This window comes from Papaver somniferum, chromosome 2 (assembly GCF_003573695.1).
Source record: "Papaver somniferum cultivar HN1 chromosome 2, ASM357369v1, whole genome shotgun sequence".
Taxonomy (NCBI): Eukaryota; Viridiplantae; Streptophyta; class Magnoliopsida; order Ranunculales; family Papaveraceae; genus Papaver; species Papaver somniferum.
Window position 1 is genome coordinate 109,254,645 of NC_039359.1, and position 71,367 is coordinate 109,326,011.

The 71,367-nt window shown below is 37.2% G+C and overlaps 4 protein-coding genes, 1 non-coding gene and 2 pseudogenes across 6 annotated transcripts; 4 read left to right on the plus strand and 3 right to left on the minus strand.

Annotated features, from left to right (window-relative positions):
- Positions 1-19,596: 19,596 nt before the first annotated feature.
- Positions 19,597-26,478, minus strand: LOC113348765 (probable pre-mRNA-splicing factor ATP-dependent RNA helicase DEAH9). Its single transcript, XM_026592623.1, has 22 exons — positions 26,341-26,478; positions 26,048-26,252; positions 25,849-25,938; positions 25,560-25,639; positions 25,365-25,434; positions 25,198-25,283; positions 25,013-25,082; positions 24,827-24,922; positions 24,264-24,360; positions 23,741-23,787; positions 23,560-23,643; positions 23,413-23,466; positions 23,223-23,323; positions 22,850-22,940; positions 22,522-22,686; positions 22,223-22,312; positions 21,546-21,617; positions 21,138-21,236; positions 20,938-21,024; positions 20,434-20,487; positions 20,113-20,180; positions 19,597-19,962 (listed from the first exon to the last, which is right to left on the minus strand). The coding sequence occupies exons 1-22, from the start codon at positions 26,433-26,435 to the stop codon at positions 19,815-19,817; spliced, it is 2,049 nt and encodes a 682-aa protein (XP_026448408.1). The 5' UTR covers positions 26,436-26,478; the 3' UTR covers positions 19,597-19,814.
- A 96-nt stretch (positions 26,479-26,574) lies between these two features.
- TRNAD-GUC lies at positions 26,575-26,646 on the plus strand. Its single transcript has one exon. It is a non-coding gene; the product is annotated as a tRNA-Asp (tRNA).
- A 138-nt stretch (positions 26,647-26,784) lies between these two features.
- LOC113348766 lies at positions 26,785-32,378 on the plus strand. Its single transcript, XM_026592624.1, has 9 exons — positions 26,785-27,331; positions 27,587-27,700; positions 28,275-28,423; positions 29,348-29,775; positions 29,868-30,043; positions 30,494-30,579; positions 31,178-31,311; positions 31,632-31,931; positions 32,137-32,378. The coding sequence occupies exons 1-9, from the start codon at positions 26,915-26,917 to the stop codon at positions 32,310-32,312; spliced, it is 1,980 nt and encodes a 659-aa protein (XP_026448409.1). The 5' UTR covers positions 26,785-26,914; the 3' UTR covers positions 32,313-32,378.
- Positions 32,379-32,671: 293 nt separating this feature from the next.
- Positions 32,672-34,315, plus strand: LOC113348768 (D-aminoacyl-tRNA deacylase). The gene is made up of 8 exons (XM_026592627.1): positions 32,672-32,855; positions 32,939-33,030; positions 33,108-33,174; positions 33,274-33,304; positions 33,449-33,589; positions 33,780-33,805; positions 33,886-33,944; positions 34,031-34,315. The coding sequence occupies exons 1-8, from the start codon at positions 32,694-32,696 to the stop codon at positions 34,056-34,058; spliced, it is 606 nt and encodes a 201-aa protein (XP_026448412.1). The 5' UTR covers positions 32,672-32,693; the 3' UTR covers positions 34,059-34,315.
- A 305-nt stretch (positions 34,316-34,620) lies between these two features.
- LOC113348767 (negative regulator of systemic acquired resistance SNI1-like) lies at positions 34,621-39,200 on the minus strand. 2 transcript variants are annotated; one of them, XM_026592626.1, is made up of 15 exons: positions 38,907-39,200; positions 38,735-38,801; positions 38,550-38,643; positions 38,356-38,406; positions 38,173-38,262; positions 37,958-38,014; positions 37,586-37,667; positions 37,442-37,491; positions 37,002-37,205; positions 36,845-36,915; positions 36,684-36,753; positions 35,853-35,918; positions 35,261-35,413; positions 35,069-35,160; positions 34,621-34,958 (listed from the first exon to the last, which is right to left on the minus strand). In XM_026592626.1, exons 1-15 carry the CDS (start codon positions 38,992-38,994, stop codon positions 34,889-34,891), a joined length of 1,305 nt encoding a protein of 434 aa, XP_026448411.1. In that variant the 5' UTR covers positions 38,995-39,200; the 3' UTR covers positions 34,621-34,888. The 2 variants fall into 2 exon arrangements, with proteins under 2 accessions (XP_026448411.1, XP_026448410.1); XM_026592625.1 differs by having other exon boundaries at positions 35,261-35,416.
- Positions 39,201-54,586: 15,386 nt separating this feature from the next.
- Positions 54,587-54,686, plus strand: LOC113354738 (annotated as a pseudogene).
- An 8,526-nt stretch (positions 54,687-63,212) lies between these two features.
- Positions 63,213-63,312, minus strand: LOC113354695 (annotated as a pseudogene).
- Between the last annotated feature and the right edge of the window lie 8,055 nt (positions 63,313-71,367).

Sequence of the window (71,367 nt, forward strand, 5' to 3'; positions counted from 1 at the left end):
CACCCTTACAGCGTTGCAAATCTATGTGTTAAGCAATTTCTTCAATAAAACATCTTTTTGAGCTATGGATTATTATTTGGTGCGTGTTTTTGATATGAGAAGCTAAACCCCAACACTGGGACGACGGAGGAAGCTATATTTCATGCATGTGGTAATTATATTTAATTATTTTATGACTACTTGCACTATTATCATCGTTTTATGATTTTTCTTAATTAATTGTGATGTCGTATGATGATGTATGCTTGGTCTAAGTGCTTTTGATGCGTCATGCTAGTGATTTACAGTTAATGTTTTAAAAATATACCTTGGCAAAGAATTAGAGTCAATATTGTTTGAGCTATAATTGTTTGGAATAAATATATGAATCGCATGAATGAGTTTATGATGGAATCCCGAGTCTCAATACCTCTCGTTATTGTGACAAACTTTTGTATATATATATATATTTCTATTCTTAAGTCTGAAATCAATCTCAACAAGTCCGAGCGAACGATACTTTATTTACCACTTGAAAAACTACATCAATTTTTGGCGTCGCCGACGCGGATTTGTTTTAAGTTTATTTTTATTTTTATTATTCTTTTTTGTTTCTTTTTACGCGTTTTGGTATTTTTCGATTCTTTTCAGATTTGGAGTGAAGCTACAAGGAAAGAAAAAGTGCTATAAAAGGAAAGCATCGTCAAAGAGGAAAGAAAAGAGGAATCTGAAAGGAGTGAAGAAGAAGATTTTGTATATAGTTATTTTGTTTATTTTTAGAAACTGTAAATAGGATTTTATTTTTGTAATTTTTCTTTTCCTTTTTGGACATTTTTATTTTTGGACTTTATTTTTGGACTGGACATTATTATTGTTTTGAAACCCTAAGGAAGGGTTAAAAATTAAATATAAACTGTTTGCAGGGAAGGACGACAGTTACGATACTGTCTCGTCCCCTCGGGTTCGTACACTAACATTGGAGTCGGTGGCCTGAGTCGACTTCAACGGTTCATCGCCCGTCTGGTACGGGAGGTAAGACTTTATCCACCCATGAATCCCCTGTCAGTGGGTTTTATTTTGTGTGACAACTCACACCCCTGCAGTAGAATGTCGAATTGGTATTACAATAGCCAATACAACGAATATCCGACTGAGTTTCAAAATGGACGTTACTACTTTGACCATAGTGTGAATAGTGGTTGGGAACATCAACCTTTTGAAGATTATGGTCCATACCATGGTGAGCCCAATTACTATCCACATACGCACCGGTCATATGAGCAAAATTCTTATATTTCTCTTTTAGAAGAGTCTCTCAGGAAATTAGAAGAGTCGACACTTAGGATAGCTGAGATGAATAACTTAGTTTATGACGAAAGAAAACTTTCTATAGAGGAATCCCTCAAGCTGATAGCTGAGACGAACGAAATAATTGCTCGAAATAATCTTAATTTTCAATACAGTGTCTCCAATAATACCCTTGAAAATGAGGATAGTTATTTGCATAAACAGGATGACGAGGATAAAATTGGTTACACTACTTGTTTAGATGAGGTTCAACCATTTTCATGTTCTTATAATGATGATTATGATGAGGATAATGGTGATGAAGAATTTGAAATATGTAGGCATAGTGATCAGGAATTTGTTACTCCAATTAAGCTTTACGATGATAATATTATTTCTAGTTCAAATCCAAATAATTTTAATAATTATTCACATATTCAAAAGGACGAGGATTTGACTAGAGATACCCCCGTTTTAGACGATGTAGTATTTCCTATTTACGAAGTCGATAATGGTTTAGATGAACGAGTTTATTCTGAGAATACTGTTTTAGAGTCCCAGGACTTAGAAACATTAGTCTTATACGAAGAAGATGAACTCGTAGAGCTTTTAAATATGAGTGAGGATGCATCACCTGAGTATAATCTACACGAAGAAATTGACCATTTTCAGGATTCTGATGATCTAGAAATTAGGAAAATTGTAGCTAGTCAATCTAGAGACACCCAAAACTCTAAATTTGGGGGTGATTATCATTCTCCTTGTGCCTTACCTTTATCTCTTACAGAGACCCTTCACTTGGGACTTGACATATGTGCCTCAACCATTTTAAAAGATTATCTTCATACACGTTTTCCTGAACCTAGTGATGTCCATAAGGAAGTTCAGTTGTTAGAAACCCATCCTCTGGTTGATGTGGTTTGCCCAGGCTATGATACCAAGATTGACTTTGTTTTCCCACCAAATATTTTTCTTCCAAATGTGGGGATGTATGAATTTCAAATGTGTCAGTTACTGAGTTTTGAGACTAAACCTAAGTACTTATATTAGAAACGACACATTTGCCTAAGATTGACCATCACTTTCATCGTGGTCAAATGTGTGAGTCAAAACTGATTGACTTTAAAGATCCGCAATTGTTCAGGTTATTATTATGTGCTTCTAAGCTTTTACTTGAGTTTTTCCAGACTCTAATACCTGAATCGGATCTTAGATACGAGGAAACGCAACCCATGAAAATATTTTATTTGGACCCAGTTATAGAACCTGAACCTGAACCACAGCTAGATGTAGTTGTCTTAAACAGGAAACTATACAAGGGTGTGCTTTATTTGTTTATTTTCTTGACAGGTTGTAGATTCCTTTTACTTGTGATAGCTCTATTTGGTTTTGATGACCCACAGATATTTCGGCTATTATTTTATGATTTTATAAGGTGACTAATCCTTTCTTAGTCTGGCTGAAGACATTAAACTTAGCACTTCTTTGTAGGTAACCCAATATTCATGCGACACGGTAATATCTTTCCTTATCTCTTTTGCTTCAAATGGTAACAGTTTCTCCTTGTTCATGCTTTTAATTTCACCTTTGGAACATTGAGGACAATGTTAGATTTAAGTTTGGGGGATAGGAGAAACTTTTTAGTTGCATAATTAAACTCCAGAGCCTAGAAATTTATGCCTATTAAGGATGGCACTAACCAATCTAAGTGGATGGAAGCATTTTGGTTGTAGGAGTTGAGGAACCAATCTGACTAGATGGAAACATCTAAAGAGTCTGTTCATAAAAGCACAGAGCTCAGGTGTTAGAAATAACATGATAGTTTCACCATATCTCGTTGAGTCCTTTTCACTTCTGTTTTTATTTTGTTTTGTTTTTAAACTATGTTTCTCTAAGTGATTAGGTGGGGCTCACGATTCAAGTTGTTACCAATGCTAGGGTAAAAAAAAGAAAAAAAAAAAAAAAAAAAAAAAAAAAAAAAAAAAAAGAAATTGAGACCAGACCATCAGACCAACTGGAATAAATTCAATAAAGTCGACCACCGGAACCCTTGTATATACCAGTTGTGTTTACCTAGAGTTAGGATTATCGACCACTGGAACCCTTGTATATGCCACTATGTTGATATTAGTCAGACTAGTATCTCAGTCCATTAGGATAGGTTCATTTTGGCGGAGGCTTTCATACAGATATGAGAAACACCGTTCACCTAGTAAACATCAAAACCATCTATGTTTTTCTCTATATCCATCTTCTTGATCTATCCATGTGATTAGTTTTGAATACGGATATTGATGTCCATAGTGCGACTATCTGAGTAGAGCTCTGTCACTTATATATGAATTTTAGTATGCTAGAGTGCAAACTCGTGTACAACAATTGGAATTTCGCATCAGGGTACTTCCTCCTGTAGTCAATAAGTATGCCAACCAAGGAAATTCTTTAGTGCCTTCCAAGGTTCTGTGTAGATATCTAGGGTCTGGAGTATAAAGGTTTTGTGGGTATACCTCTGGTAAGCCCTCCAGAGACAACACTCTGCCACTAGAGACACCTAGGGGTTTAAAGGCTTATTGCATACGCTAAATGCAATCGACGATGCCTGCGACAGTGAGTTAGGATTTTATTTTACTTGATTTGCTCGAGGACTAGCAAATAATAAGTTTGGGGGTATTTGATAGACGCATTTATGTGTCTAATATATCTCAATTGTATATATTGTTAGTACTCGATTTTATACTTATTTGGTTATTTTATGTCTTTGTAGGTGTTTCTGGAGAAATAAGCTTTTGCGGGAAATTTGGCCCGAAAAGTGGTATTTGCGCTTGTGGGATACTATTCGGACTCTCATTTTTGATAAGGGGCACCTCAAATGATAAGGGGTACTCAATTTCTATTCGCACCCCTTCAGAGGATAGGGGCACTCCACCTCATGACTTTCATACGAACAGAAAATGGCGGGAAATTTGTTTGGTTTCTGCGTGAACTTCTGAAGATGGACTTGACCAAGATTGTTGCATATTTCTTCATGGGAATGATACGGTACTACCCTGGTTCATCAAAACAGGGTTGGTAAGACTTGTAGATACGAAGAAAAAGGGACATAAACCGAGTTTAGGTAAAACAGGGAAGTTCAAGTTTTTTCGGGTATTTGCTGCTATATTTATGGAAGCTATGTGGGAAATATTCTCGAGAACTTGATCACAAAATGGAAGAGGAGATAAAGGGGAAGTACGTACGGTGCTTAAATGAAAGAATACGAGAGTTTCTCCGGTTGGAAGTAAAACAGGGACGTGCATGTTTCGAGTTTTCTTTATCTTGATTTGGAGAATATTTGGAAGATTATGTGAAGATTGTGAGATGATATGAACCCTCAGATTTATTTTATATGCTGAGTAGAGCTTGGATAACTGCATGAGACGCGTACAAAGAGTTTGGAAAGAAAGGAAAAGTCGAGACTTTTGGTTGAAGAAAAAGGAGATTAACTCGGTATTTTTGTGTCTCCTGAGTATATATAAGTTGGTTCGAGTTCCAGAAAAATAGATAGAGAGTTGGGGGGTCAATTGGGAGGCCACAGAAGTGAAAGAAAGCAGTGCAGAGAATTATTGCTGCTCCTGCAGTTAATAAGAACACGAAGAACATTGGACGAACAGAAACAGTCGCAATTCTGCTGCAGCATAAAACTATCGTTCTTCTACAGTCTTATAACGTTGTAACAGTGACGTCTGTAACACCCTTACAGCGTTGCAAATCTATGTGTTAAGCAATTTCTTCAATAAAACACCTTTTTGAGCTATGGATTATTATTTTGTGTGTGTTTTTGATATGAGAAGCTAAACCCCAACACTGGGACGACAGAGGAATCTATATTTCATGCATGTGGTAATTATATTTAATTCTTTTATGACTACTTGCACCATTATCATCGTTTTATGATTTTTCTTAATTAATTGTGATGTCGTATGATGCTGTATGCTTGGTCTAAGTGCTTTTGATGCGTCATGCTACTGATTTACGGCCAATCTTTTAAAAATCTACCTTGGCAAAGAATTAGAGGCAATATTGTTTGAGCTATAATTGTTTGGAATAAATATATGAATCGCATGAATGAGTTTATGGTGGAATCCCGAGTCTCAATACCTCTTGTTATTGTGAAAAACTTTTGTGTATATATATTTTTCTATTTTTAAGTCTGAAATCAATCTCAACAAGTCCGAGCGAACGATACTTTATTTACCACTTGAAAAACTACATCAGTAAATCCCTAAAACTTGGAGTAGATCCCATCCTTAAAAGAGCACAACAAAAGTATGTGTACTCTATAAAAGTTTTGGTATTTATAGGTTTCATAAGAACCAAAGTTTAGGGTTTCCAAGTTTGGTCCGTGCGTATGTGAAGAGATACATGCACATCATAGACTTATCCTTATATCAAACGGTTGCGAATAAGATATAGCACATATTTGCTTAATGAGTAAAAAACTCAAATCTAAAATAAATTTATTCTCAACAAAGAAAAATTTAGAGTACAACAATTTGACACCCCCTTTTTTTTGAAAAAAAAAGATACTTATGCAACAAAAGGTGTTTATAATTGATAAACCAGCTAAGAACGATAAGAAGATAGCTGGAGATTCAGAAACACATTTTGTCATCAAGTATACCTAAAAAAAAAATCTCACTCTGCCAGGATTTTTATTGAGAGTGAGAATTCAACCTTGTGATTAATTAGCACAAGTATGAGCCTTGATCTCATTAAATGAATGTTGTTTATGGTTAAGCCTCTTTTTTATGTTCTTTGGAGGAAAACCATTATGATGTGAAAAGTTATCATAAAATTTACTATCATCAAAATATGACACATACTTTTGATTCTTACCTGAAGAATTTAGGCCAGAGGGAATTGACAATCAGTTGCTTTCTTCTTCTGGTACCTTTTTCACATAATGAACAACATAACCTCCCTTCTTGACAGAACAATATCCATGAGTTCTTCTTCGTCGTTGAAATGGCTTAGGAAGACTGTTATGTGTTTGAACATTCAAGGAACATCTTGAACTGACTTTCCTGGCGAGGTACACAGGGTGAGTACTAAAACCAATTGTTTTAGACATACAAATGTCAGTTACACCTCTGAGAATTAAATCTAAGGTGTGCTGAAGATGAATAATAGAATTGTCATTCAACCTAGAATTCCTCTTTTGTTTACTTGGTCGTTTTGAATCACAAAAGAGACACACTTTCTGATCACCTGAGTGATTAGATAAAACAATCTTAACACCATTGTTGGGAGAATTCTTCCTTTTGTGTGATGTGAGTTTTCCTTGATTAGAAGAAGATACAAACACATCTTTTTCAACATAAGGGATTTTTGGTTTTGCTTCTGAACATAATTCTCTTACAGTTAAACCAGAAGCAGTTGGTATGGCGAACTCTTTTGAACACTCTTCCATAAAGAGTTTACTTAAGAGATGTTCAATTTTCAAAGCATCCTTTTTGAGATTTACTTCTTGAAGGATATTTAAACAAGAGTCGCGTTCACTTATCATACAAACTAGAGCATTGAATTTGTGTTTCAACCGGTTGACATTATCAGCCTGAATTCTAACAAGTTTTAGAATCACATCACTCTCTTTGGCTGAATTCCTTTCATCTTCAGATATAGACTCTTTGGTAAGGTAGTCAGGAAAACATTTGTCAATGTTTATCTGTTTCTTTTGAACACACGGTTCTTCTATATTCGAGATTGACAAATCTTTCTCTTTAATATACTTTAAGGAAACAGAGCTTTTATCTCTGGCGATGCGTTTATCAGAGACTATATCGTCCATCCTCGGATCGCTAAAACGAAGACTTATGGGGTCTTTAATGTGGTTGCCTGCTCTGATACCAATTGAAAATGCGGGGGTACAACAACCACACCTAACAATTCGTTTGGAAATATGAGAGGACTTACTCCAATACACTTTCTAGAGAATCAACTAGATAGTCAGACTAAATCTAGATTAAAGTATATCAAAAAGTTTAATATCTCTAACTCTTAATTCAACCCGCAATTAGCAATAAGCAAATAGAAATTTGCGAGCCTAATTGAATATAAGAGGAATTAATTGAACGGTACCAAAGACCAATGTTCAAGTGTCAATCAATGTAAATCAACAACCAAAGGTTGGATATTCTAATTGATTGATCTTAATGAACAACATGTGATATTTCAATTATATAAAAAAATATAATGCGGAAAAGAAATAACACAGACACCAGAATTTTGTTAACGAGGAAACCACAAATGCAGAAAAACCCCGGGACCTAGTCCAGATTGAACACCACACTGTATTAAGACGCTACTGTCACTACCCTACTACCAATTAACATCGGGCTGGACTGTAGTTGAACCCTAATCAATATCACACTGATTCAAGGTACAGTTGCGCTCCTTACGTCTCTGATCCCAGCAGGATACTATGCAGTTGATTCCCTTAGCTGATCTCACCCATAACTAAGAGTTTCTACGACCCAAAGTCGAAGACTTGATAGAAAAATCTGTCTCTCACAGAAAAGTCTATAGGATTGAATAAATCTGTCTCCCATAGAAATACCCAAGAGTTTTTGTTCCGTCTTTTGATAAATCAAGGTGAACATGAACCAATTGATAAACCGGACTTATATTCCCGAAGAACAACCTAGTATTATCAATCACCTTACAATAAACTTAATCGACTAGAGAAACAAGTTATTTTGGAATCACAAATGATGAGAAGAAGTTTGTTTGTGATTACTTTTCTATCTCACCTATCGGAGATATAAAATCTCGAGCCAATTATTTCAATTGCACTCAACACGATAGAAACAACAAGATCAGATCACGCAACTACAAAGATAATAGTTGGGTCTGGATTCAAAATCCCAATGAAGTATTCAAGTCGTTAACCTACAGGGTCTCGAGAAGAAACCTAAGGTTAAAGGAGAATCGACTCTAGTTATGCAACTAGTAACACACAAGAGTTGTGGGGATTAGGTTTCCCAGTTGCTAGAGTTCTCCTTTATATATTTTTCAAATCAGGGTTTGGAATCCAAGTTACTTTGGTAACAAAGCATTCAATATTCACTGTTAGATGAAAAACCTGATTCAACCAAGCTAATATCTTTCAACCGTTAGATCGAACTTATCTTGTTACACACAAATGAAATGTACCCTCATTTAGGTTTATGTAGCCGTACCTAAACGTGTACACCATGTTGGTTCACAAATAGTTAACCGAGCTTAGCCATATGATTACTCTCATATCACCCTTATTCATCTTAACCATAACTAGTTCAAATGACTCAAATGAAACTAGTTAAGAGTTTTTCAATTATTTAGAAAACACAACTGAAATCAAATCGGTTTGATTCACATGAATCAATCATGAACATTATAGCCACGGTTTGCAAAGATTGCATTCCTTATGATTTAAATGTTTAAGTTCATGGACTTCACTGATTTAACAAAGTAACCAGCTTAAGTATGCGTACGGGTATGCGTACTTAAGCAACCGGTTTTGAGTTTGTGAAGTTTCAAAATTCAGCATAAATTTTCGGTTCAAAAAATTCCGTCAGTATGTGTACGGGTACGCATACTTAACATGTCTCCTTCACCAAATCCATATACACACATATGCATACTCTTGGCTTCCGGTTTATGGACTTATACACTAATGTGCGAACACACTATATATGCTTATATCCAAAAATGGTTACATCATCAACTCTTTATTTCAGTCATTGAAACATTCTTCTATAATGTTAATAACCATTTTCACACACTATCAACATCAAACCAATTTTCAAGATATTGAAATAATCATTACTGAAACCTTCCAAGTCTTACACCAAATGATTGTATCACACAAACCATGTAAGATGTTACTCGGCAATTTTCTCATGATATAAGATGAACTTGGTCGAAGCAAAAGCTTACCAACACATATTTCGAGAAATATGTAAGCGAGATATACTCAGCTCGAAATCTCAAATGTGTACAGAGAAAACTATATCGTAACACGACTTATGTCTCAATACAGGAGATAGTAGAAATAGACTTTCCAAGTGATAGATAAGTTCAAGTTTCCACATACCTTTTGTCGAAGAAGTTCCACAAGCTCCCCTTAGTAGTTCTTTGTCTTAAGAGATGAACGTCGAGAGATTTAAGCTCAACTACACTATCTATGTCCTAGACATTGACAAACATGCTTGAGATAGAAAAGACATGCAAGTTTAACAGAGCAATGCTCTAACAAATACCAACTGATCGGTATTATAATTCTTTTCTCACCACGTGTGCCAAACCTTTGAGTGGGGAAGAAGAAAAATCAAGGCACTTATGTGTAGATTATGGGAATAAAATCTAGTAATTGAAAATATTTGAGATACTCGTATTTATAGGAATATTATATTTTCGGAAGTATGAAAATTGTAAAAATATCCTTCTCCTTCTTTGGTCTTTCGTTGTCCGAACTATGAGTCTGGATCCAATGTCGTCTCTTGATAAGATGCTAGATCTGAAAGATCACTTTAAGAATAAGTCTGCATCTTCTATTGATTTAAAGAAATCAAAGAGCAACATCGAAAAGAGAGATTCACTTAGCAAGAAGGAAAGAGAGAATATGTTGAAGAAAGATCGGTGTATCGAAGCATTGACACACTTATGTGTTCAATCAAAGACCAAATTACATGTTCTTGCAGAATCCTTCACGAAAATTTCGCAACTGCAAGAAATTCTGTTCAAACAACAAGGTTATCTACTTGAAGAATTTCACAAGTTGAAGACTGAAAGTAATAATCTACCTTCCTCTAGCATTGAGATGAAGGATTAATCAAGGAAAATAGACATCAGTTTTTTATTTCTTTCAATAAATTGTATAAGGTCTATTATGAATAAAACTATCTTATTTATGAATAAAATTATTGGTTTATAATTTTTCTCGTGATAGTTTTTGATTACATAGCATGTGCTTGATTGCTTTATCTTATTGCTATGTATGTTTATGGGATGTTTGATTTCGGTTTTCACGACCTTAATATTCGATCTCATATGTGTGAACCCTTATGGTTTGGGTGACTTTTTGGTTTAGCAGGATTAAGTTCTAGCCCATGTTGGTAGGCTTTATCAAAGGATCATAAGAGGTTCTGATTGAAACAATATGTGAAAAAGTCACAATATGTTGAATCATTTGGTTTAGCATAAAAGCTTATATGTCTCGGGGTTTCAACCTTTCTCTGGTAAAGGTGTCTCTTTGTTGTTATTCTTTTATTTTGCGAGAGGATGACAACACAACGGGGGATAGTTTTATGTGAACTTGCGCTTAATGACATATATTTCTGGGGAGAAGAGGATGCGGAATTTGTGGTAACGAATTTGTTAGTTAATCGTTTTTTTGTTTAAGAAAAGCCTGATTTTATTGCATATATTTATTGCTTTTGCTTAACAAAATTTCGGTATAATTGATGTTTTATTCCATTGCTTGTGTATGGATGTGTGTGATTCAATTTTTTCCGGTTAAGAAAAACTATTGTTATCTTGCTTTATTGTTTGGTATCAATTGTTTAGGCTTACGAAATTACGGTACAATTGCAGTACTTTAATGTTTATGTTTGTTTCAATTGCTTCCGGTTGAGGTAAATAATTATGCAAGTTGATTTATTTGGTTTATATGAATTGTTTATGGCTTAACAAAAGAAAAGGTTTTCGGGATGAATTGTTTAGTCCAATTCGATTCCAGATAAGAGAAACTAAGTTAATTCTGATCTTAGTTAGACTTATCAAAGTGGAGGTTACGGTTATTCAAGTCTAATCGAATGCCTTAACAAGAAATGCTAGTTAACTAACCCAGTATTTGTCTTGTTTAAAAGTGAAAGGTCTAAGTTATTGATGAGAATAATTAGAACCTGATGAGAAAAATAGAGTTAATTTTGATCTTTATTTTGGTCTTATCGAACAAGCGATTGTATTTGTACAATCGGTTTAGCAAAGGAACTAAGGTGCTAAGTCGATTTTTTGGTTTGCTAAAATATTAGGGAAAATTGCTTCGGGCAATTGTTTCCTTGGTAACATATCAAAACAAAATTACTTTGTAGTTTCGGTTTTGATATTGGTTATCAAAAATGGTGTGTGGAACCTTCATGCTTAATTCTTATAGGTTTTGCAAGTATCTTTGTAATATTTGTAAGATCCTTTCGGTTTGTCCTTTATTTGCTCGTACCTTTGTCATTTTGTGACAAAAAGGAGGAGAAATATATGGAGTAAACTAATTTGGTATTACTAAGGGAAAAGACAATGGTGCTTAAACGTTATATCTAACGAAAGAGTGAAGCATAGACTAAGAGGGAGTAACATATCATATGATGATGGAAATAACAAAGACGTGCGGATTGAAAATCTACCTATCTTACCTTTATGGGGAGTATTACCTTTGTTATTATAATGTCAACAGCGGCATTTAAAGGATTGAATGTATATAGGTTATTGTGTTGTTGAATTTGGGAATCAAGCGTATGTGTAATGAATTCTTGTAATTTGTTTATCCATATGATGTAAGAGTTTTGTCACTAAAATTGACAAAGGGGGAGATTGTTAGAGAATAGCTCGGTTGAACCCACCAAGCGTTGATATGTCAAGTTTGGTTGTCATATTTTAGTGAACCAAAACTCATTTAAAGAGTCGCTTGATTATTTACTAGAGTCAACTTCGTATAGGTTAGCTTGAAAGTATTAAGATATGAGACATTACAAGTATTACGTGAAGACTTGAATAATGTGAAGAAGTAAGGAGCTACAACGACGACATCATCCTCCCACTTGAGGTTAGTAATATTTGACTTGAACTATTTCATTCCCCAACGTATCTTTCAGGTCATGCATATTGAAAACATAACTGCGAAGCTGTGAATGATTATACTCTAGTTAGACATAGTATTAAGGAATACAATACGAAGTACAACGTCTATCTTTTGAACTTCATATATAAGACATCAACATAATCGTATGAATGTTATTGTGATTATGTATGGGTATGGGTGAAGATTTCGTCCTAGGAAACAATGTTTTACATTCGTTTAAAGGAAGTAAATTCATAAAATTGTTTTGTGAATCGAAAGGGAAATTGCTAGGCTTATTGGTATTGTTATTCATTGCAAATCTTTTGAGTTACCAATATGTGTGTTTAGTATAACCACTCATAACTTGTTTATGTATCTTGGTAAAACTATTCACAAGGCCTGACTTTTGTATTGGTATGACTTTTATTAGTGAAACCGATCTTAAGTAATCACCTAATATGGTAAGATCGATATCTTGAATTTTGGTGACTAAATACTAGTCATTGGGTAACCGATCCTAGTAAGAGGTGTGACCGATCACAAGAGAGAGTGTGACCGATCTTTGTAAGAGGTTTAACAAGTTTTAGTAAGTTGGTGTAACCGATCCTATAACTTGGTCAACCAATCACAAGCTTTACCATAAGAAGTGGTAACTGATCCTAGTACTTATTAGCCATTTTATGCTAACTAGTGTAAACGATCCTAGTACCCACTTGGAGGTAGAACCGAAACTTTATGTTGAAGTAGAACCGTGAAACCCATTAATGGTGATTTGATAGGATAATCAATCACATATGAAAAACAATTTGGTGTTTATTGCACATATTTAAGAATATTCGGTTTTAGAAATTCCTTGGTGTCCAAACTTCCTTGGTCTATAAATATTGAAGTTTGCATTTCGAGCAAACTAATCCTCAGAGCCAGCAAAACTACCTAGTTTTGTTGTTACTGGTGGAGCCGCCTATTCGGAGAGGAAAGTAACCTAATTAGGCGAAATCTCTTACGGCCGCTCGGTTTAAAGATTTTTTTGGGATTGAGAAGCTCTATTAGCATCGTTGGTGGGAAACTAGATAATTGCAGTTTATTATTAGTTTTCGGTTGATTTGATTGACTAACGGTGGTTGAACTTTGATTACACCTAGTTTTTTTATGCTTGAGAATCTTCTCTTGTGATATAAGATTCACTCAAACTAGATATAAGTTTCGACGGGGATATTTAGACTGTTTGTAGATCTAAAGACGTCTTGTGATAATCCATTGTTAACAGACTCCGTTCCGTGTGTGATTGATCACAAGAGATTCAAGTTGACTGTGTGCAGGTGTTTATTGAAGATCTAAGAAGATTTGAAGACGAAGAAGATTTCTGATTTGGGTTCATAATCTTTGGTGTGCACAATACTTGTTACGGCTGGAAAAGGATCCAACTATAATCGGTTTATCTTTGTGATAGATTGGATTGATTAGTTTAGTAGATCGACATCAATACAATTCTTTGTGATTCAAAGTATTGATTGCAAAATCTTGACAATTACTTTGGTAATTGTTATTGGATAGATCTAAGGACCTGACAAAGGAGTTTATTGGGATAAACGTAAGAGCCTTTTGTCAAACCCAATCACTTGGTTGAAAAGAGTTGTTACCGAACAGATTTGTTGTTCCTTTACTGTTTGGAATACGAACCAAAGGAATTGTTCCAAGTGCGTGACTTATTTCAAGTTGGTGGCGCAGGGATACAGACGGAACTAGGTGAACTATAGGTTTAGTTGTTTGGTCTCAATTATACGAAGTTGGCTTATATTTTGTATAGCGGCTTAATCCTGAGAGTATTCAATTCTGGATAAGGTCCCGGGGTTTTTCTGCATTTGCGGTTTCCTCATTAACAAAATCTTTCTGTGTTTTTTACTTTTCTATTTCCGCAATTATAATTGTTCTATTACAATTAGAAGTAAAATACACAAACGTTAATTCTTATTTACTTGATAGCAATCCTATTGTGTTTGGTTAAGTCCGAACCTTTTATAAAGTAAATATACTTTTTTGTTGTATTGTCTCGATCTTGTATCCATAGTCAATCACACAAGTAATCTTGTTGTCGTATTGTCTCGATATCATATCCATAGACGATCACACGAAGTGTGAACCGATTAGTTGTATTGTCTCGACTCAGTCCATAGACAATCACTTTCGGAGAAAAGACTTATAGATGGAAAAGTTTTAGATTGAGGTATATTTGGGTACCCTCGTCTTTTCAAGATATACTACTGGTTCAGTGAAGAACTGTATCTTCTAATTGAACTTTTTGAATAAATGGAGTTTGACAAATATCGAAAGGTTCTATAACCACTTTAGGAGACTGAACAATATCCTCTTTTTTTCCCAGAAGAAGAAAGACTCACTGGTTCAGCATTTGACTATGTTTGGGATTTAACCCTACACTCAACAATTTTACATTTCCAACAAAATTTAGGTGGATTAGTAAGGATAATATCCGCTCTGATTATTCAGTGTTGCATAATATCCGCTCTGATTATTCAGTGTTGCTTCATCAACCTTGACAGGATTACCCAGTGTTCTGCTTAGTTTAAACAAAGTCTTTCCGTCCCAATATTCTAGACTTAATCCAGGATAATGAACCCATATCATATCCTTAGATGTTCTTTGATTTCCAGGTCTAAAATTAGGGATCCAATTTCTAACACTTAAGTATTTATTGATAACTTCCCACTTGCCAGATTTGATATAGTTCTTATCCACTTTATTCTATAATTTAACTATGAAAAAACCCTTCCCTAATGGAATCATTTGACATTTACCAGTCAATTTCCATTGTTTCTTTAGAATATTTGAAGCATCAACAAATTTAATACGAAGTAAATCAAGTCGACCAATTAAAGAGAACTTCCACGAATCATACCTTGTGTTTGCTTGAGCATCAATCAAATTAATTGAAGGTTGAGCTTCATAAATTTTAGATAAATCCACCACAGATGGATGTATCTCAGAATCATCATTTTTTCCTTCAAAATTCATGTTCTTACCAGGATCCATACTAATTAATGCTAATCATCGCAAGATCTATCAAGAACGCTATAAATACTCACTGATTATACTCTAAAAATGAAAGTCAAACAAAAAATGATAAAGAAAAGTTCATTGAGTTGAAGGAACCGATTTGCAGACAGTCTCTCTCCTCAACTCAACCGATTTGAAGGATTTCTTAGTTGGTTTTGAAGTTTCTTAGTTGCTTCTTGGCGGTCATCTTCTTCCCTTCCCCGACCAAATCTTTTGCATTTGGATCTCCATTTTGTTCAACATTTCCTGGACTTTTTTCATTTCTATGGGGTCAGCACCTCTCATTTCTCGTTCTTTCAACCAAACATCTTCCTCAACTTGCCAAGTCGGTCCCGCTAGTTTCATATATCCAACAAATAATTATTATATATACTCATATAAGATTGTGTATACATTAAACGACTAAGCAATTAACGATACTTACGAGCAATCTAACGGTCTTCTGAAGTCCGGAAATTGTAGGTGGTGCCTCTGTAGGAGTTGGAACGGGAGGGTTTTTCTGGGGTGGAAATTCAACATTATCCGGGTGCACAACTAAAGGATGTGAGTATTTCAGGTAATGCCCCGGATTCATCACTTTTTTCCTCAATCTCCCAATTACTTGTATATACCAAACGATGTTGTTCCATTTCCCTCCAATGTGTTGGTTCTGGATTTGACGTATACTTTACCTTCAACCTTTCGTTAATTGAATAGCTCCGAGGATAGTCAACAAAGTACCTTTCAAACGCAAGTTGCTGCAAACTAGATTGTTGCTTATATCCAAGTTGTCGCAGCACATGTCGAGGATCAGCCATAATGTATCCCTTTGGGTTGAACAACGGTCCATTGTAAAATGAAACGTTATAAAACCTCAACAAGTGGTGGTTTTCTCTATCCTCCTTATAAGAGTCGAACACAACCTCTTTGGTAGTCATCGCGTCTAGATCCAATCTCGTATATGTCAGTCGACGATTGTTACCAGACTTCAGAGTATTGTTGAACTCGTATCTCCGATCACTAGTCTCATCGGGTTGGAAATTTTCTTTTTTCGTCAAGGATTTGTAGTTCGTGAACAATGTTGGGAAGTGTTGATAAGCCCACACCTATGCCAGTGTAGAATAATACATATAAGAAGCAGTAATTTTGTTTCCAATAATAACAATATATGTGAACAATATATAAAAACATAAGTTTAAAAATAAAATTACCTAGAGTAAAGTGAAATTCCAGAAAAATTGATTGGTAGCAGCCTTAGAGGCCATTCTCATCTCCGTCATCAAATGTGCAATTACCACGGTGCCCTAAGAATAGCTAAGGACCTCTTCCAACGGATCCAAGTATTGAAGGTGGTTTAAATTCACCCTGTTTCCACTAGTGTCAAGGAATACCCTAGTGCCCAAGATGAATAACAGGTACACAGCGGCTGTATAACGAATTTGTGCGGGATCCCAGTCATCTTTCTTCTGTCTCTCCTTCGTCCCTCCAAACCACTCCTTAAGCATCTTCAGTTTCAATGTCTTCGTCCTATAATTCTTAGATACATAAGATCTTGCATAGAAGTTTCGTAGTCCCAACCAAACAACTTGTTAGTCAAAGCGTGTAACTTCGACCATTCTAGGTCCGGACAGTTATCTCCTCCTGTAACTGATTTACTGCCAACCCATAAACCTAGAATCTTCTGAGCATCTTCAGGGATCAAGGTCATCTCCCCAAATGGGAAGTGCATGGTATCAATTTTACCATGAAACCTATCGACGAAGCAATTGACTGTCACAGAATCATACTCCACAAAATTTTCAACCAAAGGATATAACACCTCTTCACATTCCAAAGCCAAAGGCCATTTACTCTCGCCTTGGTGTCGGCAAACACGTATAACATTCTTATGATCCTACAATTAGGAGACAATGAGATTATACATAAATAGAAAGAAAAAGAAAGTATACATAAATAGGATATAATGAAAGAAAGCATATAAAACAATACATATGCACAAGGTAAAAATTCTTACATAGGTTTGATAGATAGTACGATCCCATGTGTGTTGTAGCCAAATAGTCGGTGCTGATCGGGCAGTTGACCCCAATATTTCCCACCACCAAGGTCAGCATAACATGTCATCATGATGAGGAAAGGTGCGAACCTTTTTGTTTGACTACTTTCTTCTAATATTATTCTTCTTCTACTGTTGTTCGCCTACACCTTCACCTTGTGTCGGTTGTTGACTTGGCCCAGCGTCTACCTCTGAATCTTCACTTTGGCTTGCTTGTTGGATTGGATCAACCTGATCATCTTCCTCTCCATTGTGCTATCAATTGATTCTCCAGTACGTTCACGAATTTTTATTTTTCCACGGTCTCTACTCTCCCAAATTTTCTCTCTTGCAGAGCCTGCTCCCAAACGCTTATTGCGACCAAATTTTTTCCCTCGAGGAGGCAGAGACTCGGGAGTTCCAAGAGTGTTCTTCTTTCTATTCTTAACGCCAACATCTTTACTTTTTCGTTTCTTAAGTTCCTCGGCTTTAGCCCTATATCAAAAGAAATACGAAATAAATAAACAACAACCAACAATCATATCTGAAGCCGACATGGAATGATGAATAACGGCATTAAAGCTTAAGATCTGGCACTGTTTACGGAAGATAAAACATGCCGGAAAACAAAAAAGGCATTGAAATAGATAAAGAAACTATGTCGGCTTAGAAACAAAACATTAGGAGTTTCATGTAGTATATTTCAAATAAACCAGTATTGTCTATAGAAAGCTCGACCATGCCGAGAAAGAATACCGGCATAGATATTGAAATGCCGACAATGCCCACAAGCTCAACATTCCTAAGTTCTTCCCGTAAACTAAATAGGAACTGTCGGCTTAGAAATTAAATTATAAACAATGTTGAAATCAAGTGTCGGCATGGTATTCAACATAAATTTAATCCGGAAATGAACATGCAGTTTCAGGTAATTTTTTATAGTCGGCGTGGTATTCAAACTCAAATCAATGTCGTAAGCCCGTACCGACATGGTATTCGTACTTATTTCAATGTCGTAATTGAGTATAACAAGAACTGCTTCAGTTAGAGTTCGCGAATCTAACCTAAACCCACTCCTTTAAATCGATTACATCACTTGTGAAACACAGTTAAGAATCACTTACCTTCTCACGGAAGTCATTTTTCGGGAGTTTGATGGTATGAATCCTCTTCTTCTTCTTCAAGAGCAATCCGGTTAATCCCTTCTTGTTGTTTTTGTTGAGCTACGGATTTTGATTTTGATTGCGGATTGGGTTTCTTTCGTGGAGGCATGTTTATAGATTCCGGTAACCGACGAAGATATTTTTGAATCGACGATGAATTCGTGGATGATGATGGAATGAAGAACGATGAAATTTATTTATTTTCAAAACCCTAAGTGTGCCGGAACATAAGGAGAATGAGGATATGATTTTGATTTTTGATTTTTGATTTTTAGTTTTAATTTTTTTATTTTGAGGGAGTATTATTGTCTTTTCAATATATTTTTAATTAGCCCAAAGGGTATTTTAGTATATCTACCCCCAAATAACACCCCTTAGCAGACACTATTGGATGGGGATAGTAATTTATATCCCCCAACTACTTTTAGTATCCTCCAATTGCGCGTTCTTAAAGTATGCGCATTTTCACCAATAAAATCTTATATACAGTTTTTGAAGATAAATCTAAAACATAAAATAGTTTGGCTCTAGAAATTCAAGGGCACATTACTTTCTGGTTCAAAAGAATTAGTAAATCTGACAAAATAAAAAAGATTCATAAGAAGATAAATAACATGTTTGGCAAGCATCACAAAAGGACACCTTAAAAATTAATGTAGATGCAGCTTTGATCTCTGACATTTTGCCATCATGAGGAATGATGCAGGAATTTCAGAAGGAGGAAGATCAAGACATTCAGCAAGTACAGACTCCCAGGAACCGGAAGTTATAGGAGTGTTGGAGGCAACTATTTGGGCAAAGGAGAAGGGAATCAAGAACTTCAATATTGAAGGAGACTGCAAAAACCTTTTTAATTACTTTTATGGAAAGAATTTGAATATTTTTTGGCAATGCTAAAGCCTGTCTTGATGAGGCAGATAGGATAGCAAACTTATGCAGCAATTTTTTGGGTTTTTATTTTGTTCCTAGATTAGGAAACATGGTAGCGGATACTTTAGCTAAATTTGTAAGGAACTTAAATTCAACTTTAAATTGGGAGACTACCCCATCCTGTATGCAGCATCATCTATCAGTAGATAAATCTAATATCAAGAGATCTCCTCAAGGATCGATATTAGATGGCTCTACTTCTATTGTAATGCAGGCTCCTTTTGATAATGATAATCTCCTTTGGGGTGACTTGGAAGAGGCTAGAAAAAAATGGGTGCTTGACAGGGTTGATATCTCTATTGAGCAGGTACCAAAAGGATCTCAACTAATATTGAGAGCATAAATGCTGGTCTTGGTTTTTGATATTCTTAGGAGGCATTGAAGAGTAAGATGAAAAAAATTCACACAAAAGTTATGCCTTCCATTTCAAATCTGTCTTTGCACTTGCATACAGATGTATTATCTACAGTTTTTCAGGATGGTAACAGCTCATTCCATCGCCCCGCCAACAAAATGGTCAACGTGCATCAAAATTGGAGCTTTTTTGCTGATAAAGATTGGGTGCAGCCTCTGTTAGCCAGGAAGGCTCAATTGTCATGACATTGCGCATGTAGTGCCGATCAGTCAAGACAAGAGAATGATAGACTACCCATTTCGGATTCACTCTGCCAAAGTAAAGAAGAAATTACTTCTCATATAAGTGTCTAATAATAGAGAATAAATAAAACAGTGCATGATAGAAAAATTAACTTTCACTGAATGACACATGGGGCGTGATGAGACCAAGTGTTATTGGGGTAGCAGAATTTTCTCACCTGAATAGTACCGACGATGGATGGATATGTACTTCTTGTGAATTCCTAACAGTCTTATACACTCCACCCTGAGGACAAAATAGCCCGTACATATCAGAAAATTACTAAATAATGTTTGCTTCAACATTCAAAAGGGAAACAAAGACTGATAGAGCAATAAAAATTGATGCTACTGTGTTTCTCCGCCAACTAATTCAGAACACCAAAACGGGGATAGGAGGAAAGAGGCTATCTAGGCAAGAGGCAGTCTAGTTAAGAGAGATGCCTTGATTGCATTTGCACATGATGCAAAATTGTGAAGGCAATCTAATCAATACTTACTTCCAAACGACATGCATTGGTGAAAAAACCAGCAGTAACTGCCTTTCTGAATACCTGCAATAGGTGTAAAACATTTAGATCGCAAATTAAGCACAAAGCTGGAGAAGATGTGAATCACTCAAGACATAGGGACTGATTCATAGTCAAAGAATATAAAGATACGCAGATGCAAACTTTTTATCTCGTTGGACAAACGACTAAAACAGCCAGATTTTCTGAGCTTGACTAAGTGATGGTGGGTGGAGTCATCCATAACACTATCAATATCAATCACATGTAACTGGACAATGACACTGGTAATGGGTAAATGAACAAAACCCATAAATTTATCAAAAGGAAATTAGATTTCTTTCATATTTGTTTCTCAGCATGGTATTCGTAATATTGACACCCAGAATCATTTCTGTTTCTTTAGGGGGTCGTCTTAGTTTACTGATTACAGATCTGGTAGGGTATTGTATAGCAGGGATTCAATCCTAATATTAAAAAAGGTCAATGACAAACCTCTGTATCTTTTTCGCATGACTTTAAGGCTATGCCGAGCCGATGCGCAATTCTAGTCAGTTGTCCCCTAGTTTCAACAACCTTTTTCTGCACACAAGTTCCAGTTATTTGTTAGTACTGATAACACCTGAAAGAACTGAATCAGATTTAGATAATAACACGCATACAGTTTTCTAATGCTGTGAAGAAAGGATACCCACCATCGCCTGATAATTAATGAAGTTCTTATGACACCATTGTGGAGATTTACCGGATTGCAGGTATGCTTTATACACGTTCAGGTATGTTACATGATCCCCCTGCATGCCGTGGTAAAAGCAGTGGATTGCATATAAGTAAACGAAAAGCTAAAAATAACCATCAGTTCAACACTAAAAAATTAGGTGGCGAACAGATCTATAGCCTTCAGCTACGGACATATATGATCGCCTTTTACGTAGCAAGTTTTTTAAGCGTTTTAATTCTTAATTGGTATCTTAGAAAATCATGTTTCAAAACAAGTGGTACATACACAAGACAATCTATCCATTGCCACCAACGAATAAATCTAGGTCTGTGTACTCCCACCTAAATCCTGTTACTCTGATAAAGTGGAAAGGATCACAAACCTCTGCCGCAGCGAATCGCAGTTTAGCTTCATCCAACTCTTTTTGTGATCCTCTAACAGAAACCCAAATAGACTGCAAAAAGGCACAAGATTGTTATCTAGACAAGAAGATAGATATACCAAAGGGCCAACTCAATATTGGGATGTGCAAAATGATGAAACTAGTTTGAGAGCACCTATTGAACAAAAATTAGCAAATTCTGGCCTTAATGTACCTAGTTACACTCTACCACTATGCGGTGATTCAGCGGACAGTTGAGCTACATGCCTGCAACTATAGCTACATCTCTATGAGACCAAGAAGATAAGTAGATACTTCCATCAATGAAATGCCTTTCTGTACTAACCGTACATATATATGTATGTATTTTGCTAAGTTTGCTGTCTTATATATATGTAATGTATTTTTTAAAGTTTACAATCTTATACATAATAATATATCTATATTAAATTACCTATAAATATTGTGTGTACCGTGTCCCCGTATTTTAGTTTTTCAAGTTGGCGTATCATAGAACCGTATTCGACACAAGACATGCAACACAGATATCAACACTACTGCAGTGCAAATAAAGATTGAGCAGTTTTCTGTGCAATACCAACATCCAGGATTATGTAGTAATATGATTTGCACCATTAGTATGACATAGAAAAAGGAAGGTCCAGTAATGAATTCACCTGGATGGAGAGAATTGCTGCTACTGTTATAACCTCCTCAGAACACCCTAAAAGGTGCCCAGATAAGATCATCTTCGATACGGTAGCGTCCTACAACAAATAGGTCACAATTATTCGTGGATAACTAAAAACATGTGTGAAGGTATAGATGAACAATTAGATCTACTACAGATTAAGAAGACAACAGTAAAAGGTAAGGATGTAACTGCAGGGGTATCAGCTCTAACTGAATGTTGTAATATGTAACAGGGTGATAACCCAACAAGGCAACAAGAGACACTAGATGAGAACTGACATACCAGTGGAATCTCAGCAACTTGAAATCCAACCGGTGAAGTAAGTTTCGCATCATCATCGATAACCCCAAGTAAATAAAGAATTTCAAGTGCTCTAACCATTGCCTCTGGTGCTGGAGGTGCTGGCCAATCAAAACCTAAGATATTGTCTATACCCAAGGCCTTTAACTGTAAATTGACATTGCAATCAGCATTGATATTAAAACCGAGGAAGTCAATTAGTACATGGAAAGCATAAAGAAAATTCCAAGAGTAAGACAGTATATCACAATGTGGCAAAAACAATAAACCCTTAGTAAGAATGCTTTTAAGCTGCAACAAGATCACATACTTGAATTATAGACGAAGCGAGGTTTGATCTCTGCATTTCTGGGATCCCATGAGCAGACATTTCCTTATTAAAGAACTCTTCAGTATATAGCCTGGGACCAGGAAATCTATGTGTGAGATGATTACAAAATGCACCATTGAAGGTAAAATGCATGTACGCAAAAAAGATTTCTCTCGAAATGCACAAATTGAAGGTAAAATGCATGTGGGATTTTTCTTTCTTCTTCTTTGTTTGCTTCACATTAGTTACCATTTAGACAAAAAGGAAGATAATTATTTAGCACTCTCAAGACAAAGAAAATCAGCACAAAAATATGAGCAAGAAAGGAACCCCTGTTTTTATCTGACAATGCCATTCTTTGCATTTTAAATACCTGTAACACTTCCCTGGCCGTACTCTTCCAGCTCTCCCAGCTCTTTGTCTAGCAGATGCCTTGGATATTGGTGCGACCACCAAATTTTCTATATCTGAAATCTATACAAAACAGAAAACACGCAAACCTTGAATCAAACAAGTAAATATCACTCCAAAAAATACAAAAGAAAATTGGGAATAAAAAATACCGGATTATAGAAACGCTGTTTCGAGAACCCACTATCCACAACATAGACAACACCCTGCATAATTTGATGCGAATATCAATTAGCAATTACAAGCATTGCATGGAACATATATATACTGTTAATCATGTTTTAAAGAAAAAAAGTCACCTCCAAGGTCAATGAAGTTTCTGCAATATTAGTAGATATTATAACTTTCCTCTTGCTTCTAGGTGTAGGGGAAAAGATAAGTTCCTACAGCAGAACCAAATGCAATGAGATCATGCTACCAGCTAAATATATAGGAACAACATACTACATAAGAGCTACAATATACGATGGGCACACACACCTGATCCGCACGTGAAAGCCCCGAGTACAAAGGTAACACCAGTAGACCTGAAAAAGATGTGTAATCACTCAGGATCGATGTGATTGAATAACGGAGAGGGTTATTGGCTCAACACATGATACATGAAGTCTAAATATTTTGTGATCGAAGAACTTCTACATTAAATCAGCACGTACTTCACAGGTTTAAAGGACAATCCGTAACAGCTATAAATTTTCTCTCTGAAAAGTTTTTTATGTTTACGTTATTACTGTAGTCCACAAATTGTTGGACAAGTGTCATATGCTTGAACTACTAAAAGTTGAAAGTAGTGGCTAGGTGCTCAGTCATTATGGAATGTGAGCGACCTTTTTCTAGATGTTTATCATCATCATTTGGTATATGAAATGGAAAACTGACTTGTACAAAATGGTATCTAAATTCATTTCTAGATTCGGTTTCCATCACTTTATCAGCAGAGGAACTTGTTTTCATCAGTATAAGAAATAATACAGGAAAATTATAAGTGCCAATTCTATGTTACCAGAAGATCGCCTAGTGTTATCCTCTGTAAGCAGTTGAACAGCTGCATCAATATCATCCTGACCAGTAAGGAACACCAAAACATCGCCTGGAGGTTCCTACAGAACAAATTTAGAGTGAAGAAGCAAATACTGGATGATAAAGAGTCAAAGAAAGATGAATGCAAACATGCAACATCTTTAAGGAGACCCAATCAAGTAATTGTTTTTTTTATCTAAGGGACAAATGCACGCAATATTACAGTATTAAGTAACGGATTTGAGTTTGTAAGTCATAGACAGATGAATGATCATGTTCTAGAAAGTTGCTATAATACATTATTATGCCTGCTGAAATGGAGCATAGTGACATGCTATATCTATTCATTACTTCAATAGACAAGTGAGAAGTGAAAGACTTTGGTATGTAACAGACCAATGAAGTGCAGACAAACAACAAATAGATGGATGACATGTTTTCAGGCATATATAAGAGACATTACTCTTCTGGTACTAGAACATAACAGAGAGCTCATGTAAACATAGTGATAACGTTCTAATCTTTGAACCATAAACTGCTGAGTACCTGATCATGAATAGCTAAAATTGTTGAAACAGCAGTTCGCAAATAATCGGATGCAGGTTCCTCGAGATAGTGAGTCTGAACTGTAAATCCTTTACCCTGGTGGTAACACATAAACATAATTAGCCTTCTACTGTAACAGATACTGTAACTAGTTAACACAACAACTGAAGATACCAACTAACATACTTCGACAGACAGTATGGCAGGTTCTTTTGTTGGTCCAAGCTTGTCAGCTCCTTTCTCTTCACGTCTTTTGCTGGTCAACAGAACAAAACGTGTGAATGGAAGTGATATTCTGAAATCCCGAGTTAACAAATTTCCACAAGACAAGACATGTCCAAACTAAACTGCAATCGATTTGGACGAAGTACCTGGGGCGGAAGAAAGCAGACATAGACTTTGCTTCAATTGTAGCAGATGATATTATGAGACGCAACTCAGGTCTCCGACATTGAATCTGGAATGTGTATTACTGAATCAGATGAGGAAAACAAGAGCGACAGTAAACACCAGGACGTAAGACTTGCTCAAGTAACACCTTTTTAAGGAGACCCAATAGGATATCAGTTGAAAGGGAGCGCTCGTGTGCCTCATCCACCATTATAACACTGACAACGATGATGAGAAAGGAAAATATTACAATCCTTTTTTCAATAACAAATTCTCTATTGCAGACCATGTATATGATGACAGAAAATGCTAGAAGCAGAAGCCTCCAGTAAAATTCATATACCTATATTTGGTCAAAAGAGGATCTTCCATCATTTCCCTCAGTAGAACGCCATCAGTAAGAAATTTGATTCTGGTTACACCCTGTGATACAAGAAACACAAATTTATTTTTTACACAAAACACTTAATCTCAGGCCACCATAAATTTCACCAATGGAGTACAAATTCAGCATAACCTATCATCTACTTAAACCCCGAGTTCTAGGCAAGCAAATACCTTAACAAAAAACTCCAACAGTGTCTCACTGGCTTAAAAAAAAAAAGAGAAACAAAAAAGAAAAGAGGTCTCACTGGCTTTGTAAGATCTTCAAAACGAATTGTATATCCAACTTCATCTCCAAGAGTTACACCCATCTCTTCAGCTACCCTCGCAGCAACGGACTGAAACATAAAAGAGCAAGACCAACCAAAAAGTAAATTATAAAATGTTGAACAAGGTTAAACCAATATAATTATACAAACACAACATTTTGCATTTAAATCAGGGTACCTGAACGGACAATCGTCTTGGTTGTGTACAAGCAATAACCCGTCCACCTTCAGCCCAACCAGCTTCGTTAAGAAACTGAGGGATTTGAGTAGTTTTACCACTACCAGTTTCACCAACAATGATGGTAGCAGCATGATTCTCAACTAGGTAAAGAATGTGAGTACGATATTTGTATACTGGTAATCTTTGTCTTTGCTTCTCAATACTGTTTGTGGCAAATCAAAATTCATAATTAGTTATTAATTTTAACCAATTGAAAACAACTTTATCAGATACAAGAGAATCAAAGATACCTATGAGATGGAGTTGATGACACAAAGATGACTCCACCTTCTTCATCGTCTACGAGTTGTGGTCTCTCTGTTCCTGGTTTCCAAAACCTAGACATTTCTTTGCTTTCTTACACTTTCGGAGGGAGGAGGAGGAGCCAAGAGCAGGAGTCTGGTCTCGGGAATAGAGACTGCGTCTTATGTGTACTGATGCAAAACAAGCTTCGTAAAACATTATTTGCCGAACAAAATCAACATGTCGTTGTAGTATAGTGGTAAGTATTCCCGCCTGTCATGCGGGTGACCCGGGTTCGATCCCCTGCAGCGGCTTTAATTTTTTACACTCATTTTTGTCGAACTATACGGACCCCTTCGCGTATAACGTACTTTTGGTAATAACAAAAACCCTGATAAACCCTTTCTCCGTGTATATACATTTTTTGCTCCTCTTCCTCTGTCCATCTTTCTCTAAAGGGGGATAATTTTTCGCCCAGTTGAATAAATCCTGGGTTGGGTCGGTTGATTTTGGGGATAAATTTCTCAGTATTGAAATGGTAGTGTTTGAATGAGATAAGCAAAATCGAAGTTATTGAAATCTATGGCGGTGCTTAAGGTAATCAAATCTGAAGTTCCTGAAATCCAGATTGAAAAAAGTATGGCGGCGCTTAAGATATGCAAATCTGAAGTTGTTGAGACCATGGATGAAAAAAGTTTGGTTATTCATGATAATGACGGTAATATCACTACGAATTCCGATCAAAAACCTAATATCACCACTTATTCCGATGAAGAAGATGATACCACTACTGATAAACCAGCAAAGAAGGCTGTTAAACCTCGAAAGAATGCTGGTTCACCTAGGAATGTGAGACCGGTGCATATCAGGAGATTAACCCGTATTCTTAAGAAACTCATACGATTTCATAAATGGATAGAAGCGAGTGGTGTGTTGAGTGTACTTATGCAAGGGACTGAGCATGAGAGGTCTCCCAAGGAGAATAGAATCAAGTATTGGGTAACCAAAGTTTCCCTTATTTGTTTAATTCTAACTGATTGAATTTTGAATGTTGTTTTAGATAATAGTCTTCTTCCACATTGTAGTGAATGTAGGGCTATTTTATCATGTGATAATCATAATATTGGTATTGAGATATAAAAACAATGTGGCATTATACTTCGATTATTACGTTTTTAGCAGCCTTGGTCCCATTTTTTTAGTTAGAGGGAATGTTTAATCAAGACCCTTTTGTGGACATTGCAATGCTTTTAGGCTGCATTGGAGCTTGCACATAAGGGAGATGTTGAATTGAGAGAATTCAGAGTCAAGGGTCTCTATGATGTTTGGACGAAAAAAAACGGGAAAATGAAGCATTGGGCACCAAAGGTATTAGTTTCTGTGGCCACTCTTTTTTTTTCTCTGTCGGTTTCATTTTACGTAGTATTGTAATGTGGCTTATCTTCCATAATTAGTTGATTTTGGAAATCCCTGTGGCAAATTTACCTAGAGCCCTAGCCCTTGTGTTTTGAGGGTTTTGTTTCTGTTCTGTATTTGGTAGAATTAGTCCCACTTCTCTTCGGTTCTCTGGTTTTTGAAGTGCAGGCATTGGACGTTCCATCTTTTGAACCCAGTTAATCCATGGGATTTAACATCTATATTATATCTCACACTATTTCTGTATACTAGGGATAGGGAGTATGTTCTGGTTGTCATTTTTCGCATTTTTATAAATGTATTTCTGATTTGAATCGTCGATGCATCGATTGGTAAAAATTTGATGAATCTAGTGAGAAGTTTTAAACTTCTTTTCCTAGAAAAATGTTTTAGTGGTCAAAGCTTTCTCCTTAGCTTGTCACCAAAAGCTCTAGAAATGGGACCTTACTCTTTGAAGCTAGAGTAGATGTTGTCTGTGGGTCCGGTTTACTAGAATTACTGATCTTATATTGTGTTCTCCATGCAGGAAAAATACTTGTTCCAAATACAATACTTCCTTTACCGTATTACGGTTCTTGCGCATGGACACATAGAGGTGGAAACAAAGAAGGATATCATAGCAGAGGCGGAAAAAAAGAAGGATATCTTAGGAGAGGCAGAGCTGACTATCACATAGTACGGTTCTTATTCTTATTATGTTATCAATATTGTGTAACTTTGAGAAAAATTTACCATGCCTAGTGTCTGGTAGTAAATATCTTCTCGTGCTTCTATTGAGGCGTGTCCTTGTTTTTGTGGCCTTTCTGTATGCACCGTGAAACACCTTTAATAGATAGATCACTATTAGACGTTATTCAAGCTAGCTGCGGACTTTGTTTCACTATCTAGGCAATTAAGAAACTTTCTGTAGCAATGTGTAATGCCGTCTTTTAGGGTGATACTGTTTGTTAATGCATGCAAAAATAGCCTTATGTGTGTAATTTTTTGTATCTCAAATATCATGGATCCTTAGGTGTAAATATTTTGTGGCGACTCTTTATAGTTTTAGAAGCTTTAAATTAAATAAGTATGTCTGGATTTTGGATTTTAATTTCTAGACATTGGCCATTTTGAGAAATAGCTAGCAGTACAGTGATATGCATGCTTGTCTGGCTGGATGTTGGGTGTTTCACTTTCACCTGAAGTTCTATAATCTAGATGTTGTGTCTGATAATTAAGTGAGAGGCTCAGAAATTTCTTCAAATTATTCTATACTTACTGGTATGTTTGAGGAATGGGTGGGAGAGCACAATTTACAGGAATGTGTTGGGACACCGACACTATATTACAACTCTTCCCTAAACTACTGTCTTCTATATTTAGCATTCTCCTAGTTGTTTCCTTTTAAGTTATGTTTCTTTATTTAGCTAGAACTCTGCACTATATAAACTCATGCTGTAGAGCTAACTTATGCATTCAAATCAATCTAAAATTATTAAGCTTTTCTTAACTGGGTGGCTAATCCCCAATTCAAAGGATTTTTATCGTTCTTTACCATTGTTTTGGTGTATAACCCTAACAGAATGCATCATCTTAACCGACCTAATGTGCACTTTGCAGCCTCGTGAATGATAAGGGTTTTGAGGGTGAACCAATTGCAAACATTGTGGTTGGCCTGATATATTACGAGCTTTGGTATATGTCTTCTACCCTGAAAGAGATGAAGCTGAGAAAGTTTGACACGTATGAGAGATCTGCAGTATCAGAAATATCTGGAATAAATTCCTACAACGAATTTGAAGATTTAGATGGTCAAAATTCTGTTAATGTTGGGAATGCAGAATCTACGGTTCAGCGGGATTCACACACCTCTATTGTGGACAAGAAGAAACATCATATGGACATTGATGTTATTCCGCTGAGAGAAGAAACCAAAAATTTGTCACAAGAACAAGGTCTCGACGACGAGGAATCTTCTGGAGTAATTTGCAGCAAAGAAATGCCTTTTCAGCATCCAGGAGGGAACACTTCCATTTTCTATTCACGCGGTGAGCTCTGCGTTTGCATTACTGTTGACGAATTTGATCTCTTTTGTTGATCTGGGTGCTCACATTAACTGTGTACCATCTTTCCCCAAAAGGTTTGCAGACGAGTTTGTTGCCTTTGCGGTTGCCAAGCCCGAGTGAGAACGTGGAGGAGGACATTGATTCTCACAGAGCGAGGGTTAATGGAAACTATGGTAAAGCAGTGAATCATTTGCGTCGTGCACTTTATTCTGCTTCACCTGTATGGGCATCCCTACTTCCTTTGGTGCAGGTAATCTGGATTCTGTTTTCCCAGAATCCTTAAATACTGATATATATGCCTTGTTATCAGGATTATATTTTGCATGTTACTTTGTCTAGGAATCCTGTTGGCTTTGTGTTGTTTTTCCAGAATCCTTAAATACTGATATATATGCCTTGTGATCAGGATTATATTTTGCATAATTAATTTGTTTAGGAATCCTGTTGGCTTTGTATTGTTTTGTAGTTTGATGTTCTTTGCCCAGAAACTTTATTCTCCTTTAGATTTTTAATAACAAGGTAAGTTTTCACTTACAGAGGTATATATATATACATATTAGCTATTTCACCCCGAACTGTGTGGTACTCTTGGTCATAGATGTGTTGATGGTAGCTATTTGTGATGTTTTCAAAAATATAATTTATATTTCTTTCTTACGGACTTGTTTTTTGTTCCTTATTTTTACTTGTTCCTTGTCAGTTGTTGCTGCTTGGGGATCAAGTTGAGGCGGCACTAGAGGAGCTTGAGAACATATCCCAACGTTCAAATGCAGAACTCCCCTTTAGGTAAGTCGATATTCGTTGCCAACATTATCCATGTTATATGTTTACTTCGAGGTAATAGATTTGGAGATGGTCGGCCATCCACTTCTGAGCAAGCCGGTTTATTTTTGTTAGCTGACAATCTGTGCTACCATTTTTCGCCTATTGAGAATATCACAATGGCATCATGTACAAGCATAGCCATAAAAAATTCCACTTGTTAGAAAATAAACAGTCTACAAGATCACGAAATAGGAACATGAGATGAGATGGTATATCTAGAACTGATTCAACTTAAACATGTCCCCAGACCAGAAAACTGGAGGAAAAAAACATAAATCAGAATGCCAAAAGGAAATGGTGAGTTGAGTTTGAAACATCATGGGCGACTCTCTTTAGCATTATGATGTGAAAGGTAAATTTATCAGAAACTACTCTTCTAATCCTGCTCATGACAATATAAGATTAATACGATATTCTATTGAATATGAAACGAAATTACTTTATCTTCTGTCGGTCACATTCTATTCTTTTAGTGCTTTGTCAACACGCTAGTGTTCAGGTTTTATGAAACTCTTATACGAAGCTTATGGTATATCTTCACAATTCATTTGTTTTGCAGATTAAAGGCCAATCTTTTAGAAGGTTTTAATGGTACGAATGCACTAGTGCTTTCGACTTGTTATGAGGATATACTGATATGGGACTCTACTTCTATCAGTGCAGTAACTAACCTTATCAGCTTGTATAAGAATGGTTCGTCTCGATCCCTTACAATGAGGTTGTTTCATTTGATGAATATGTTGGTCTGTGTGTTGCTTTATCCTGTCATTATATAATTACCAGTCGAGGTAGGTTCCATGCACTCCTTTGGTGCGGAATTTAATGTTACTGGTTAATTCCTAGTGTCAATGAAGTTTCTGTCTCTGAGAGCTTCTTTACTAAACTATTCACCAAGTTTGGTTTACATTCATGTAATCTTACTTCTCATACACATACTGTTTCATTTGAGTAGTAAATTTGTCGTGCTTCTGAAGACTTCTCTTAGAATCCTATGTTGTTTTTCATCTTGGCAGGTGATTACAGTCTTGAACGTTTAGTGGAGATGATATCTTTACATCTTGATAATACCTCCGGATCTTGCAATGTATGGGAAGAACTTGCTCTATGCTTTCTTAAAGCATCTCAGATTGAAGATGTTCTTGAGTCAACTAACAGTAGTTCAGAAGGAAGTCGTACAATGAATCTGGGTATTTCCAGTACGGTTGGCAAATTCATTACAGTTGGAACGTCGCGTAAGTTATGGAAGCTCCGTCGCAATTGGTGGGCTGACCGCCACTTCGTTATTACGGACTTTCCATTAGAGATGCAAGCAGGTATGTTAGAATGTAAGAATCAGAAAGCCTAAAGTATTGAATATCACTGCTGCATATATATGTTTTCTCCATAAAGTTTTTTTCCTCTCTTTCGTTGACCATCACTTCTTTAAACTCGTCCGTATCAATTTAGTCATTAAATCTAACAAATTCCATGATTTATTATTTAGATTTACTCAGATATTGTTTTCCTTATCTTCAACAGGTGATTGGAACCTGTTAGCATTCAAGGCCGCGGGTGCATCCCACTTGTATGGTCCCGAGTTTGATTATGTTAAAAATGTTTGTAATTATTTAGAAAGGGAAAAGAATGTAGATTTATTATTGCTGTTACAAAGACACAGAAATAATTCAATCATGCTCTTTAAGCATATGAAATGAGTAATATTACTAAATTCATCATTGTCCTCTCTCTCTCTCTCTCTCTCTCTCTCTCTCTCTCTCTCTCGACTAAGCATATGAAATGAGTAATTATTACCAAATTGAAATGAGTAATAATTCAATCTTGCTCTTTAAGCTTCTGAAGTATGCATTGCAGGAGATATTTGTTTGCCTCAAGCCAAGCCAATTAATATTGGATTAAGTAGATTAGGTTAAGTATTTCTATTTTCCTAAAAAAATGAGGTGAAAAATTAAGTAAGAAATGTAAGTTGCACACAATAACCAAATTTAGTTGAAAATAAATCTCTAGTTGTGGTAAGTACAAATGAGACTGAGAGGTATCAAAAAGAATAGAGTTTTGAATAAACAAAAACTCTTCGAATGGGGGGCATGTTTCTTCCTTCCCCCTCGCCCTCTTGTCTAACAGCCCTAGCACAACGCATAAAAACCAAACATTCTGGTCCATCAATTAGCAGGAGGAGGAATTGGCAAATAAGAAGTATGAGGGCAGTTGTTCAGAGAGTTGCCTCTGCAAGTGTTGAGGTTAAAATTGTTGTTTTTATCCTCCGAGAAATTTCAATTTATCTGTTTATAGTGATTTTATTCTTATCGTTCATTGGAATTAGGTTGAAGGGAAAATCGTATCAGAGATAGGACCAGGTTTACTTGTTCTTGTTGGGGTTCATGAGTCGGATCTTCAATCTGATGCTGATTACATGTAACTCTTAATTACTACTTCCTTTTTTTTTAGAAAAAAATTTGTTTTGTTTAGTGATATTCTTCCTCTGGTTGTAGATGTAGAAAGGTACTTAACATGAGAGTATTCACAAATGACAAAACTGGAAAAGCTTGGGATCAGAATGTAACAACTCTTAAACCCTAATCTAAATTCTTACGGCTCTCTCATGTACACATATCTTTGTGGGTTTTTCATCAATTTGTATGAATTTTGATTTTTCAGGTTATGCAAAAAAATTATGGAGTTTTATTGGGTAAATTTCAAAACAAACACATTTTCACCTTGAACCCTTTTTTTCATTTTTCTCTTTGGTACTGGATAACTGTATAAATGAACAATGCAATATTCAGTTATATTCGTTTGAGTTTAGTTGAGTTGGTGCTGCTGGTTATGGCAGTGAGTCAATTCACATTGTATGGAATGCTCAAGGGTAACAAACCAGATTTTCATGTCGCCATGCCTCCTCTTAGTGCAAAACCTTTCTATGCTTCGCTGGTAGATAAATTCCGCGATTCTTACAACCCAAATTCAGTTAAAGGTAACAAGGAATACAAAAATGTAATTCTTACTGCGGTCTAAACATTCATTGAGTTTGATGGTTGTGTTCCTTGATTTCTGCTGTACTTCAGAACATGTATAACCAGATCTTGGTTTTTCGTTCTTCTTCTATTTTGTGAGTGTTTTGCACATTACTAATGTAATTCTGTTTCATTGCTTTATTCTACTAGATGGTGTTTTTGGGGCTATGATGAAGGTAAGAATACTGCAGCCGGAGTATAATTTTCAATCTATCTGACACAAACGTAACACTTTGTTGGTGCAATTTTTGTAAAGGTCAACTTGGTTAATGATGGTCCAGTCACAATGCAGCTCGATTCTCCACAAACATCCAAGTGAGTACAAATTAATTGCAAACAGATTAGGCTCCACATTTTTCTTAGTAGTTCCTTACTAATGGTTGAATGGCGAATGCTTTCAGGAACACAAGTGAGACAACAGAAGGATAATCCATATAGGTTGATTCATTTGAAGAAGCTAAATGAGACGGCAGAAGAGAACTCATACGTTTTGTTTATTTATCATTTAGTAGTAGTAGGGATTAACACTTTGTAGTCTTATGACTCTTATCATTAACTAGAATTTGTTACGTCTCCAACAGAGAAAGTTGAGTTTATCTATTTTTCACTCCAATGGATTAAGATGCGTGTCTAGATTTGTTCAATGCTTTCATCGAATGAAAATCTGAAGTTGGAATTGCTGGTCCATGTTCATCTTCCTTAAAAAACACGGATTACATATTAGAATTAATCTTTGTTTCAGTTTGTGGAGTGATGACCTACATTGAATACGGAGGGAGGTACTTTGGAGAACAGAGTGGAGCTGAGGCCATATTTTTGAGGATTTTTCAAGCTCGGAACTTTGATGGGTCATGGGGTATTGATGCATGGCTCCAAACACATTTTCTAATTATGGGCTGCACACCCTTTACAGTGTCAGATAAAATGGCAAGGCAAGAAAGATCACCTTATTTTAAGATGAACCAATTTTTCCTAGATCAACTGTGTACACTATTAACATGTAATACAGATAGTTTATTTTAAAAAAAAAAGGAAGTATGTAGTCAATATCTGGCAGAATCAGGGACTGATAACTTGATAAGTTCATTTAACATGTAAACATTGCAACAAACAAAAGGCACCCCTTGTAGACATGATAACCGTTGACATAAAACTGGCAAACAAAAACCATTTACAAAAAACAATTTCCAAAATTACGAGTGAAAATGAAAACCAAGGATGACTTTTCTGTTGCTGACAAATTTTGCTCAAGACAAGCATCATTTTGTTGACAGGATTGTTGCTACAGTAAATAGTGCCTCTTCTGCAATTTGCAGCATCTCCATATCCCTAGAAATATGTACCAATTTACTGTAAGCTACAGTTCGTAACATAGTTTATGTAGCAGGACATTTACTGTAAACAAGACACAATTTATCACAAAAGTAATGGAAACCCACTCATCTATTTTTCTGAGGTTCTGAAAAGCAGCACTTATATCCTTGCATACTTGTACGAGAGAGCTGTCATCAGCTTTTTCACAGGTGTATGCCTTGAGAAGAAAACAAGAAAAGATATTAGTGAAAGGATTGTTGGAGGTCAATATTAATATAATACACACCCATGTACAGGTATTCCCAAAAGAAAAAAACCTGAAAAGCATGTGCCAGAAGCAATTGAGCTACTTCAACATTGATTTTCTTGACAATGCCGCGCGTGCTCGCCACATTCGAAAAGCACTTCAGAACAACATCTAACTTTGAAACCTCTGGAGAATTATTTGACCTCCTAGTTTGCAGTGAAGTCTGCTATTGCAGAATAAAAAACAAAACACTGAAGGTCAGTCAAATGGCTCTTAAGTCAAACAACATTACAAATTTTTGAGACACAATTTAGTGCTTATTTCCGACAAGGTTTGGCTTTCATATGAAACATCATGGATACTAATGGAAAAACTTTAACAAATCAAGGACAAACATAGTGTGCTACATGATGATCAGAGGCAATAGGTTCGTACCAGAAAATAACTAATATTGTCTACTAAATCGGATATGGAAACCATCAACATCAGAAAGATGAATGTGCAGCCGGTATCAGACGATAAGATGTAATTGACATTAATGACCCTCGACACGCTCAAGGTGGATAAGGTATGAAACTCAGAGTTTCCTCCGAGAATATCACTAGCAGAAGGACTAACCATGAATAGTCTGATGATTTTTAACAGGATGCCTCTAAACTTACTTTTGGTACGTATTTCTCAAAGTACTGCAAAATTATGTCCAGTTTCCATTGAGACTCGGAAAAGACCTGCACAACAAACAATCCTCAGTCATGTAATAAAAATGCATTCAAAATAGCATGTAGGAAGTACAACAAAAAGATCCTTCTATATGTGTTCAACAAGATGGAGCTAAACTGTTGCCAATAAAGTGATGACACTCTACCTTTAAGACTATAAGAAAATATTTTGACATACCCAGAGGGTGCCGAGCTTGGTTTTCCCTGATGTTACCAATGTCTGATGATCCATACTATTAGGAAAGGGTTTGCCGAGTTAAAATAGTTTTTTGCAAGGTTGTTTTGTTCATCATTAGTAGTTCCATGAAACCAGTCATAATCAATATATGTTCAGCAAGTACAAAGTCTCTGAAGAAACCGCAGACAGATAAAGAACATAGAGAGTCCTCTATGTAAATCAACTTTATCTGGAGGGAGGGAGATTGCATGACGCAAATGTTCAAAAAGTGCCCCAATTGTTTGGGAGCTTAGATTTGATTGTAGTTTGCATGGATCCATTAAGTGTCAAGCAAATAGGGTGTAAAGTACTCAACACTTTTAGAGTTGGAACGGTTAACTATTCTTTTGCCTCTATTGGTGTTCAATTTTCAAATCACAGACGGAGTTTGATATAGCTTTAGACAAAATTAAGGCATCATTTTTTAACTCACACAAAATTTCCCGGATATCAAGCAAACACTAGATGGATAAGGAGGAAACCTTATCCTTGAAATTAGGGAAAGCGAATATGGAATGTAGCGTATCGAAGGGGAGATCATAAGGCTCAGAAAATACCTGGAGAAATGGGGAAATAAGATCTTTGTTGTATGTAAGTTCATCAACAATAATATCCATAAGAGGGACTCTGCATGAAAACACTCAGTACAGTGAATCCATAGCTCAACAAGTAAACGCCCAAAATATAGGCAACCCAAATAGTTAAAAGAGCAATTTACCTCACACCATCAGCTCTTGATGTCTCCCCTTTCATATCTGCTTGCTTCTTTGAGACTACAAGCTCCAGTATCTATGCGAGAAAGAACAATTATCATCTAATAGAGTGGTGGTCGTGGTGTTACATTGGGATACTCAAAACACAATTAACTATCTTACCGATGTCAAAAAAATTTGCACCGCAACAACTGTTCTCTTTCCGAACTCAGACAAAATAGTCGGCCCAACCATCCCACCTGATGCTTGTGTTGAAGATTTAACTGCAGATTCTCCATCAGGAATATCAAATCCAGCATGAGATCCTTTACATAAAATATACAGGCAGTCTTTGAATAAGTTCCTATAGTTTATCCTCCTCGATCCCTGCAAAAAATCTACTTTAATGCACTGTCCATCTAGCAACTACTTAGCAGTTAGAAAAATGAAATGCTCTGTATAAAGCGTAGGAACAAAAAGAACTGTAATCTCAGATAAAGGGAAATGATACACCGGTCACATATGCAGTTATGCACAGAAGCTCAGCAAGAAGTAACTTGCCAACCATACAAGAGAAATTTCCCCCTGTAAGTGATGCATAATTATAGAGATCAAGAATATACCATCAGAGTGTTTAATAAAGACTCCCTGAGAAGAGACCATTCCGAGCTTTCTGTAATTTAATATTGCAGATTGTCTTATTAAGGGAGCAATTAATTGACTTCAAAAAGTAAATCCAGCATAAGACATAGATCAGACTGTATTACCTTTATATACAGAGTTACGAGGTAAGAAATCTCTTTCAAGAACCCTGATAAGATACTGAAACAAAAACATGTCTGCCAGAGGCTGATACAAAGAGACATTGTAAGATGATGGTTGTGCCATCTAGTGACCCGGTAAAACATTTAGCTCCAGTATACAAATAAACCACTAAAACAAACAGATAAATATGTCCTTGCAAAATAGATTCCTCACATACACTGCACTGACTTTACCAATACTACAATAAGATATTGGAAACCAAGAAAGTACGACAACTGGATTGAAAAGTGCTAAAAAAGAGAGGTAATGCTCAATGCATATGACCAACCATAAAAATCCAGAAAACAAAAGTTGACTAATAGCTACCCATTTACCTTGATCCCTGACAGCTTAAAACCTGTATCAGCAACTTGCGCAAGAAGAAAAAATCCCTGCAAATAGCAACATCTGAATCTAGTGAATTAATTCTCTTTTATAGTTACCGTCTACCATGGCTTTCTTGTAACAATTTCTTTATTTCTATTGACTTCTTTGCAATTAGCCATATTCAGTCCAAATTTAATGCAGGATGAATCATGGGTAAACTCACATTGGGGTTAAGTGGCTCGTCCAAGTCTCCATTAGTTGAATTCCTATCACTATAAGCACCCTCGGAACCAAAAGAGAAAGGTGACCAAGCCTACATAAACAAAAGAAAGTTCAACTAGTATCAGACATAAGATACGCAATACATGAATGATAGAAGAAAATACTTAGAGGGTAATAAATTTACCTCTTTATCTACAACCAGTTCGGAGTTGGATAAGTACACACGAGGATATCGCTACATTAAGTGGGGAAAACACACACAGATAAGCACCATATAACAAATTTATCAAAATCATAAACTTGTTTAGGGATTTGAAAACTAAGAAAAAAAATAGGACAATATAATAAAAAATAAAACAAAATAAGAAATTTAATTACCTTCTCTAACTCAATCAATAACTGGTAACTTGTTATAATCAGTTCCAGAGTAGTCCCATTTCGCATAATTTGGAAAATCGCCTCGAACATTTTGCTTTTTTATTTTTTTCGCACACAAATCAATCAGTAATACGGTCACGTAAATACAAACAACGCAAGTTCCAATTAAAAATTTAGGGATTTACCTGCTTGGTACAGTTCCATTTTCAGGAACAATAGAAGTAACGCGAACAGCTTGAAGGAAAGAAAGCCCTAAAATATCCCACAGATAAATAAATGAACTTTAATAACAAAAAATAGAAAATAACCTAGATTACAGAATAATCGAAGAAAAGACAAGATCGATAGAAATTATACTGTCATCTTCTATATCACGAGCATCTTTAACTCCGAAGGAATCTATAATCGCCGACGTATTCTCTTCAATGCCTCTGTTACTGTTCATTTTACTAGTTCTAATCGTACACAGAGTTTCCTCTGTCTTAGTTCTTGTTTTGATAGAGAACTAGTTGAAAGTTGAAACCCTAAAATTGGTATTAGGTTTGTTCGAAGTCTAAGAGGCTTGTTCTTTTTTCCCGCCTATTTGATTGATTGTGCACTCCGCGTAATCTTGAAGACGTCGGAATGTATCCTTACGTACTAATTTACATACCGAGAGCACGTAGAATGGGACTAGATAAGACCGGGTCTTATGCAGATGCCCAAAGTCTTCCCAAAGGAAAAAACCGTCACCTCAAACCCCTCTTTCCGCTAGCCTTTCCTGGTATGTGGGAATCCCAACGGAAAGATTCCGGATACGGCCAACCATTAGCCGTTTTAAAAAAGTGAAAAATGGAATTCCATTAACCGTGTTATACCAAAAAAACGGGGACGATTGTCTGATCCTTAATAACGGCTAACTGTTATTCGTTTTAGGATTTCTTAGAACGGCTAACAGATACCCGTCCCTTCACTTTTTTTCATTTACACTCCATATACACTCATTTTCAGTTTTAGTATTGTTTTACCGAATATTTTTACACTCTCTTACACTAGACTGGTATATTGTTCTGAGATTTGTTGGAGTTCTTTTTTTTTTGTTGGATCTACGTGTCTAAGGTGCATCGTGCTCACAGAAAACTCACATTTTCATAGATAGTGCATTTACCTATTTTAAACCTACAACTTGTTTACACTCAGATGACTTAACTCACATTGTTTATAGAAAGTGCATGTTAAGCCCGGGATATGTGTTTCTGTAAGCCTTCAGATTCTTATCACCCGTTCATCAAAACACTGTTATTGATATATCATTCATATAGATATCTCTTTATCCTTATCAACACAGTGTAATTGATAAGATGAAACACAGAGAATTCTCTTATAAATAAAGATCATTTCTTCCTACAAATACAATCCATTAACCATTCAAAGAAACACACAGTGAAGCATAAAACCATTCTTGAAATATACACAGTCATAGAGGAATTCTAGTCGCAAAGGAAAACAGATAGTATGTGCGGAAGCAAACCAAATTTGTCCACTATGTTTTTTTGATGACCATTCCGCCATGAAATGCCCTTGGATGTATTCCAAGTTCCCGCAGAGAGGTTGTACGAGGATCAAAATGTTACTCGAAACCGAACTGGGACAGAGTAGGTACATGCGCTGCTAATTCGAGAATTGTCGTGAAAAAGCACAGTGGTTGAAGATGCAATCAAGGCCAGAGATGATAGAAAGGTAAATGAACTCTGCAAAAACTTCAAATACAAAGGGATAATTAAGGTGAAACACGAAAAGGTGGCGCCCTGCCCAATCCCTGATTGTAATTTTGTTATGAAACTGCATCGTTCTAAAGATAAAAAACACCTTTGGTGAACATTTCTGGAAATGTCCTGGGTGTCAGTTGGTGGAATGGACTGACTAAGTCTATTTTATGTTACTCAATAATTTCTGGTGTGTTATTTTGTGTTTATGTAATGTGTAATCATGTGTTTTAGTTTGGTCAAGAGTAGTTTATGATGTAATGTTTATGTTTTGGGTTATTTGATTTTTAGTACTTACGTTTTGTCCAAAGTTAGCATTTGGTCTAACATTTGTCCAACTTAGGGTTTGTTACTTAGAAATGACGTTGACTTTCATTGACTCTGTTACCTTTAATTGTAATTAAATTATGATATAAAAATTTATGCATTTACTATCTTATCCTTCACACATATTTTTACACGCCTCAAAATTAACCTAACTAAACTCTCAATCTACTTTCTTTATTGTCTTCAGCTGCCGACATTACACCACCCCTACCACCACCATCCTTCAACAAGCAGAAGCTTTCTTTTGAATTGATCGTATTTTCAGACCAACTTCACAAATCTGAAACCCAATCCAAACCTAATTAGTGCAGTCTTGTTACTGTTTTGAATCTGAAACCATTAGTGCAGTCTTCATAAAGCAAATGGCCAATCCACTTCTCTCTGTTCAGTACTACTGCTTTTCGTTCTCAAGTCATCATCAACAACTAGAAGAAACCCTAAAATTGATTCGGGAGAAGAATTTTCATCATCAGACAATGATGAAATGAGCGAAATGAAAGAAGCAGCTTTATATTGGTTAGATCTGTATTTCAGGCGACCTAATTTGAAACCTTTTCAACCATCTGTAATCGAAACCCCCAATTTCACTAATCCAGACAAATCAAACAAAACCTAACCTAGTAAACCAAATCAAAATCACAAATTCACTGAATCGAAATTTGCAATTGAAACCCCAATTTTACTGAATCGAAACCCCAATTCAATAAATGGAAACCCAATTTCAGTTGTACTGGTTACGTATGACTGGTGATGATGGTTTTTACTGATGAATAAATTGAAATGGGATGTAACCAATCTGCAGCGAGCTTTGGTATTTTTCGATGGGAGGTTTGAGCAATTTAAGGTCTGGTCTGAAAGATGGTGGCGTTTTTGTTTTGCGAAGCCGGAAGATGGTGGTGGTGGTGTTACTGGATCGAGAGTTTGGTGAATCAGTTAATCAAACGCTAATATAAAACATAATCTTGGCTAATCGTCGAACTTGATTTCTGAACTTTAGAAACTAATATGAGAAACTTCACCCGATTTAAGAATATTGAGGTTTGCAGGCGGAAAAGAAGATAGGTTGACAATAGAAAACGGACAGGGAAAGCGAGATGTGATGATGTTGCAGTGGTAGTGTTAGAGAGAAAGAAATTGACGGTGGTGGCGATGAGGGGTTTTGGGAATGAAGAAATGGGATTTGTCTTTCTTCTAAAAGAATTAGGGTTAATATGTGATTATTTTGTAAATACTATCAAAGTGAAGGGTGTAACAGTAAACTTGTTTAATGATTATATTTTATATAAATTTTTTAATAATTTCTTTAGCATAAGTCAAGATTTAAGACGGTCAATGCAGGTCAACGTTATTTCCAAGTACCGAATCCTAAGTTGAACAAAGGTTAGACCAAATACTAACTCTGGAAAATATATAAGTACCAAAAACTAAATAACCCTTATGTTTTATGTTTATGATGTTTAAGTTTATGGTGTAACGTTTTATGTGAGGTTGTATGTATTAGTTTGAATTAATGAGCCGAAGTAATGGTTATGATATTAGATGTTGTTTTGGAAGGCTTAGGTTTCTGACAAAGCTTAATTCACACCACGTTTCGTTTAAAACTACATGAATCAAGTCTTTCAACGGTCAATTAAGGAGATCTATTATGTTGCTCATAAATAGTTTTTTCCGATGTTTATGCATTGGCTCACTCCTTGTTTTAGTACACCAACCTTACTCTTTATATTTGCTTTTGTTCTTCGATGAACGTTTATAAATACATCTCTATAGTTATCGAAAACCTGTCTCCAAAATCTAGTAGCCGGCACCAAATGACGACGAACCTCCGGGAGAGTAACAACATCTACCCAAGCATTTATTATAGCAATATCTACTTCTGTGGTATACAAAGGCATTATGGATTCTTTTGAAATACTTATAGAAACCCTAATACAAGAGGATCACGATATTTTTAGAGGAGATGCAATTTGTAGGAGAAGACAATATATTGTTAGGTGTGTGTTGATTGGCGTACGGACAACTGAATTTATAGGGTTTGAATGCACTGTTACGAATCTGACTTTATGTAACTTCGTGCAATAGTTTAATTGATGGTCTTGTCCTTGAATTGACTGAATAACCTAGCAAAGATAAAGTGACTGGTAAGTCACTAAAAAAATTTAATTTAAATGTAAATAAATAAAATTTCTTTAAAGTAATATGAGATGCTTCACCAATTTCATCCGGACTGATGGAATCACAACACAAAACCACTGTGTTATATTATTTATTGTCAGAGTTCATTATTTTATTGGTGTGATATCATTGATTATAAAAAAAAGTACAATAAGTGTAGCACAAATAATAAAACACAACACATTATATAGTTTTATTAAACCGGATATCACTTACCCAGTCATCACGGTTACATTTAGCATAAGTACCAAGCCTTTAAACCTTTAGGTGACCCTAAAGGACAAGTGCTATCTCGTGAGGGTTTACAAAGAGGTGTGCCCACAAAACCCATCGCTAACCAGTCTATAGAAATAATTCATGCATCACCAGAAGTTCTCTTAATCTCTGTTAGGAAATCTGGGAACTTGGTCTTTAGAAATATAAAAACTTCCCGGTGGGGAAATTCAACGCCTTTAACTTGTCGGTACTTCAAATCGACCAGTCTTTCCTGTAATAAATAAAAAAACATTAATATCATTGTTTATCTATTAGAACATAATAGTTTATTTTAATAAATTGTTATATTTACCATAATTGGAGTTGTTGTGGATTGCGGATCGCGGAAACTTACGACAGCTTCGTCTTGGTAGGCATAATATAATTGCACTTCCTCCTGAATTATGCCATATCTTTCCTTGATGTTTTCCATGGTTCTTTTACGGGAATTTCCAACCTCTAGCTTGTAATTCTCCCACACCCTGTCCCAAAAGGTTTCAGTAGGTAAGAAACCACGCACAAATTCACGACGGGAGCTGATATTCACCCAAGATTTCATGATCACCAAATATTCATATGAATCAAAAGCAACCATTTTCAAAAAAGAATTTTCAAGGGAGGGATATTTCGAACGAAGGAAGAACCAAAAAATCAGTTTTTGGGTGTGAATTATTTAGAGGCTACCCGGTCTTTCAAAGGATTCTACGTAGTGAAAAGATCATTATGGATAAGTATGAGCCATTCTTTTTTTAAAGCAAAATAAAATCATTGATAGTGTTATAGACAAACTATGTCAGAAGTCATTATTCATGGACACTATAGATTTGAAAAGAAATGTCACTGCACATGAAATTACAGATCTATTTTAACAAAGAAATATAAAGTTTCATACATATTAAAACAATTAAGTCGTACAATTATGTTCCCTGGAATAAATCAAACGACCTTTGTTGTTGGTTCTTCTCATGGGTTTCAACGACAAACTCCATATCTGTATTTAAATCCACGCTACTGTTCAAGTAAGGATTTTATTCTTGACTCAAACCAGGAATTGGGTACTGAGGACTAATACCGGCGTCCCTCACAACTGGGTGATACCCTGTACTTTGATCATCCAAACTAGAAGTAGCTTGACGCTTATGGATACACTCACCAAAACCACCTAAGCCCAACATACGGAATGTCTCATGCAGAGAAGATTCTTCTTGGGATTTCTCAGTGCTAAAAGCACTAGGAGATGTAACGTCAGTATCGGAAGGGCCATACGTAAAACAGTCATACAATAGCTTCTCTAGTGTTTCATTCTTTTCATAATTTAGCAGTGCCAACCATTTCCGCTGCTCCTGTAACATTATTGATTGGTAAATAAATAAAACAATAATAAATTAAATTTATACTAATAAATCTACAAAATAAAGGTGTATTAACTAACCTCGGTGCCATGGATGTTACTCCAATCATGTTGATGACTGATATTTGGAAGATGATGTATTTCACGTATTCCATCTGATTCGACATACGAAAATGACCACTCAATCCTAGATGCCGTCTCCGTTGGGTATAGACAAAGGTTTCTGCAAACTGACATGGTACATTAGGAACGAAACGAGAGCTTCCAATGTTACCAATACCAATCTCTTCGTGGTTGTGAACACGACTCAAATCTGGCAACAAAAGTCCCATGCTGACATGTTTCCACCAAGCAACATATTATGTATCATTTTCTATCAAGTAATGAACCCTTTCAACAATATCCTCCTAGTGTTCGCAAAATCAGGAAGCGGACAAGGAATTGTAATCAAACCTAATACCTTCCTCAAACATCTCTCCCCAAGATAAAGGGCCCCATCTTTGTTATCGACTACTCCCCTGAAATATATTCTCTTTCGACTAACCTCTCTTACTAAAACTACATCCTTATCTCCATAGTGGGCATTGCGGACCCATGGTTACCAAACAACTGCTCCAGGTGACACTCTCAAATCAATTTATCTTTTAGCGTTGTTCACGAAATGTTTACCAGCGTCTGTTTGTTGCGCACCCTCTTTATGGGTTGATTTAAACATATTAATCGTACTGTACATTTGTTCTGGTACAAATGATCCCATTTTCAGTGATGGTTGAGAATTACAAAAGTAAATATAGTATCAATACTCTAATATCATCCACATTGTTGCATGTTATTATCAACACCACTACAAACCTTTTCCAAGTTGTTTAACAATCTACCATAAATAAATGAACCCCAATCATACCTACCAAGGTTTTGTAAGCTTTCAGAATCTCCCAAAACAACCAACCATGCTTTTGAAACGTTAGACGAACTCGTTCCGGTGAATACTTGACCAATAACCCAAAGAAGAAAAATCCTTGTCAATTCCTCCCAGTTCTCAGAGTTGTCCAAGTTTTTCCTACTGTTTATATAAGATGAAAGGTGAGAGATACATACAACTGAGGATTTACTATCCCAAGGTTTTTTATAAGTGATCGTTTCTCCGGGGGGGATTGGGCATCATCTTCAGAATTTGCAGATGGACGTTGTAGGTTGGCGATCACACCGCTAAAGTACAAATCATCCAAACTTTCACAAAATTCTCTGGAAAACCTCCTCGAGAAAGAGATAGGCTCACCTTTGCATATAGGAATTCCAGTTAACATTACAAAGTCTAAAAGTGTAAATCCTATTTCAAATCCTGGGAAATGAAAAGTCTTGGTTGTATGCCACTATCTAGCTACTAGAGCATTTGTGAGTTGCACATCTGAATTCTTATAATTAAATGAAAATATCGAGGAAAATCCACAATTATTTAGTACCTGAAGTGCGCGTAGATTATTCTCTACAACGATATCATAATAATCCTTAATTTTCCCCAACTAGTTCTCATTTTCATCTTCGCTGCATCTTTACCCGATATATAGCCATCTCTACCTTTTTCGGACAATTTTTGGTTCGTCGGGTACTCCATATCATTATATAAATGCACCAAACAAATAAATGTTAACGTATGAATATAATTGTTTGAAAAACACCAAACAAATGCCAATCTTTTGGAGGAAAAACTTAACTTGATACTCAAAACTATATCTTTCTAACAAATTAGGATTCCAACATTTCTATGAATTGTGTATTATCAAAATTACAAAATATACAACATCATTAGGATTACTTATAAACGAATGTCACTAGAAATCAACCATGCTCATCAATAACTAACCAATCAACCATGTTCATCAATAACTAACCAAAATTAATCATGTTAAACAAATTTTTAACGAACACTAACCACTAACTAATAGTTGTTGCATTCAATCTGTGTTAATCGCCTAGAAATTTTATAAAATTAATCTTAATTGAAAAGAAAAAAGGAAACTAGGATTTAAGGTTACATTGGATTACCTTTAACGATTGTGTTGATAAAACGCCTTCAAATCAAGTGCAACTTTAAATTCAGCCTTTCTTCCATAAACCTGTTGATGGTGGTTTTTAGCTTAGGATTAAAATCATAAAACCTTACATCTGACATGACGTCACTAGGACCACCAGCGCATTTATTGAATCATTCATCACGCCTACGTAAGAATTACCAAGGTACCTTTTTTTTACATATATATGTGTCATGTTCCACGGTAGATGATGGGATTTCAAGTTGTTGTAGTGGTAAAAAGTTCGTTGAGACTTGTGAAAGCAAAAGATTTTAGATTTAATGAAATTTAAAGAAAAACAAAACTTAATTCAAGATTATTAGGAATAACCAAGACACTGATTCCACTATCACGCATGAATAAATTATGGCAAATGATCCAAAACTCTAATTATCTTTTAAGTCCCTTATTTCTTAATTCACAAATAATCAGGAAAATTCTCAAATATCAATTGTATTCCGTAAGAATAGATTATCAATTGACTAAACAAAGTATAACCTATCAGATTGAATCACAACTAATTAAGAAAATTATGCAAACAATTTAAAACTCTTCAAAAGCAGTGATTGAGTGAATTATGAATTATAAATTAGAGAAAATAAAATAGTTACCAATTATTCATGCGTAAATAGCTTCCTCATTGCCTTGGTTGTGAGAAATTAGCTCATCATCATGTTGGAAACACACTCAAAATTCATTTTTATTGCTCAAAGGGTGTTTACAAAGATGAAATGGATAAAACCTATTAAACCGGGTTTTGTAACAGTTATATTTGTTACAAACTGAAAAGAACGATAGAACAGTACTGTCGCTGATTGTATAGCTCTCGACCCACGCCTATGTGTCGTTTCCACTGTTGAGAAACGACTGCTGTTGCGCGCCTTATGTTCTTGGTGTTCTTCACAGCAGCAGAAATGGTGATTCTTCTGCAACTCGACTTTCACAGCTCTGTAATCTCCCCAAACTCTCTGTCACTATCTATGACTCCTCATGATCCTTTTTATACCTAGTAGCACCATCGAATCTCGTAGTTACTCAAGAATAATCCTCTTTTACTCCCCTGTGAAATATTTCCTTTTTTTTTCCTGCACGCATCTGCTGGTGATTCCCATGCATCAAAAACTCTTCAAACACGTGCCATACACTTCCTAGAATGAGTAGAACTCTTGTAGGGAATAAATATCCACGTAACTTCCACAAAACAACTCGAGAAAATCCCAAGAATATTTCCTTCTCTATTTTGAATAATGACCGAGAATATGAAGATTTTGTTTCCTTTTTTAGCTCTCAAACACGTCAACTGTTTCCCATTCTTTCCAAACCTGATGGATGTAAATCCTGCGAGAATTATCTTCTCCCAATTGCCATAAATACCACCAACCAACCCCGAGTATCTCTCTTCCCTGTTTAATCCAAAACCCGATTATTCAACCCAGATTTATCGAATCCAACGAACATACCTTCTCTGTATAGGCCTTAGAAGTTAATCCAAATCAAAAACAGCGATTGAATCTCTTCAGAAATGGCCCAAAACTCGAACCCTAATCTGGTAGTAAACTGTGCACTTTTCCCTCCAAATTCATTTTTGAAATGTTGAAGATGAACTGCCCCTTATCCACGACAGGGGTGCGAATAGCAGGTGGCGCTCTGAGGTGCAAATAGTAGGTAGTGTGCCCCTTAGTAATTGGGTGCTGAGGATGAATTTGGGCTATGCATAACCCTGGGTGCCCCTTAGCCAAATCTGGGGTCCGTATAGCAAATGTCCTCCGGGGTCCAAATAGCACTTTTTGAGCAACTTTTTCCACACAAATGTATTTCTCCAAAAACACCTACACAAACATAAAAACACCATAATAAGTACAAAAACGAGTGCTAACAATACGAAACATTGAGGACAAATTAGACACAAAAATGTGTCTATCAAATACCCCAAATCTATTATTTGCTAGTCCTCGAGAAAAACTAATAAAAATAAAAGCCTAACTCACTAGGTGGCCCTAGTGACCGAAATGCAGTCTCGGGAGGGTTTACCAGAGGTGTACCCACAAAACCATGACTTCTAATTGGTCACAAGTATCTAAAGAGCTATGAGGACATACAGATTCTCAACCTATCTCCAAGTAAATAGAATGCCAGAAAAATTAAAGGTGCCAGCTCTAAAGCTGAACAAAGAATAGGGGAGACACATCCACAACACTGCTAGATAAAGAGATACCCGCTACACAGCTAGATAAACATTGTAAGATGCGTCCGCTTTACAGCTTGATAAGATTAGGAGAGAGATAAAAATGAGAGGGACATCTGCTACACAGCTGGACTAATTACGTGTGATGAGTTGAACCAGTGCTAGAAAGATCTTGTGCCAGATGGAAAGCGGACTAACAAAGCAACCAATATGCATCTCTCCTCGACTCTTTCATAGTGCTCAGTAGAAATAACGTCTTCTTCGGTCTTCAACTGTTGATGATAAACTCTCGTATTTCGTATAACCTTGACAATTAATTCTTCTCTTCGATTTCTTGCTTGAAACTTCCTTATAGATTTCTACTTCCTTATGGCCTTATTAAACAAAATTTAAATGTACTTTTTTTTTTGGAAACAAAAATAACAAGACAACAATTTACATGGCCATTAGAGAAGGACTTTAGAACTTGGATCTTCACAACTTGTAGTGTCTTGGTATCATGAACTTCAACAACGTATATCGTTTGATTTTTTTTTGCTCTTGTAACTCAATCTTCAACTTTGATTTTTTTGAATTATTTTTTTCTCTTATTTTCTTCTAAACCTTAAACGTCTTCAACTTTCTTCATAGATTTTTATGTCGCTCTGCTTGTTGATGATGATAAGTTTCTACTGAGAGAGAGTCGTAATCCAGTAACTAAGACTACATTGTGAGGTTGCTTTGTCTTTCTGGCATTTCCTTCTGACCTACTTGCCTTTCCATCATGGATGGTTAGGTTCATCACGGTTACCCTCTAAAAGGAACAAGTTCTCTCCTGAATGTCAAAGATCTCAATGTCTTTTTCTCTAATGTCTTAGAAGAATGTTATCCCTAGCAATTCCAATTTCCATCTTTTCGGTGATAAACCGTATGTAAACTTAGCTAACCGGATACTGTGCGACGCTAGAAGTTTCAAAAATGCAACTAAAAAGTTCTTCCCCACCCCCAAACTTAAATCTAAAATTGTCCTCAATGTTTCTAATGAAAGAGCAGTACCAAAAGTCAAATAACACGAGGAGAAGTTGGAAAGATAGTACCTGGGTGAAGAGAGAAATAAAAAACTAATATACAACATACAATCGCCTGGATGGTCAATCAAGGGTAAACAGGGTCCTCCAGAGGGACCTCCTCAACATCACCTGTAGGAAAGGTCTCTAAAAAGAGTTTCAATCTCTGACCGTTAACCTTCGAAGAACTACTACCGTCCGGTGTTTCAATCTCAACAGCTCCATGAGGAAAGATAGTGCGAACAATAAAAGGACCTGTCCACCGAGAAAGTAACTTCCCAGGGAAAGATGCAAGCGGGTATCATACAAAAGAACTTTTTGACCTGGAGAAAATGACTTTCTTAAAATATTCTTATCATGAACAAGTTTCATTTTGTTCTTATACTCCTTAGCACTATCGTATGCATCTCTACGAATCTCTTCCAACTCATTGATTTGGAGTTTCCTATGGGATCCTGGCTTGTCTAGTGAAAAATTTAGCCGCTTAACAACCCGATATGCTCTATGTTCTAACTCAACAGGTAAGTGACATGCCTTTCCATACACAAGTCGATAAGGTGACATTCCAATGGGGGTCTTAAACGTAGTACGGTAAGCCCATAAGGCATCAGTAAGCCTAGACGACCAGTCTTTCCGATTAGGATTAACTGTTTCTCTAATATACGCTTTATCTCCTTATTGGAAACCTCTACTTGACCACTAGTCTGTGGATGATACGGGGTAGCTACCTTATGTGTAATACCATATTTCTTCATCAAAATACTAAAAGGTCCATTACAAAAGTGCGACCCTCCATCGCTAATTATAACACGCGGTGTACCAAAACGTGTAAGTATATTATCTTTCAAGAACTCAATCACAACCCTATGGTCATTAGTCTTACACGCAACCGCCTCAATCCACTTAGAGAAATAGTCAACAGCGACAAGGATGTATAAGTTACCAAAAGAATTAGGAAACGGACCCATAAAGTCAATACCTCACACATCAAAGACCTCAACAACTAAAATAGGGTTCAAGGGAATCATGTTCCTACAGGAAATGGTTCCTAATTTCTCGCAACGTTCACAAGTAACACATTAACTGTGGGAGTCTTTAAACAACGAAGGCCAATAGAATCCACACTGCAATACCTTAGCAGCAGTCTTCTTAGCACTAAAGTGACCCCCACAAGCATGATCATGACAAAAGGAAATAATACTGGACTGGTCACTCTCAGGTATACATCTCCTAATAATCTGGTCGGGACAATACTTAAATAAATAAGGATCATCCCAAAAGAAGTGCTTAACCTCAGATAAAAACCTAGAACGATCTTGTTTGCCCCAATGATGGGGCATTCGATCAGTAACAGTATAATTCACTATATTCGCATACCAAGGTAATTGGGTAACAAAGAACAGTTGTTCATCAGGAAAGTTATCTCTTATAGGAAGGGGATCATCAGGGGAATCAACAACTAGCCTAGACAAGTGGTATGCTACTACATTTTCGGCACCCTTTTTGTCTCTAATGTCTGGAGAAAACTCTTGCAACAAAAGGATCCACCTAATCAATCTAGGTTTCGTATCCTTTTCAGACAGAAGAGAGTTCAAAGCAGCATGATCAATATATATCACGATCTTAGAACCTAAGAGATAGGGTCTAAACTTGTCTAAGGCAAACACAATGGCTAACAGTTCCTTCTCGGTGGTGGTATAGTTCAACTGGGCATCATTCAGAGTTTTGCTAGCATAGTAAATCACATGAAGTAATTTGTTTTCTCGCTGACCTAGCACAACACCAATAGCATAATCTGAAGCATCACACATGATCTCAAAAGGTAAGTTCCAGTTAGGTACCTGGACTATGGGGGCGGTAGTGAGTAAATTCTTAAGCTTCTCAAAAGCCTCTAAATAAGCATCATCAAAGACAAACTTAACGTCTTTTGCAAGCAAATTGCAAAGAGGTCTAGAAATCAAGCTAAAATCCTTAATGAATCGACGACAAAAACCTGCATGCCCTAAGAATGACCTAATATCTCTTACGGTTTTTGGGACTTGTAACGTTTTAATAAGATCAAATTTGGCTCTATCTACCTCTATACCCTTCGAAGATACGATATGCCCTAGAACAATTCCTGAACGAACCATGAAGTGATATTTATCCCAATTAAGCACTAAATTCTTTTCCTTACACCTAGTCAAAACTAATGACAAATGATGCAAGCACTCATCGAAAGACGAACCAAACACTGAAAAATCATCCATAAAGACCTCTAAGAACCGTTCTACCATGTCAGAAAATATGCTCAACATACAACGCTGAAAGGTCGCAGGGGCATTACAAAGCCCGAAAGGCATGCATCTATACGCAAAGGTACCAAAGGGACAGGTAAAAGTGGTTTTCTCTTGGTCTTCTGGGGCAATAACAACCTGATTATAATCGCAGTATCCATCTAAAAAGCAATAATGGCTACGTCCAGCTAATCTCTCTAGCATTTGATCGATAAAGGGAAGGGGAAAGTGGTCCTTCCTAATGACCTTGTTCAATTTTCTATATTCAATACAGACACGCCAACCCGTCGTCACCCGGGTTGGGATTAACTCATTATTCTCATTTTGGACTACAGTAATACCGGATTTCTTGGGAACAACCTGAATGGGGCTGACCCACTTACTGTCTGAAATGGGGTAGATAATGCCTGCATCTAACAGCTTAAGAACCTCGATTCGAACTACTTCTTTCATATTAGGGTTCAGTCGACGTTGCATATCCGTAGAAGGTTTGGTGTCACTCTCTAAATAGATATTATGCATACAATCAGTATGACTTATACCCTTAATTTCTGCAATGGTCCACCCTAACGCTTCCTTGTTGTTCTGAAGGACGGTTACTAGCCTACTTTCCTGATCACTATCCAAGTCGGATGCTACAATCACAGGTAAAGTCTCAGACGGGCCTAAAAACACATATTTCAGGGTATCTGGTTTTAGGTCCAACTTAGGAGTCTCTTCTAATGAAGGAACTAGGGTAGACTTAGAAACTGGTAGTGGTTCGAACTTAGGTTTCCATCCATTATTAGTGTATAACAAAGGGGTTGAGTCTAACAAAGCATTCACCTCATTGATCACATTATCATCATCAAAATCAATCCCAAAGTGAGCTAGGCATTTCTCTAATGGATCTTCTAACAAAGTGTTTGGTAATGACTCCTCGACTAATGTTCCTATCATGTTCACCTCTTCTATGTTCGAGTCATCTAGTTCAGAGGGTAGCTTACTAATATTAAAAATGTTCAGCTCAATAGTCATATTACCAAAAGACAAATTCATAATACCGTTTCGACAGTTGATGATCGCATTGGATGTAGCTAAAAACGGGGGACCTAAAATCACTGGTATCTGGTTCTTTGGGTCAGGGACAGGTTGGGTATCTAGGATAACAAAATCCACAGGATATATAAACTTGTCGACCTCTATAAGAAAATTCTCGATCACACCACGAGGAATTTCAACGGACCTATCAGCTAACTGAAGTGTCATCTGGGTAGGTTTCATCTCACCAAGTCCTAGATTAAGGTACACATGGTATGGAAGTAAGTTCACACTGGCTCCTAAGTCAAGCAAAGCTTTCTCGACACGGTATTTACCTATTGTGCAAGAAATATTAGGGGACCCTGGGTCTTTATACTTAGGAGTAGTGGTATTCTGAATAATAGAACTCACATGACTAGCTAGGAAGGCTTTCTTCTGGACACTAAGTTTTCGCTTTCGCGTACACATATCCTTAAGAAACTTGGCATAAGCGGGAATCTGCTTAATCGCATCTAATAATGGAAGGTTGATGGTTACCTGCTTAAAAACCTCCAATATATCATTAAAGTTAGAACCCCTCTTAGTTGGAACTAGCAGCTGTGGGAATGGGGCTCCAGGAACAAAGCCGGGCTCAATATGACCCTCATTGGTCTCTTTAGAGACTCTATCAGTCTCTTCAGTTTCTGGTTCAGAAGGGTGAACTACAACATGTTCACTATCACGCATGGAAACCTTATTATCTATCACTCTACCACTACTAAGGGTTTTAATAGCATTTACATGTTCGGATGGTCTTTCACCTATTTCATTAATTCCTCTAGGTTTGGGTTGAGTTTGACTAGGAAACTTACCTCTTTCTCTTAAAGACTCATTTATCTGACTAACCTGGATTTTCAACTCGGAAATAGCCCAAGAGTTAGCCTGACCTATTCTCTTATTTTCTTTTAAACCTTGAGCGATAGATTGCTGAAACTGCATAGTGTTACGAGTTAACAGAGCAAGAGACTCTTCTAAACTCATAATCTTCTTATTCGAATGGTTTTGAAACTGTGTCGGAGGTGAAGGATTCTTAGTATAGCCAAAACCTGGGGGAACCTGAGAGTTACTAGACTGACCTTGATTCTGGCCCTTAGACCAAGAAAGGTTGGGATGGTTTCTCTAGCCAGGGTTATAGGTTTTTGAATATGGGTCAAACTTCTGACGGTTATTGAATCTAGTGTTGTTAGAAAGAGCATTGGATTGCTCCTCAACAGTATGGCCTTCCCAAGAAGGATCTATTCTACCATTATTACCAATAGAATGACCTAATTCTAAGGCTTCTAACCTTTTGGCTATGGCTGCTATTTTAGCATCTGACTCATAAGATCCTTCTACCCTATGGACATTTCCTCTACTTAGAAGAATTGTTTTCTGGGGTTCCAAACTATTTTCCCATTGTTGGGTCTTATCGGCGATTTCATTCAAAAATGTCATTGCCTCATCAACAGTTTTATTCTCAAACCCACCTGTGCATAAGGACTCAACCATGGTTGTTGTTGAATAATCTAAACCCTCGTAGAGGATCTGAACTAACCTAACCATCTCTAAACCATGATGAGGACATTGAGATATTAAGTCATTGAACCTTTCTAAATACCTATATAAAAATTCTCCCTCTTGTTGAGAGAAATTACAGATTTGTGTCCTAATAGACGATGTTTTGTGCCCTGGGAAAAACTTCTGTATAAAGGCAGATGTAAGTTGGTCATAGGTTTCAATTGACTCAGAATCCAAACTATACAGCCAAGATTTGGCTTTATCTTTTAAGGAAAAGGGGAATAACCTAAGTTTTAACGCATCATCACTAAGGTTTTTAATCTTCAGAGTACTACAAACTTCCTCAAATTCCCTAACATGAAAATAGGGGTTCTCATTCTCTTTTCCTAAAAAGATTGGGAGCATCTGTAAAGTCCCAGGTTTGAGTTCATAATTTGCCCCGGTTTCAGCTAACTTGATATAAGACGGACGAGAGGTCCTAGTTGGGTTTAATAAAACTTTCAAAGTTGCCATTTCTGGCACTACCAAAGGACTAGGAGTACTTTATTCACTAATTGTCAAGTTTTCAAAGATGAAATTTCCAAAGACAGGGCTCTCAAAAGAAGAGTCTTCGAGCTCCCCGCCTTCACAAGAAGAACTACTAGGTTTATCACTAATCAAAAGACCTAGAGTGTTCCTTTTCCAAGCCCTCTCTTTAATAACCTTGGGAATACACTAGAAAAACAAAAGAAAAAGAAAGAAATCCTAAAAGGAAGGGAAGTTCTATGCAAACACAAACACGGCTGACTCCACCACAACAAACAACTGATTTCTAGCAAAAAAAAAGCATGATGGCTCCACTTAGATTGTTTCTAGACCAGCTTCTAATACTTCGAAAGGGAATTCGTTACAATTTAAGCAAACCCCTCTGGAATCAATCCGAGTTTAAGTAAGTTGAATCGAGACGAGGGAAGCTCAGTGGAGATTTGATACCCAAGGCCTCACCGGCGTTACAAGGCGGCGTATTCAACTCACAGAAACCATCATCAATTTTGAAGCATGCTTAAAAGAGTAACCAATATTTTTCGAATGACTTTCCTATTAAGCTCGTTACCGTATAGGTCTCGTTCTAGTCAAATTTTAGGCTTAGGTTCGCGTTTGGTTTCGTTTTCCTAAGGCGGGAACGGTGATGAAATCCGAACCTTTATCTTGTATGGCCAGTCCTTTCCCTTTACTAGGAAATTAAAGCAGCCGTTTTCAAATCCTCAACATATATGCAAACGAAGAAATACAGTAACTCGCTGACAGGGGATTCGCGAGTGTTTCGATAGACTTACCTCCCGTACCAGATGGGGGATGAACCGCTGAAGTCGACTCAGGCCACGACTCCTATGTCATGTACGAACCCGAGGGGCCGAGGCGATATCTTAATCCCCGTCCTTATTTCAAACAGTTTATATTTAAACTACCCTTCCGTAGGGTTTTAAAAAAAATTAAAGTCCCAAAGTCCACAGTCTAAAGTCCAAAAATAAAATGCAAAAGAAAAAGATAATCTAAAAAAAAAATTGTCTCTCTCTCTTTTTTTTAATTAATTTTTATTCTTCTTTTCTTTCGCTCCCTTCGCTTTGCTTTTACTCCAAATCTTTAAGTATTCACCAAAAACTTTGGCAAATTTTTCTTTCGCTCCAAACTCCAAAATCTGTAAGGAAAAGACAAAAATCCAAAAACGTAAAGAAGAACAAATAAAAATAAAAATGAAAAACAAATACAAACCTAAAAAAAAATTCTAAAAACTCTAGCCTAAAGACAAGTCCGCGTCGGCGGCGCCAAAAATTGATGGGATTTCAAGTTGTTGTAGTAGTAAAAAGTTCGTTGAGACTTGTGAAAGCAAAAGATTTTAGATTTAATGAAATTTAAAGACAAACAAAACTTAATTCAAAATTATTAGGAATAACAAAGACACTGATTCCACTATCACGCATGAATAAATTATGGAAAATGATCCAAAACTCTAATTATCTTTTAAGTCCCTTATTTCTTAATTCACAAATAATCAGGCAAATTCTCAAATATCAATTGTATTCCCTAAGAATAGATTGTCAATTGACTAAACAAAGTATAACCTATCAGATTGAATCACAACTAATTAAGAAAATTATGCAAACAATTTAAAACTCTGCAAAAGCAGTGATTGAGTGAATTATGAATTATAAATTAGAGAAAATAAAATAGTTACCAATTATTCATGCGTAAATAGCTTCCTAATTGCCTTGGTTGTGGGAAATTAGCTCATCATCATGTTGGAAACACACTCAAAATTCATTTTTATTGCTCAAAGGGTGTTTACAAAGATGAAATGGAGAAAAACTATTAAACCGGGTTTTGTAACAGTTATATTTGTTGCAAACTGAAAAGAACGATAGAACAGTATTGTCGCTGATTGTATAGCTCTCGAACCACGCCTGTGTGTCGTTTCTACTGTTGAGAAACGACTGCTGTTGCACGCCTTATGTTCTTGGTGTTCTTCACAACAGCAGAAATAGTGATTCTTCTACAACTCGACTTTCGCAGCTCTGTAATCTCCCAAACTCTCCGTCACCATCTATGACTCCTCATGATCCTTTTTATACCCAGTAGCACCATCGAATCTCGTAGTTACTCAAGAATAATCCTCTTTTACTCCCATGTGAAATATTTCCTTCTTTTTTCTGCACGCATCTGCTGGTGATTCTCATGCATCAAAAACTCTTCAAACACGTGCCATACACTTCCTAGAATGGGTAGAACTCTTGCAGGGAATAAATATCCACGTAACTTCCACAAAACAACTTGAGAAAATCCCGAAAATATTGCATTCTCTGTTTTGAATAAGGACCGAGAATATGAAGATTTTGGTTCCTTTTTTAGCTCTCAAACACGTCAACTGTTTCCCATTCTTCCCAAACCTGATGGATGCAAATCCTGCGAGAATTATCTTCTCCCAATTGCCATATATACCACCAACCATCCCCGAGTATCTCTCTTCCCTGTTTAATCCAAAACCCGATTATTCAACCCAGATTTCTCGAATCCAACGAACATACCTTCTCTGTATATGCCTTAGAAGTTAATCCAAATCAAAAACAACGATTGAATCTCTTCAGAAATAGCCCAAAACTCGTACCCTAATCTGGTAGTAAACTGTGCACTTTTCCCTCCAAATTCATTTTTGAAATGTTGAAGATGAACTGCCCCTTATCCACGACAGGGGTGCGAATAGCAAGTGGCGCTCTGGGGGTGCAAATAGCAGGTAGTGTACCCCTTAGTAATTGGATGCTGAGGATGAATTTGGGCTATGCATAACCCTGGGTGCCCCTTAGCCAAATCCCGGGTCCGTATAGTAAATGTCCTCCGGGGTCCAAATAACTCTTTTTGAGCAACTTTTTCCGCACAAGTGTATTTCTCCAAAAACACCTACACAAGCATAAAAACAACATAATAAGTATAAAAACGAGTACTAACAATACGAAACATTGAGGACATATTAGACACAAAAAGGTGTCTATCAGTAGAACCCTTAGTGTTGACCGACATTTCCTTCGTACACCAAACCCTAAATTCTTACATCACCGTGCCAATGGAAAACCATTCCAGCCACGTCTCCGCGCCAAGGCATGCCAACCATGCCAGCCGCACCACCGTGCCAATGGAAAACCATGTCAGCCACGTCTCCGCGCCAAGGCATGCCAACCATGCTAACCGCATGTGTCAATGGCATGCCGTGCCAGCCGCCCCACCGTGCCAATGGAAAACCATGCCAGCCACGTCTCCGCGCCAAAGCATGCCAACCATGCCAGCTGCGCCACCGTGCCAATGGCAAACCATGCCAGCCACGATTCCATGCCAAATCCATGCCGGCCCCGCTACATGCTGCTGGCTGCCAAAACGAAGGGTTGCAACAATCAACGGCCACCCTTCCTTCTGAGATGCAGATCTTAGCCGTCCAAGGTCACCATCCAACGCATGATAACCTTTGGCCCAACGCCAAAACCCTAGTTTTGGCCACGCCTAAACCGCGCCAAAGCATGCCGACCATGCCACATGTGCCAATGGCATGCCGTGACAGCCACCTTGCCGCTCCTAAACCATACCATGCCGGCCTTCCCTTTACGGCTGCCAAAACGAAGGCGTGCGACAATCAACGACCCCCCTTCCATCTTAGATGCAAATCTTAGCCGTCCAAGGTCGCCAGCCAACGCATGGTAACCTTTGGCCCAACGCCAAAACCCTAGTTTTGGCCACACCTAAACTGCGCCAAGGCATGCCGACCATGCCATATGTGCCAATGGCATGCCGTGCCAGCCACCTTGTCTCGCCTAAAACCATACCATGTCGGCCTTCCCCTCACGGCTTCCAAAACGAAGGCGTGCGACAATCAACAGTTACGCTTCCATCTTAGATTCAAATCTTAACCGTCCAAGGTCACCAACCAACACATGGTAACCTTTGGCCCAACGCCAAAACTTTAGTTTTGGCCACGCATAAACCGCGCCAAGGCATGCCGTGCCAGCCACTTTGCCGCGCCTAAACCATATTATGCCGGCCTTCCCCTCACGGCTGCCACAACGAACGACCACCCTTCCATCTTAGATGCAAATCTTAACCGTCCAAGGTCACCAACCGACGCATGGTAACCTTTGCCCCAACGCCAAAACCCTAGTTTTGTCCACGCCTAAACCGCGCCAAGGCATGCCGACCATGCCACATGTACCAATGGCATGCCGTGCCAACCAACTTGCCGCGCCTAAACCATACCATGTCGGCTTCCCCTCACGGCTGCCAAAACGAAGGCGTGCGACAATCAACGACCACCCTTCCATCTTAGATGTAAATCTTAGCCGTCCAAGGTCACCAACCAACGCATGGTAACCTTTGGCCCAACGCCAAAACCCTAGTTTTGGTCACGCCCAAACCGCGCCAAGGCATGCCGGCCATGCCACCTTGTCGTGCCATACCATGCCGGCCTTCCCTATGTGGTTACCAAAACAAAGGCTTGCGACGATCAACGACTATCCTTCCATCTAAGATGCAAATCTTAGCCGTCCAAGGTCGCCAACCAACGCATGGTAACCTTTGGCCCAAAACCCAAGTTTTGGTCATGCCCAAACCGCACCAAGGCATGCCAGCCACCTTGTCACGCCATGCCATGTCGGCCTTCCCTATGCGGTTACCAAAACAAAGGATGGCAACGATCAACGGACATCCTTCCATCTAAGATGCAAATCTTAGCCGTCTAAGGTCGCCAACCAACGCATGGTAACCTTTGCCCCAATGCCAAAACCTTTGTTTTGGCCACGCCCAAACCGCGCCAAGGCATGTCAGCCATGCCACATGTGCCAATGGCATGCCAACCACCTTGCCGCGCCATACCATGCCGGCCTTCCCTATGCGACCATCAAAACAAAGGCTTGCGAAGATCAACGACCAGTTTTTCATCTAAGATGCAGATCTTAGCCGTCCAAGGTTACCAGCTAACGCATGGCAACCTTTGGCCCGACTGATAAACACATTTTTGTGTCCGATTTGTCTCGATTCTATATATTGTTAGGGCTCATTTTTGTACTTATTATGGTGTTTTATTTATTTGTAGGTATTTTTGGCCAATAAACATTTTTGGAAAAATTGGCTCGAAAAGTTGTCGGAAAGCACCCGGGGGACATTTGCTATTGGGACTATCACTTTGGATAAGGGGTAACCTAATTACTAAGGGGCATCCCATTTCCAGGCAGTTGGTAATCGCACCCCTACCCTGGATAAGGGGCAACCATCTTCAACATTTCAAAAACCAGGTTTTGGCGAGAAAATAGGTGCAGTGAAGAACAGTTTTGGCAATCGTGATTTGGAGGAGTTTGAGGTCGATTAAACCTCTGATTTTCATGGGATAGACTCCTTATGGGTCTAGGAATCTGATATGGGTGTTTAAATCGATTAGACTGCGCTCAATCGACGGATTTTTCTCACAACAAAAAATATGGAAAGTCACGTGTGTGACCTGTTGTAGGGAATTTTAGAGAGATTAAAGTGTTGTAAACCTTCCCAAAGATTTGTATTTATCTAAGGAAGAGTTTAGAATAAAAAGGAAAGCTCAGAAACGCGTAGAAATTCTAAAACAAGAAATTTCCGCAACTTGGTCGTGAAGATAATGAAAGAGATTTTGGAAGATTTGGGAGAGATTTAATCGGTATTTTTGATATAAATAGATGTCTTGGGTCGTATAGAAGAGGTGTCGAGAGTTTGGGAACCTAAGGAGAGCCAGAGAAGAAGAAATCAGAGATTTACCAAACTCTGTTTCTGCTGCTGCTGCTGGTGAAGAGGAAGAACGCGAAGAACATTGACGCACGGGAAACTGTCGCAGAACAGTGTCGTTGTTTAACAGCTGAAGAACATTAAGCTGTGTAGGGCAGTCGTATTCTAGGGTCTTAAAATCAGCGACAAAGCAACAGTACTTACAACAGTTTTCTGTAACAGTTCCATTGTAACAACTGTTAAGCAACACCAATACACTGTTGCAAACAGTCTGTGTTATTCCTTTTCACTCTTTTAATCATCTTTTGAGCAACAAACACATATTTTGAGATCATGATTAATATGAGGAGCTAAACCCCATTGCTGAGGCGATAAAGGAAGTTATTTTCCAACAAAAAGTGGTATATTCTATTTTATCTTTTTATTTGCAATAATTATATGATTATTTGCCTTGAACTATTATTGAATATGATTTTTATTTGAGTGATTGTGATTTATTTTGATGGAGTATGCTTAGTTTTAAGACTTTTGATGCTTCATACTTGGTATTTACAATTATTACTTTTGAAAATCTACTTGTTGCAATATTTTAGAATCAAATTAAACGAAAAAATTGCATAAATATGAGTATTGGTTTAATCACTTTGAACTTGGAAAATAGTGGAATCTTAGCCTCAGTGTTTCTTTTAATATTGATATCATCTTTGATAGAGTTTGCTAAAAAATTTAGTGAGTTTTTTTTTTTAATATTATAATTTAAGTCTAATTAATATCCTTCACAAGTCTGAGAATCGAACCACTTTTACCACTATCTACAAATCACATCAATTTTTGGCGCCGCCGACGCAGACTTGTTTTTAGGGTTTTATTTATTTTTTTTTTTTTTATGTTTTTGGGTATTTATCTTGTGTCTGCAGGTTCTGGATCATAAAGAAAATTGAGCCAAGGAGTTTGGTGATTTCATAAAGACTTGGAGCTAAAGATTAAAGCAAAAAGAACAGAAAAGTATATAATTTTATTTTAGACAATTTTAGTTTAGGGTTTGTTTATTTTATTTTAAAAAAAAAAACTGTATTAGGGTTTATTATTTTTGTAATTTTCTTTATTTTTTTGGACTTTTGGGACATTATTTTTTATTACCCTACGGAAGGGTACTTTAAATATAAACTGTTTGGAGAGAAGGAGTACAATTACGATATTGTCTCTGCACCTTGGGTTCGTACACTAGACATCGGAGTCAGTGGCCCGAGTCGACTACAACCGATTCATCCCCCGTCTGGAACGGGAGGTAAGATTCTAAACACTCGCGAATACCCTGTCAGCGAGTTAATGGACTCCTTCGTATGCATATATGTTGAGGACTGAATACAGACATTTATGTTTCTAGTAAAGGGAAAGGTAAGTCCATACAAGATAAGGATTCGGATTTCATCACCGTTCTCTTCTTGCCCGCTTTAGGAACACGTAACCTACGCGAACCTAAGCCTAAAATTTTGACTAGAACGAGACCGATAGGATAACGAGCTTAACAGGAAAGTCATTCGAAAAATATTGGTTACTCTTTTAAGCATACTTCGAAGTTCTTGACGGTTTCTGTAAGTTGAATGCGTGACTGCGCCGCCTTGTAATACCGGTGAGGCCTTGGGTATCAAAGCTCCACCGAGCTTCCCTCGCCTCTATTCAACTTACGTTAACTCGGATTGATTCCAGAGGGGTTTGCTTAAATTGTAACGAATTCCCGTTCGAAGGATTAGAAGCTGGTCTAGAAACAATCTAAGTGGAGCCATCATGCTTTTTGTTTGCTAGAAATCAATAGGTTTGATTTGGTTGAGTCGGCCTTGATCTGTGTTTGCTTACCCTTCCAATTTAGAAAATTCTATTGTATGCCTGAACGTAAAAGAGACGCACTAGGTAGATTTGTTAAAGAGAAACCTAGTAGTTCGAAGCGTCTCGATTACCTTAATCTAGAAAGTCCGGCTTTTGAAGAGTCTGTTTTTGAACGTTCTTTGACTGAGGAGAGAATCCTGTTGCTCCGATAGCGCCAGAAATGGCAACTTTGAAAGCTTTGTTGAATCCAACTAGGACTACCCGTCCTTCGTGTATTAAGTTAGCTGAAACGGAGGCACCCTATGAACAAAAACCTGGGACCTTACAGATGCTCCCAATCTTTTTAGGGAAAGAAAATGAAAACCCTTATTACCATGTTAGGGATTTTGAGGAAATTTGTAGTACTCTAAGAATTAGAGGCTTAGATGATGATGCTTTGAAACTTAGGTTATTCCCATTTTCCCTGAAAGATAAGGCCAAGTCGTGGCTGTATAGTTTGGACTCCGAGTCAATTGAGACATATGAACAACTTACATCTGCCTTTTTCAATAAGTTTTTCCCTAGGCACAAAACATCGTCTATTAGGACGCAAATATGCACATTTTCACAACAAGAGGGAGAATCTTTATATAGGTATTTGGAAAGGTTCAATGATTTATTATCCCAGTGTCCTCATCATGGTTTAGAAAAGGTTAGGCTAGTTCAGATCCTTTATGAGGGTTTAGATTATTCCACAACGACCATGGTTGAGTCTCTATGCACTGGTGGATTTGAAAACCAAACTGTTGATGCGGCGATGGAATTTTTTAATGAAATCGCCGAAAAAACCCAGCAATGGGAAAATAGTAGGGCACCCCAGAAAACAATTCTTTTAAGTAGAGGAAACGTTAATAGGGTAGAAGGAGGCTATGAATCAGATGCCAAAATTGCTGCTATAGCAAAAAGGTTAGAAGCCTTAGAAGTGGGCCAGACTAGTGGTAGAGTGGAGCCTTTTTGGGAAGGCCAGAATATTGAAGAGCAGGCCAATGCTCTTTATAATAACACTAGATTTGATAACCGTCAAAAGATTGACCCATATTCAGAAACCTATAATCCTGGTTGGAGAAACCATCCGAACCTTTCGTGGTCTAAGGGCCAAAGTCAAGGTCAGTTTAGTAATTCTAATGCTCCCCCAGGTTTTGGCTATACTAAGAATCCTTCAGGACTAGCTCAGTTTCAGAATCAGTCAGATAAGAAAATCCTAAGTTTAGAGGAATCTCTCGCCTTGTTAACTCAGCAAACTGCAAAATTCCAGTTATCCGTAGAACAGAGTCTACAAGCTAGTAACAGGATAGGACAAGAAAATAGTCAGGCTATTTCCGAGTTAAAAACCCAGGTTGGTCTGATAAGTGATTCTTTGAGAGAAAAAGGTAAGTTTCCTAGTCAAACACAACCCAACCCTAGAGGAGTTCATGAATTAGGTGCAAAACCATCGAATCAATTGAATGTTGTTAGAACCCTTAGAAGTGGTAGAGTTGTAGACAATAAGGTAACCATGCCCGATAGTGAACATACTGTAGTTCACCCCTCAGGATCTCACCTCTCAGGACCAGTAGCTGAAGAGACTGATAAAGTTTCTGATGATGTGAATTCGGTTCCTGAAAGGTCTGATTTTAGGCCTAGAGCCCCATTTCCTCAGCTATTAGTACCAAAAGAAGGAATCGAACTTTAATGACATAGTGGAGGTTTTTAAGCAAGTTACCATAAACCTTCCCTTATTAGATGCAATTAGGCAAATTCCTGCTTATGCCAAGTTCCTTAAGGATATGTGTACGCGAAAGCGAAAACTTAGCGTCCATAAGAAAGCCTTTTTAGCTAGTCACGTAAGTTCAATCATTCAGAACACCACAACTCCAAAGTACAAAGACCCAGGTTCTCCTACCATTGCTTGCACAATAGGTAACTTCCGGGTAGAAAAAGCTTTACTTGACTTAGGAGCCAGTGTGAACTTACTGCCATTCCATGTATACTTACAGCTAGGACTTGGTGAAATGAAACCTACTCAGATGACACTGCAGTTAGCTGATAGGTCTGTTAAAATCCCTCGAGGTGTTATCGAGGATGTTCTTATTGAGGTCGACAAGTTTATTTATCCAGTGGATTTCGTGGTCCTAGATACCCAACCTGTCCCTGACCCAGAGAACCAGATACCTGTGATTTTAGGTCGCCCATTTTTAGCTACGTCTAATGCGATCATTAACTGTCGAAATGGTGTGATGAGTTTATCTTTTGGTAATATGACTATGGAGATGAACATTTTTAATGTCAGTAAGCAACCTCATGAGCTAGATGACACATGTGTTGAGGAGGTGAACATGATAGAAGCCTTAGTTCAGGAGTCATTACCAAACATCTTGTCTGAAGACCCATTAGAAAGTTGTCTATCCCATTTTGGTTTAGATTTTGACGACGATAGCACTATTGAACAGGTGAATGCTCTATTAGATTCTACCCCTGTGTTAGACACTGATAGATGGAAAGCTAGGTTCGAACCGTTACCAGTTTCTGAGACTACCCTAATTCCTTCTTTAGAAGAGCCCCCAAAGTTGGACCTTAAACCACTACCCGATACTCTAAAGTATGTGTTTTTAGGCCCATCTGAGACTTTACCTGTGATTGTAGCTTCCAATTTGGATAGTGATCAGGAAAGTAGGCTAGTAAATGTACTTCAAGACAATAAGGAAGCTTTAGGGTGGACTATAGCAGACATTAAGGGTATAAGTCCTACTGTGTGTATGCATCAGATTCATTTAGAGGAAGACTCCAAACCTTCTAGGGAGATGCAACGTCGACTGAACCCTAACATGAAAGAGGTAGTTCGAAAAGAGGTGCTTAAGTTGTTAGATGCGGGTATTATTTACCCAATTTCAGACAGTAAGTGGGTCAGCCCTGTTCAGGTTGTCCCCAAGAAATCAGGTATCACTGTAGTCCAGAATGATAATAATGAATTAATCCCAACCCGAGTGACCACGGGATGGCGTGTGTGTATTGACTATAGGAAATTGAACAAGGTCACAAGGAAGGATCACTTTCCCCTTCCTTTTATCGACCAAATGCTAGAGCGATTAGCTGGACATAGTCACTATTGCTTCTTAGATGGCTACTCCGGTTATAATCAGATCGTATTGCCCCAGAAGACCAAGAGAAAACCACTTTTACCTGTCCCTTTGGTACCTTTGCGTATAGACGCATGCCTTTCGGGCTATGTAATGCCCCTGCAACTTTTCAGCGTTGTATGATGAGCATATTTTCTGATATGGTAGAACGGTTCTTAGAGGTCTTTATGGATGATTTTTCAGTGTTTGGTTCATCTTTCGATGAGTGCTTGCATCATTTGACATTAGTGTTGACTAGGTGTAAGGAAAAAAAATTGTGCTTAATTGGGAAAAATGCCATTTCATGGTTAAATCAGGAATTGTATTAGGGCACATCGTCTCTTCAAAGGGTATAGAGGTAGACAAAGCCAAAGTTGACCTTATTAAGACTTTACAGGTCCCAAAAACCGTAAAAGATATTAGGTCATTCCTAGGGCATGCAGGTTTTTACCGTCGATTCATTAAGGATTTTAGCTTGATTTCTAGACCTCTTTGCAATTTGCTTGCAAAAGATGTTAAGTTTGTCTTTGATGATGCTTGTTTAGAGGCTTTTGAGAAGCTTAAAACTTTACTCACTACTGCCCCGATAGTCCAGGCACCTAACTGGAACCTACCCTTTGAGATTATGTGTGATTCTTCAGATTATGCTATAGGCGTCGTTTTAGGACAACGAGAAAACAAATTACTTCATGTGATTTATTATGCTAGCAAAACTCTGAATGATGCCCAAATGAACTACACAACTACCGAAAGGACTGTTAGCCATGTGTTTGCCTTGGATAAGTTTAGGTCCTACCTATTAGGTTCTAAGATCATAAATCTATACAATCATGCTGCTTGAAATACCTTTATCTAAGAAGGATACCAAACCTAGATTGATTAGATGATCCTATTGTTACAGAATTCCATAGACATTAGAGACAAAAAGGGTGCAGAAAATGTAGTAGCAGACCACTTGTCTAGGCTAGTTGTTAGTTCCCCTAGTGATTCCCTTCCTATAAGGGATAGCTTTCCTGATGAACAATTTTTCTCTGTTTCCCAATCACCTTGGTATGCAAATATAGTGAATTATCTTGTTACTGGTCGAACCCCTCAACATTTGGGTAAGCAAGATCGTTCTAAGTTTTTAGTCGAGGTTAAGCATTTCTTTTGGGACGATCCTTATCTGTTTAATTATTTTCCGGACCAGATTATTAGGAGATGTGTATCTGAGAGTGACCAGTCTAGTATTGTCTCCTTTTGTCATGAACATGCATGTGGAGGTCATTTTAGTGCTAAGAAGACTGCTGCTAAGATTTTGCAGTGTGGATTTTACTGTCCTTCGTTGTTTAAAGATTCCCATAGTCATTGTGTTTCTTGTGAGCGTTGCCAGAAGTTATGAACCATTTCCCATAGAAATATGATGCCTTTGAACCCTATTTTAGTGATTGAGGTCTTTGATGTGTGGGGCATTAATTTTATGGGTCCATTTCCTATTTCGTTTGGTTATCTTTACATACTTGTCGCTGTAGACTATGTGTCTAAGTGGGTTGAGGCGGTTCCGTGTAAAACGAATGACCACAGGGTCGTAGTCCAGTTTTTGAAAGAGAATATACTTACACGTTTTGGTACGCCGCGAGCTATAATTAGTGATGGAGGTTCACACTTTTATAATAGACCGTTTTCTCTTTTAATGAAACAATACAATATTACCCATAAAGTAGCAACCCCATATCACCCTCAGACTAGTGGTCAGGTAGAGGTTTCCAATAGGGAAATTAAACGTATTCTAGAGAAAACAGTTAATCCAAATAGGAAAGACTGGTCGTCGAGACTTATTGATGCCTTATGGGATTACCGTACTGCGTTTAAGATACCCATTGGAATGTCACCGTATCTTTTAGTGTTTGGCAAGGCATGTCACCTGCCTGTTGAGTTAGAGCATCGAGCCTATTGGGCTATTAAGAACTTAAAATTTTCACTTGACAAGGCAGGAGCTCAAAGAAAGCTCCAGCTCAATGAGTTGGACGAGATTCGTAGAGATCCATACGATAGTGCTAAGGAGTATAAGAACAAAATGAAACTTGTGCATGATAGGAATATTTTACGAAAGTCATTTTCTCCAGGTCAAAAAGTTCTTCTGTATGATACTCGTTTGCATCTATTCCCCGGGAAGTTGCGCTCTCGGTGGACCGGTCCTTTTGTGGTCCGTACTGTTTTTCCTCATGGTGCTGTTGAGATTGAGACACCAGATGGTAGTAGTTCTTCGAAGGTTAACGGTCAGCGATTGAATCCCTTTTTAGAGCCTTTTCCTACAGGTGATGTTGAGGAGGTCCCTCTGGAGGACCCTATTTACCTTGATTGACCATCGAGGCGATTTTGTATGTTGTATAATATTTTTGTAGGTTTTTGGTTACACTTCACCCAGGTACTATCTTTCCGAATTCTCTCTTTACTATTTCCTCATGTTACTTATATTTTTGGTACTGTTCTTTGATTAGAAACATTGAGGACAATGTTAGATTTAAGTTTGGGGGTGGGGTAGAACTTTTTGTTACCTTTTCGTTGCAATAAATAAACTCCAGAGCCTAGAAATATATCCTTATTAAGGATGGTACTAACCAATCTAAGTGGATGGAAGCATTTTGGTTGTAGGAGTTGAGGAACCAATCTGACTAGATGGCAACATCTAAAGAGTCTATTCATAAAAGCACAGAGCTCAGGTATTAGAAATAACATGATAGTTTCACCATATCTCGTTGAATCCTTTTCACTTCTGTTTTTATTTTGTTTTGTTTTTAAACTATGTTTCTCTAAGTGATTAGGTGGGGATCACGATTCAAGTTGTTACCAATGCTAGGGTGAGTTAGAGTGATTTAGATACAAAAAAAAAAAAAAAAAAAGAGACCATACCATCAGACAACTGGAATAAATTCAATAAAGTCGACCACTGGAACCCTTGTATATGCCAGTTGTGTTGACCTAGAGTTAGTATTATCGACCACTGGTACCCTTGTATATGCCAGTGTGTTGATATTAATCAGACCTATGTATCTCAGTCCATTAGGATAGGTTCATTTTGGCGGAGGCCTTCAGACAGATATGAGAAACATCGTTCACCTAGTAAACATCAAAACCATCTATGTTTTTCTATATCCATCTTCTTGATCTATCCATGTGATTAGTTTTGACTCCGGATATTGATGTCCATAGTGCGACTATCTGAGTAGAGCTCTGTCACTTCATATGAACTTTAGTATGCTTGAGTGTAAACTCGTGTACAACAATTGGAATTTCGCATCAGCGTACTTCCTCTTGTAGTCAATAAGTATGCCAACCAAGGAGATTCTTTAGTGCCTTCCAAGGTTCTGTGTAGATAGCTAGGGTCTGGAGTATAAAGGTTTTGTGGGTATACCTCTGGTAAGCCCTCCGGAGACAACACTCTGCCACTAGGGACACCTAGGGGTTTAAAGGCTTATTGCATACGCTAAATGCAATCGACGATGCCTACGACAGTGAGTTAGAATTTTATTTCTATTTTATTTTTGCTCGAGGACTAGCAAATAATAGGTTTGGGGGTATTTGATAGACCCATTTTTATGTCCGATTTGTCTCGATTCTATATATTGTTAGGGCTCATTTTTGTACTTATTATGGTGTTTTATTTATTTGTAAGTATTTTTGGCCAATAAATATTTTTGGAAAAATTGGCTCGAAAACTTGTCGGAAAGCATCCGGAGGACATTTGCTATTCGGACTATCACTTTGGATAATGGGTAACCTAATTACTAAGGGGAATCTCATTTCCAGGCAGTTGCTAATCGCACCTCTACCTTGGATAAGGGGTAACCATCTTCAATATTTCAAAAACCAGGTTTTGGCGGGAAAATAGGTGCAGTGAAGAACAGTTTTGGCAATTGTGATTTGGAGGAGTTTGAGGTCGATTAAACCTCTGATTTTCATAGGATAGACTCCTTATGGGTCTAGGAATCTGATATGGGTGTTTAAATCGATTTGACTAGGCTCAATCGACGAATTTTTCTCACAACAGAAAATATGGAAAGTCACGTGTGTGACCTGTTTTAGGGAATTTTAGAGAGATTAAAGTGTTGTAAACCTTCCCAAAGATTTGTATCTATCTAAGGAAGAGTTTAGAATAAAAAGGAAAGCTCAGAAACGCGTAGAAATTCTAAAACAAGAAATTGCCGCAACTTGGCCGTGAAGATAAGGAAAGAGATTTTGGAAGATTTGGGAGAGATTTAATCGGTATTTTTGATATAAATAGATGTCTTGGGTCATATAGAAGAGGTGTCGAGAGTTTGGGAACCTAAGGAGAGCCAGAGAAGAAGAAATCAGAGCTTTACCAAACTCTGTTTCTGCTGCTGCTGCTGCTGAAGAGGAAGAACGCGAAGAACATTGACGCACGAGAAACAGTCGTAGAACAGTGTCGTTGTTTAACAGCTGAAGAACATTAAGCTGTGCAGGGAAGTCGTATTCTAGGGTCTTAAAATCAGCGACAAAGCAACAATACTTACAACAGTTTTCTGTAACGGTTCCATTGTAACAGCTGTTTTGCAACACCAATACACTGTTGCAAACAGTCTGTGTTATTACTTTTCACTCTTTTAATCATCTTTTGAGCAACAAAAACATATTTTGAGATCATGATTAATATGAGGAGCTAAACCCCATTACTGAGGCGATAGAGGAAACTATTTTTCCAACAAAAAGTGGTATATTCTATTTTATCTTTTTATTTGCAATAATTATATGATTATTTGCCTTGAACTATTATTGAATATGATTTTTATTTAAGTGATTGTGATCTGTTTTGATGGAGTATGCTTAGTTTTAAGACTTTTGATGCTTCATACTTGGTATTTACAATTATTACTTTTGAAAATCTACTTATTGCAATATTTTAGAATCAAATTAAACGAGAAAATTGCATAAATATAAGTATTGGTTTAGTCACTTTGAACTTGGAAAATAGTGGAATCTTAGCCTCAGTGTTTTTTTTATTATTGATATCATCTTTGATTGAGTCTGCTAAAATTTTTAGTGAGTTTTTTATTTTATTTTAATATTAGAATTTAAGTCTAATTAATATCCTTCACAAGTCTGAGAATCGAACCACTTTTACCACTATATACAAATCATATCACCGACGCCAAGCCCTAGTTTGGTCGCGCCCAAACAAACCCAAAACCCTAACTTTTGGCCGCGCCTAAACTAGGCCATATTAAAACCGTACATGCCATGCTTTCATGCCACTGGCTACCAAATGAAGGGTTGCAATAATCAACGGCTACCCTTCCTCTCAAGATGCAAAATCTCGACCGTCGAAGGTCACCACCGAGCCGGCAAGTCTCCCAAGGTCAACTTTCCGAACAACAACATGCTACATTTTTTCCATGAAAACACTCGAGACATCAACACATGTCACAAACTGGGGGATGCTCATTGGGTAACTGTTTGGCGGTTTACAGCGTGCGGCGTACACTATGCCCGTTACAAGACAGTGTCATAAGGATGAGGCGGTTAGTAAATACAGGGAGTAATGGTGAAACACGTTCTTTTATGGAACATCAATTCCAGGCGTTACCGGTTACCACCTCCTCCCATT

What these genes read in the sequence shown, in the direction of transcription:
- LOC113348765 (XM_026592623.1), bottom strand. Translation starts at nt 26,435, where the DNA reads ATGTCTAGGTTTTGGAAACCAGGAACAGAGAGACCACAACTCGTAGAC. An exon ending in TTTTAGCTATTCATGATCAG is followed by an intron (nt 24,361 to 24,826) that starts GTACTCAGCAGT and finishes TTTGTTCTGTAG; the next exon opens with GAACCTCCAGGCGATGTTTT. An exon ending in GGCTTTCACGTGCGGATCAG is followed by an intron (nt 23,644 to 23,740) that starts GTGTGTGTGCCC and finishes GTTCTGCTGTAG; the next exon opens with GAACTTATCTTTTCCCCTAC.
- LOC113348766 (XM_026592624.1), top strand. Translation starts at nt 26,915, where the DNA reads ATGGCGGTGCTTAAGGTAATCAAATCTGAAGTTCCTGAAATCCAGATT. An exon ending in GCAGAGCTGACTATCACATA is followed by an intron (nt 28,424 to 29,347) that starts GTACGGTTCTTA and finishes TGCACTTTGCAG; the next exon opens with CCTCGTGAATGATAAGGGTT. An exon ending in TCCATTAGAGATGCAAGCAG is followed by an intron (nt 31,932 to 32,136) that starts GTATGTTAGAAT and finishes TATCTTCAACAG; the next exon opens with GTGATTGGAACCTGTTAGCA.
- LOC113348768 (XM_026592627.1), top strand. Translation starts at nt 32,694, where the DNA reads ATGGGGGGCATGTTTCTTCCTTCCCCCTCGCCCTCTTGTCTAACAGCC. An exon ending in AAATTATGGAGTTTTATTGG is followed by an intron (nt 33,305 to 33,448) that starts GTAAATTTCAAA and finishes TGGTTATGGCAG; the next exon opens with TGAGTCAATTCACATTGTAT. An exon ending in TTTTTGGGGCTATGATGAAG is followed by an intron (nt 33,806 to 33,885) that starts GTAAGAATACTG and finishes ATTTTTGTAAAG; the next exon opens with GTCAACTTGGTTAATGATGG.
- LOC113348767 (XM_026592625.1), bottom strand. Translation starts at nt 38,994, where the DNA reads ATGAACAGTAACAGAGGCATTGAAGAGAATACGTCGGCGATTATAGAT. An exon ending in TCAAGAGCTGATGGTGTGAG is followed by an intron (nt 36,754 to 36,844) that starts GTAAATTGCTCT and finishes GTTTTCATGCAG; the next exon opens with AGTCCCTCTTATGGATATTA. An exon ending in AACCTCAGAAAAATAGATGA is followed by an intron (nt 34,959 to 35,068) that starts GTGGGTTTCCAT and finishes ACATATTTCTAG; the next exon opens with GGATATGGAGATGCTGCAAA.